General features: G+C 39.4%; 3 protein-coding genes, 1 non-coding gene and 1 pseudogene across 6 annotated transcripts; all 5 read left to right on the top strand.

The window, feature by feature from the left end:
• Positions 1-4743: 4743 nt before the first annotated feature.
• LOC147619718 (U4 spliceosomal RNA) lies at positions 4744-4885 on the top strand (annotated as a pseudogene).
• Positions 4886-11230: 6345 nt separating this feature from the next.
• LOC147619717 (U4 spliceosomal RNA) lies at positions 11231-11366 on the top strand. The gene has a single exon (XR_015261809.1). It is a non-coding gene; the product is annotated as a U4 spliceosomal RNA (small nuclear RNA).
• Positions 11367-23854: 12488 nt separating this feature from the next.
• On the top strand, positions 23855-37651 carry LOC147619716 (jasmonate-induced oxygenase 2-like). 3 transcript variants are annotated; one of them, XM_086825539.1, is made up of 4 exons: positions 23887-23929; positions 24011-24484; positions 36557-36884; positions 37156-37651. In XM_086825539.1, the coding sequence occupies exons 1-4, from the start codon at positions 23922-23924 to the stop codon at positions 37414-37416; spliced, it is 1071 nt and encodes a 356-aa protein (XP_086681665.1). In that variant the 5' UTR covers positions 23887-23921; the 3' UTR covers positions 37417-37651. The 3 variants fall into 3 exon arrangements, with proteins under 3 accessions (XP_086681666.1, XP_086681664.1, XP_086681665.1); XM_086825540.1 differs by having other exon boundaries at positions 23855-24484; positions 37056-37210; XM_086825538.1 differs by having other exon boundaries at positions 23856-24484.
• Positions 37652-46639: 8988 nt separating this feature from the next.
• LOC147619715 (jasmonate-induced oxygenase 2-like) lies at positions 46640-47754 on the top strand. Its single transcript, XM_086772621.1, has 2 exons — positions 46640-46991; positions 47267-47754. The coding sequence occupies exons 1-2, from the start codon at positions 46743-46745 to the stop codon at positions 47525-47527; spliced, it is 510 nt and encodes a 169-aa protein (XP_086628747.1). The 5' UTR covers positions 46640-46742; the 3' UTR covers positions 47528-47754.
• A 5996-nt stretch (positions 47755-53750) lies between these two features.
• Positions 53751-54859, top strand: LOC147619714 (jasmonate-induced oxygenase 2-like). The gene is made up of 2 exons (XM_086772620.1): positions 53751-54102; positions 54372-54859. The coding sequence occupies exons 1-2, from the start codon at positions 53854-53856 to the stop codon at positions 54630-54632; spliced, it is 510 nt and encodes a 169-aa protein (XP_086628746.1). The 5' UTR covers positions 53751-53853; the 3' UTR covers positions 54633-54859.
• Positions 54860-72089: the final 17230 nt, after the last annotated feature.

Below are 72089 nucleotides of genomic sequence, written 5' to 3'. Positions count from 1 at the left end.
GTCACAAATTTTTAGGAGTCGGGGAAAATAAATGTTTTATTTCAAATCAAACATACAAGTGTGACTAGATTGGGCCAGAAACATTTGTGTTTGAAATTGCGATCATTGCTCAAACATCTTGCTAATAGCGTTTATGCAATTGGGGTATCATGGTTCTTTCCTTTGTCTGGGAAGAGGACAGGTGGAATATGTTATGTAATATGCTGAACTGCAATGTATAATACCTAGTCTGGGCTTTGGCCCATGGCCCTTTTGAACTGGCTTGTAATGATCTTTCGGTGTTAATATTATAAATATCTACTTCCCAAAAAAAGAAATTCTTAAAACAATTTATTCCCAATTTTTTTCGACCAACTTCTCCCTTAATGTTTGGTGTGTCTAAATCTAAGGGATTATAATCCTTAGTAATGGAGTAAATATGAATGCAAAGAAGGCATCATCACTTAAATCTCTCGTTGACATGTTCAAATCTACCGAATCATCACAGGTGGGTTAATTATATTTTGCATTTAGACATTGTACCACATAGGATTTTAATAGAGCTTGCAATATTACAGATGATTTTGAAACAAGGGTGAAAGGTCGAGATAAGGTATGGATTTGTAGTACCTAAGGGGGGTTTATGAATGCCCTATTGGTTAATATACAAAGTTATTAAGTATTGCAATGGATGTATAGAATTCAATAGCTTTAATAGTCTCCCATTGAGCTGGGTATAGAAAAATTGGCAACAATATCTAGTAGCTATGCTTTTCATAACTACCTTTTGGGGATTATATCAAGCCATTCCTTTCATCTTTCTTTGTCCTAAAAGCAAGTAAGAGAAACTTTACATATAATTAAGGCATTGTATGGGCTACCTTTTCAACCTATGGGTGTGTTGGAAGTTGTCTCATGAATCTTCTTGTGAGCTCAATAATGAAGTAAGTTGTCTTGTAGTCTAATGGTCTTGGAGAGAGAACCCCTAATATCCATAGATGGGTTTTATGAAAAGAAAGAGGGTCACAAATTTTTAGGAGTCGGGGAAAATAAATGTATCATTTCAAATCAAACATACAAGTGTGACTAGATTGGGCCAGAAACATTTGTGCTTGAAATTGCGATCGTGCTTAAACATCTTGCTAATAGCCTGTATGCAATTGGGGTATCATGGTTCTTTCCTTTGTCTGGGAAGAGGACATGTGGAATATGTTATGTAATATGCTGAACTGCAATGTATAAAACCTAGTCTAGGCTTTGGCCCATGGCCCTTTTGAACTGGCTTGTAATGATCTTTCGGTGTTAATATTGTAAATATCTACTTCCCCAAAAAAAAGAAATTCTTAAAACAATTTATTCCCAATTTTTTTTCGACCAACTTCTCCCTTAATGTTTGGTGTGTCTAAATCTAAGGGATTATAATCCTTAGTAATGGAGTAAATATGAATGCAAAGCAAGGCATCATCACTTAAATCCAACTTGTTGACATGTACAAATCTACAAGTAGGTTAATTATATTTTGCATTTAGACATTGTACCACATAGGATTTTAAAAGAGCTTGCAATATTACAGATGATTTTGAAACAAGGGTGAAAGTCCTGCTTGATTGGCTAACCCTTAAGTAGGTTCTTAGGCACCCACTTCTGCATACTCTTAGATGTTGGATATTGTGAGGGCGAGCTTCTTGGAGCGGGTGTTGGTGTTGTTTCTTGATGTGTTATCTTTGTACTTGTTGTTTGTTTACAAATATGACGTGCTTCCCTTCATTTGTCAAGTTCCATAAGGGTATGGACATGACCTTCATGTGGTTTGTCTAATGCTACCCAAGTCTCATAGGAGATCAAGTTATGACTTGACCCTATATCGATTACTGCAATACTTGTTGCATGGCTCTTAGCTACGGTCAATCCCACCTTGAGATGTGCTGCCTCAACATTCAGTTCCCCTTCATCCAAAAGGGTCACAAATGCCATATTGACATGTATCAGTCTTTTGTGCATTAATTGTCTAGCCTTGGCCTCCGTAGCCTTAGCCTCTTCTTGTGCTTGTTGGATTTTTTCTTTTGCAAGTTGTTTTTGTTGTTTTAAGAGATGTTCTTGCAAGAGCATCTCTTGGGTCAGTGGTCCAAAATACTTTTTTAGTTTACTTCCATTGACATAACCCTCCATTTGGATGCCATCAATTGTTTCAATTCGGATAGATCCCTGAGGTGTGATTTTCGACACTCGAAACACTCCCATACCTCAGTATTTAAGTTTCTTTTTCCTAGTGCTACTGACACCATACATAAGGACAAGATCCCCCGTTTCCAGTTCTTTTTGCTTGAGGGTTTTGTCAAACCAACGTTTCCTGAATAGTTTTTCAACCATGAGCCCATATGATGCTATATCAACCATGAGCCCATATGATGCTATATCAACCTGGTCTCATCCAACTTTTCCAAGTCAATTAGTCTTTTGGCTAAAGCATTCTCCGTTAGACGCTCTTGTATATCAATCCTTAAGCTTGGGACTAGGTATTCCATGGGCATAACTGCTTCAACCCCATAAGCTAGACGAAAGGGAGTATATCCCGTCGCTACCTTATATGATGTGCGATAGGCCCAAAGGGCTGTTGTTAGTTTATGCTCCCAGTGTGTTCGATTTGCTTCCACCAATGTTTTTGTCAGAATAGTACACAAAATCTTGTTTTTACTCTCTGCTTGACCATTGGCCAGTGGGTAATAAGGTGATGATTTTTGATGGATTACTAGGAACCCTGTAAGTAAATGATCAATCACCTTATTGATAAAGTGTGAGCCGCGACACTGACTAATTCTAACGGACATCCAAACCTTGAGATGATTTGCTCATATAGAAATCTTGCTGTTGTTCGTGCATCAGCTCTCTTAGCGGCTCTAGCTTCTGCCCATTTTGTGAAATAGTCAGTGGCTACGATCACATATCGGATGTGCCACTAGACTAATAGGTCCCACAAAATCTATCCCCCATTTCTCAAATGGTTGTCTTTTACAATGGTGGGGGTTAGCGACATCTTGTCCCGTTGTTGTGGGATAGCGAAACGTTGACATTCTTCGCATTATTTAACAAATTCTATGGCATCTCCGAATAACATAGGCCACCATAGTCCTTCTTGAAGAACTTTTTTAGCTGTGATTTCTCCAACAAAATGCCCGCCAGCTATCCTTGAATGAGCTTCTTCCAATATGGTGACGAACTCATCCTCTCTAACGCATCTTCTGAGTACGTTATCTTTTCCTAGCTTATAAAGCTCTCTTGCAATCAGATGATAAGGTGCAGCAAGCTTGATAAACTGCCACATTTTGTCTTTGTTCAAAGGTATTTCCTGCGGAAACCCATAAGCTAGATACTCCGAGATTTCTTCACTCCATTTGGATACCATGTCCTAACTTAAATAAACAAGCATCAGGAAGATCATCAGGCATCAACACCAATTGTTGGTTCCCCATTTAGAATTCTTGACATGTGATCGGCTAACACATGATGTGTTCCCTTTCTCACCATGACTGTGAAGTCGAATTCCAACAACAATAACAACCATCGTGTGATTCTCCCATGGTGCACGGTTTATTCACTAGTAGGTATAGTAAGGCTTGCTGGTCCATGAAAAATATAAACTTGTTGGCCAAGAGGTAATGTCGGTACTTCTTGACATTGTAAACCATGGCCAATCCTTCTCTCTCTGTGGTGGTGTAATTCACCTCTGCATCGTTTAACTAACGACTAGCAAAGCAAACTGAATAGTCCAATCTAAACTCACCAGGCTAAGCTAACACGCAACCAATTGTAAAATTTGATGCATCAATATGCACGTGAAATACGAGATCCTAATTGGGGGGTCGTAGAATTGGTGCGCTAGCCAATGCTTGCTTTAGATGATCATATGCTTCTTGACACTCCTGAGTCCACTCAAAGATAATGAGAATCTTGTATAAAGGTCTGGCTATCTCAGCATAAAAAATTATGAAGCATCGATAATACCCCACGTGACCCATAAACCTTTGCACTCCTTTGTAATTGGTAGGTGGTGGCAGCTCCAATATTACTTTGATTTTAGTATCTTTAGTGTGGGGATATGCCATTCTTTGAGACAATATGTCCCAAAATCACACCATGCTTGACCCAAAATTGACACTTCAAGGGGTTCAGCGAAATACGATATAATCGACATCGCTCGAACACTTTCCTTAAGCAAGTCAAATGGTCTACCCATTGGGAGTGTGCACATAGATCGTCAATGAATACTTCTAACCACTTTTGTAAGTAGTCCTTGAAAGCTGTGCACATCAATCGTTGAAAGGTTGTTGGGGCATTTGTGAGGCCGAACGGCATAACTTTGTATGTATATGTCCCCCACATTGTGTTGAAAGTTGTCTTTTGTGTTGATCCTCTGGTGCTATGGAAACCTGATTGTACCCGGAGAAACCATCCAAGAAGTTGTATGCTTCTCTCCCATCCACTCTTTCCAGAATGTGTTATGTATAAGATAATGGGTAATGATCCTTCCTAGTGGCTGCATTAACCTTTTTAAGATCAACGCATACCCGAAGTTTTCCATTCTTTTTAGGCACTATCACGATTGGTGACAACCAATCCGTATGTTCAATTTCATAGATGAAATCCACAGCAATGAGCGGATTCATCTGGTATGATTTTTGCTAGCCCCAAACATCTCATATACAAAACAAAGTGTAGGCCAGGGCTTGTTGGATATAAAAGAACTTTGGCTGAACGGGATACGCCATCTTTGCGCTTGGGGCAATGACGCAGTTAGTGAGGGTTTCCTGAGACGCGTCAATTGCTGGTTGAAAACTATTTCCAAACCCCCTCCGCGGCCCTTCCCAGGGCCTCGGAGAATTTTTGGCAGGTCCGCCATCTAGCGGACCTCACAAATTTTGCCAAAACATTGAAAAGAAGGAAGCCAAACGAACCAAACCACCAACCTCACGATGCCGGGGGGCTAGCTAGGCGCATATTGGTGGTGGTGGTGGTGGTGGTGGGTAGGCAAGTGGCACGTAAGCGCACTGTGTGTCTGCATATATATATATGTGTGTGTGTGTGTGTGTGTGTGTGTGTGTGTGTGTGTGCAGGAGGTCGACACCACCCTGCCTGCTGTGGCCCTAGAAAAAGATATGAATGATCATACTAAACTACTCACTCCGCCCACCTGTGCCTGTGCAAATATGGTATGCCGCATAATCTTGCCATACAAAATTGGTGAGCTATGTTGTGGCCTGCCAAGCTACTGGAGATGGCAGAAATGGGTTCTCTCTCATCAATTTTGCAACGGCCATGGCATCTACATACAGGTAGGTTCGGCAAGGTGCCTTTGTACTTACCTACTACGAAACATCTCTTCATCTCAATAATGAGCCTCCACTCCTCATTGTACGCAAGTTGAGCTGACTAGTGGAAAGATACTTTTTTCACGCCACGATATTGATAACATTCAATTCTCTCTAGATGGAAACTTCACCAAGTGTAGATTCAAAGTTGACACACATGATTTCATTTCGCTTGGTTGCTTGCATAAGTTAGAGTTGGATAAAAGATGTGGTAAACAATGCAAGTTGAGCTGACTAGTGGAAAGATACTTTTTTCACGCCATGATATTGATAACATTCAATTCTCTCTGGATGGAAACTTCACCAAGTGTAGATTCAAAGTTTTACACTTAGGTCTTTATGACAGGATTCCCAAAATGAAGTGGCTTACATAAAATAGATATTCACTACCATGAGGAAACTATCTCCTTACTCGAAATCAAGTAGATATCTATTGCCATGAGGGAACTATCTCTTTTATGGATCTTCTTGTGAAGGCATCCAGGTTACTAATAGGGTAGGCAATTTACATTGTCAAGATTAACCCTACTGGCAAGGATTAAAATTCCAATGGCTAAGCTAATATACATATATATTCCCTCAATAGTTAATAGAGATACCCCCAACATGAAAAGTGGATCATAAAATTGAGTTAATAGAGCATAGCCAATTGAGTAGGATCCTCTAAGAGATCACCTATATCTACTTTCCAATGGCATTGAGATTAGCTTAGACCATGTTGTCCCATACTTAGATAATATGTCCAAAGCATACTACCTTTGTAAAAAGCCAAATCCCATCATGTGGTCTAATTATCTCTATACCCAAGAAATATCGTAGGTCACCCAAATATTTCATTTCAAACTTATTCTTAAGAAGCATCGTCACCTCATGAATGTCATCATCTCCTCAAGAAGAATCTTCACCTCATGAATTTTGTCATCATTATCACCTATGAGACATTGAAGACACCTGTGACAAATCAAGTCATCAACGTAGATGACTATAGCACAATCCCCCATTATTTCTCAGGTAAAGTGTGAAATTAGCATTGGATATCTGAAATTTAACATAGATGACAATAGCACAATCCCCTTGTATTTCTCATATAAAGTGAGAAATTAGAATTGGATATCTAATATTCAATAGTGAAAAAATACTTCCGTATCTTATCAGAATGTTCTCTAGGTGCCTGCTTCATGCTATATAAGGCTTTGTGCAACCTGCAAACAAAATCAAGGTATGTAGGATCCTCATATCCTTGTGGCAGTTACACCATGTAAACTTCTTCCTGTAAGTCACCATGTAAAAGTTCTTTCTTTATATCCATTTGATGAAACACCATCCCTTAGGTGCAGTCATTTCTCATAATTGCCAATATATCAACCGGGCTAAATGTCTCCTCATAGTCAATTCCATAAGTCTATGCATATTTTTTGGTTAAAAAATCTTACCTTATATATGCTAATTTAATCATCTATGTTGTGCTTCACTTTGTAGACCCACTTACATCTAATTGCCTTGTTTTTCTTAGGCATCTAATACAATAATCATCTCTTCACCATGGCATCTTCCCAATGTTTATATCCAAGTGCCTCCTAAAAAAATGGGGCAAAGGAAGCAAATCCCATGTCTCATTAGCATCTAATGTAGCCATCTCTTTATCCATGGCATCTTCCCTAATGCTTATGTGTAAGTGCCTCCTAAAAACACGTGGGTTATATACTTGTCATATCTCAAGCTATCCACTAGATATTTGCCTCTATTAGACCTAATGATAGACTATATATTCCCATCATATCTCAACCTATCCATTCGATATCTAACTCTAGTAGAACTGTGTAGACCTAATCACTACATGTGTTCTACATTGCTTTATCTCTTTGTATAATTTATAATTATGGGGTATACGCCCGACATATCTCATCCTCTTGTATAACTTTTCTCCACAAGGCTTTGAACAATGTGTAGGTTGCTGATGCACCGAGGAAAAGCTTTTGATTGTGGCTTTGGGAGCCACATGTGTGTGTTGCCTTCATGGAAGCCTTGAGCTTTGAGCACGTTGGTAGGCATCCATCATTATTGTTGGCTTCGTTGTGCTTAGGGTTGCCTAACCTTTGGGCATTGGACCTTTTGTCGTAGCTCTTTGGGGAAATTTGTCGTGGATGAGCACAAGCGGTGTTCTTGGGTAGCTAGAGGCGATTCCGGCGTATTAGCTTTGTGTAAGTGTGAGTTTTCCAAGAGTTTTCCATGCCTCCAACAATATGAGATTGGTGTGGACCATAGGATATATATGGGCTTGCCACCATTGTAGACCATTCTTAGTTTGGAGTCCAATCTATATTTTTGGTGGGTTTAGTTCTGGTGGTAGTTCGGGGGCGGTGGAAGACATACCGGTTTTTGGACCCTTTGTTGAAGAAGTCGGTGCTAGGACGGATACGGTGCACTCTCCATACCAGAGGATCATCATTACTTTGCCCTTGGGAAACTTGAGGGTAGCTGTGTTGTCAGCTGAGTTGATTGTACATGTAGCGTTCTTGACCCAGATCCCTCCAAGGATGACTTCTCCTTTGGTCACACCTGTGGGACCACGTAAAACTTACTGGCCAATGGGTTAGAGACAGTATGTACCATTTGCGTAAAAGACCCAAGTCTTTGTATTCAGTGTCCACTAGGTAGTTGAATTCTAGCATGAGAAGTGGAAGAGATAACTTTCTTAGGGAGACCCATGTTTCCCATGGTAAAAGATTGTGGCTAGTTATGGGAGAGAGCAGTAGGCAAGGTGTGCTTTCTTTGCATATTTTTGCTAAAGGGGAAATCAAACCATACCCGAAGGGTTGCCATTTCGTGTTGGGGAGCTACACTTACACTCAAGGTGTTGAGCAAGGCAAAGGCCTAGTAGGGGTCATGAAGGTACTGGCTGGTTGTTGACACCACAAATTGCATTCCAAGTTTGCAATTCGGGAGTGCATCAAGTGTAGTTAGGATTTTAATCCAGTCATTGGTCGGCTTCGTCATCATTGACAGAATTGGCTACGGATGGTTCCATGCGTCATCAAGGATCTAATGACAAGATTTGCAAATAGGGAGATCATTAGTCTTGGCTGTGGTCACAAAATCTTTGGCAAAGGGACCTCTCATCATGGAATGTGTCTTCCATGTATGTAAATTTACTTTGAGCATTCGATCTCCTTTGTGGAGGTAGACATGATTTGTGTCTCCCAATCATGGACTTAGTCGTGTCAGTCTTATGAAGGGTCTTCCCAAGATGCTATCATAGCCGCCATGACAAAAGTCCATGAGTACAAATGTGTGTTTGAATCCCATGTCAAGGACTTTAATCTGGTGGTCCTTCAATAGTCCATAGGGTGTTGTGCATGTCCCATCTGCAAGCTGTATCTTCGATTTGGTGTGATCTAGGGGTGGTTGTCCCTAGTTATCCCGGCACTTTGTGAGGAGAATCTCACGCCCACTCAAAACCTGATGTGTAGATATGTAGAAATTACATATGATAATGTATGGTGAATCCAAGGTGGCAAAAGGCAACGCGGCATCCACACACAGAGAGAGAGAGAGAGAGAGAGAGAGAGAGAGAGAGAGAGAGAGAGAGAGAGAGAGAGAGAGAGAGAGAGAGAGATGTTTTCCTTTTTAATGTCGTAAGGAAACAATTCCAAGCTGAAACATACTTGAGGAAGTGAAGATTGACAAAGCTTCAAATATTCTTATAAGTTTGCAAACACCATAGGCAAACTTGAAGAAGAAGGTGGTTCAAGCTTTCTAGCTTAACCTTTGCCTTTTAGAAGAACTACTTAGTTGATTAGAGAGTAGACAAAGGGCTTAAACAAGAGGGATTGACACACTTCCTAGTCTCTTTAGGCTCTCTAATAGGGATTTCCATGATGCAAGACAAGGGGTATAACCATAGTGCTGGTAGTCTAACCACTAGCACTATGGTTCCATGCTAGAGAGAGCAAGAAGGCTCTACAATAGGGACTTCCATGATCCAGTGCTACTGGTCTAAGAACTAGCACTATGGTTCCTTGCTAGAGAGCTAGAAGGTTCTTGACATGAATGTACTCTGACAAAGAGTGCAATGGAGTGTTGTTTTAACCTTAAGGTACTAAATTACCCCCACTAGCAAAAAATTCCATCTTACATTTGAATCCAAACTAGTCATTAGAGAGAATGCGATATCTCATTGTACATTCTTTTACCACTGCAATCATGGATATGAGACCATGTGTGAGAGCCTCTTAATTCTCTTACTCTCCTCAATAATCTGTGTGTGAGAGCATCTTAATAATTTTACTCTCCTCAATATTAATCTATGCATAATTCCTTAGAGCCTTGCTTGCTTTTCTCACCTTAAAGAAATCCAAGTGAGCAAGAACCCCATGATCTTCCCTCTGTAAAGCAATATTTTGGCTTATCCTGGACATCATAAAGTTTGGCACTGTGTCAAAGAAGAATTGATTATGGTAACTTATATAAAAATTAGTGGTGGTTGGAAGGTTATGATGTTATCAAAAGGTGTGATGCCTCTCCTTATAGTTATTATGTCTCAACCGATGGCATGGGTTAGAGATTGCTGTTTCCATTCAAGATACTTTGCATTGAATCTAAGCACAACTTGTCCAAATCAAGGCCATGTTATCTCACCTCACTCTTCTTGAGCAAGGGTGAGAATTCCATATATGTGAGTCGCTATTTAAGGTCTTTGTATACATTTTCGGACCCCCCATTAACATTTAAGAGGACAGAAGAAAAGTTTTAATGGATGCGTTATCTTCGTTTTTGACTAAATGCTAAAAAGAGGCAAAGCCAATAAATGGTTAAGATCCCTAAACCCACATACAAACTCCACCTACAAGGTCTTGAGATATACCTCTACAGTTCAATTCAATTCTCTCCAAGTAAAGCAAGATGGGAACATCCAATTTCCCATGTAGAACCCTTGTGTAAACATCCAATATCAACTTGCATGTAGAGAGAGAGAGAGAGAGAGAGAGTGATGTTGTTGTCCTTTTTAATGTCGTAATAAGGAAACAATTCCAAGCTGAAACATACTTGAGGAAGTGAAGATTGACAAAGCTTCAAATATTCTTATAAGTTTGCAAACAGCATAGGCAAACTTGAGAATCACAAGAAAAATAAGCACTTCCTCCCTCCCCTCCGTCCCTCAGCGTGAGTGTCTCCATGTTCGGTACTTAAGTACATCGCATGATTAGAAATCCAACGGCTTGGCTAAAGCTAAAATAATCAATCGGTACCCTCAAAGTATCTGCATCCCTTGCACTATTTATCATTGAAAATTGAAGACATCGGGCATGTTAATTGTATCAATCAATTGGAAATCAAAGACATCAAAGCACGCCAATTGTTGTATCAATCAGTTGAAAATCAGCACAGCAACAATCGATCCCAACATGCTGATGTTTTGATAAAAAAGAACAACACTAGCGACATCAGTATACCAATCATCTAGCATGGTGTGTTAAATAACATTAGCACGCATCGATAGTATGTAATGATAGAATCAATCACCCATGATACCAACTATCTAGCATAGCACACATGAACACCGTTAGTATCTTACTATGGAATCACCCAACATGATGCGCGTTGCAACTATCCAAACCAAAAAAAAAAAAAGAGAGGGAATTTCTCCCAAAGAAAAATGAACCAAAAAGAGGGAAAAAAAAGGGGGGGGGGACTTCCCCAACCTTTGGGAACAATATTGTTCGGCACTCCTACTTTGAAGCACGGGAGGAAGTAGTAGACGGTCGTAGCATTATATATTAGAGGAATCGAAAAAAAAAACAAAGCGCCAAACATCCCATATATAAAACAGACTGTAGGCCGGGGCTTGTTGGGTATAAAAGAACTTTGGCTGAACGGGATACACCATCTTTGCGCTTGGGGCAATGACGCAGTCAGTGAGGGTTTCCCGAGATGCGTCAATTGCTGGTTGAAAACTATTTCCAAACCCCCTCCCCGGCCCTTCCCAGGGCCTCGGAGAACTGTTATCTCCAGCAGTAGCTTAGCAGGCCACAGCATAGCTCAGCAATTTTGTATGGCGAGATTATGTGGCATACCATATTTGCATAGGCACAGGTGGGCGGAGTGAGTAGTTTAGTATGATCATTCATATCTTGTTCTAGGGCCGCAGAGCAGCAGGCAGGGTGGTGTCGACCTCCTGCATATATATATATATATATATATATATGCGCAGACACACAGTGCGCTTACATGCCACTCGCCTGCCTACCCACCACCACCACCAGTATGCGCCTAGCTAGCCCCCCCGCATCATGAGGTTGGTGGTTTGGTTCATTCAGCTTCCTTCTTTTCAATGTTTTGGTAAAATTTGTGAGGTTCTAGCTTGTCAAGCCTAGAGTTTGGATTAAGATAAAGAGATTATCATAAAGAGTTTGTCTAATTATCATCTAATTAGACATTATGAATCTTTGGAAAGCTTGAATTGAAGAAAAAACCATTGCTTTGAAAGCTTCTCAAGATTTAAAGGGGTTGAGAACAAGAAAATCATTGAGAGAATTGAAAAAAAATCATTAAATTAAGTTTACCTTTGAATTTGGCTTGATTCTTTGGCTAGAAGTGAAGCCCCCAAGCAAGTACTTGGCCACCAAGAGGGGGAGGGTAATTTCTAGGAGAGGAAGGAGAATAGAGAAGCTCCAAAGATCTCAAGAGAAGAGGCAAATTAGAGGGAGAATAGAAATATGCTAATTTAGAGATAATACTAGCATGGTATTGCTCAAAGATGAAAATACAAAGGAATGATGGTCTATTTATAGATGAGGGAGGCCACTAACCAAGTCCAAATGGGTACTAGAGCCTTCCAGGTTCAGTTTGACCCAATTCGGACAAGATTTGGATCAGTTTGGTCCTCTTTTTTATCCAGTTTGCACTAGGAGAGAGATTTTTTTGAATTAAAAATGTCAAGCAATGATGATAAAAAAGGCGCCTACCTCAAGTGGTTTTCCCTCCTTTTACTGAGGTGTCAAAAATACATCATTTCACCAACATATCCCATTTTTTAACTAATATACCTTAATTTTTAACTAATAAACCCTGTACTTAGTTAACTCTTCATCTTATGTGAGCATTTACTCATTTTTGGGGTATTTTCTTTTATTCTTTGCATTTTTGTCATCCCAACACTTGGATTAATCCTATTGGCCCTTTGGAACCATATTTGGACCTTAATCCAAAAATTTCTGAAAATATGGACCCTTAGGCTAAGGTCTCTTATACACATATTCAATTAATTCCTTATGCACATTGAAAAGTTCATTTTGAACTTCTGTTTCATGGGAATTCATTTTAGATCTTGGGAGAATTTTTGTATCAAAAAATATCTCAATTTTGAATTACCTCTCTCAAGACATTTTCTCTCTCTAGGCCAAAATTGGGTACAACAAGATCTTTTTCCATTTTTGAGGGGGGATGATTACAAGAGAAAGAAGGGGAGGTTTTTACACCTTCACATCTCAAACGTTGGAGGGAGGAACTTTACATCCTACCCCACTTAAAAAACGCGAGATGTCCGCATCTCGAGTTGGAGGATAATCTCTTTCTTCTTCTATCACTTCCAGCGTTACTGCCTTGGAAGTGGACGGCTCGTTTGGGAACTTCTCTCTTTGATTTCCCCAATTCTTAGGCTGAGGTCTTGCATTACTTTGCATTGAAACTGAGGGTTGCTTAGAGGGTCTTCCTCTAGGGTTTCCTTGATTTTGATAGAAAGGACCCTGATTACTCTAGAAGGAAGGAGCTGGAGTCTGGAATCTTGATCCTTGACTTCCCTGCCCTGAAAATCTTGATCCAAAAGGAGTTGGGGAATCCATACTATGATGTCCATATCCTTGGTAGTTAAAGCATTTAAGTTCTTTGTTCAAGGGTGGAACTTCTGATGTTGAATTCCAGGGAACTATGTTTCGGGAAAAAGACCTTTCTTCCATTCTGGAACTCCCCATATCCTGAGTTTGACCTTGTTGTCTCTTAGGAGGTGGAAAGTTGGAATCACCTTCTGGAGCTAAAAATCTTTTGAAAGATGATGGTGCTGCTTTGGCAGAACATTGACAACAAAAGCCTTGGTGAAATCCTTCGCCATCTGCACTACTTCATCAGCCATGAACACTGGCTTGGCATTCTTTACTAGAGTATCTAAGGGTTCGTTCATTCCCCGAATGAACCTAGCAAAGCAATCAGCTTTTCTTCATCCAGCGCAGTCGCGAGTATTTGACGAGGAAAGCTTGGTGATACTCTTCAATAGTTTTGCTCCCTTGGGTTAACTCCAGGAATCTCTTCCTTAGGTGAATCTTGAGATCATTCCATGTCTGGGTGTTCCGATCTAGATGGTTTGTCTCGCAGTGGTTTCTCTATGCCACTCTGGCTGTTTCTAGAGGGTTGCTAAAGCGCATACTGCTTGATTGCATGGTACGTGAAGCCTATATCTTCATGCTACCCAAATGGATTAAGGATCCCTTCTACAAGAAGAACATACAGAACTCATTATCAGAAACTAGTTCATTCATATCCTTAACACAATAATGGTCCATCAAACTGGTAATTATATCTGAACACTTCCCACGAAAATTTCAGTTATTTAGGTTCTCAATTTGTCATTCCTCAATTGGGTCTACTAGATCAAAAGTCAAAGAGCAAACAATCTGTCACACGATCCACTAATCTCATAGTGATCTACTGAAAGTCTTAATTGTCATCCAGGTTACTAACATCATCATTGGGATTCTCTCCATTCATCCTCATTGTGGCTTTATTCAACTTATCTTCTTTCAACTAGAATTCAAAAATTATCATCTTTCAATTAGAATCCAAATCAATTCATCAATTCTCAACCAGAATTCTAAAATCATATCAACCAGCATCCGAAATCATCATCTAGGATAGCATTTTTGCTTATAACTTCAAGGTCTTAGATTCACTCGTATATATTGTCAGTAAAGAGCTGTAGTTATACCCACGGTATATGGTTCTCTCTCATCAATTTTGCAACTGCCATGGCATCTACATACAGGCAGGTTAGGCAAGGTGCCTTTGTACTACCTACTACGAAACATCTCTTCATCTCAATAATGAGCCTCCACTTCTCATTGTACCACGAGGTAAGAGGGTGGGAAGGCTTGGCAAGGAGATCGATCGGCGCTTCTTCAACATATGATGAGATGGTGTATGGTGATGTAACAAAGGCTTTCATCGAGCTTCTTGATGTGTAAAAAACCCATTAAGCCTATATTATGCATGATGGTGGTGATCACATTGATGTGGTCGTATTTGACAGTTCTCCAGGTTCTCATGATATTGATCTTTATACTAATCATGTTGATGGTGTTCTTATGGATCATGCATTTTGCATGGATGATGTGCTTACTTGTGATGATTCTCTTCGTCATGATGCCGTGGTCATCCTTGTGATAATAATGATTCTCATTCTTGGTGATTGTGTGGGTGTCCCCCAGATGCAGATTCGCTTATTGTGGTTCCTCGCGTATGCAGATTTCGATGTTCAGACTTATCCTTGTGGATTTTCTTATGCTACTGGCATGGGCATATTATACATTTTTGGTCTTGTGTGGTTATGATATGGGGATTATACTTCTTGAAGGCCCTCCTTGTGCTTTGGTAGTGCATCGGGAGGTCGGGGCATATTTATTTTGTTCGTGTTGATGCTATCACCTCGGTTGTTCTTGATGATGATGATATCTTTTATGATGCTGCGTCCGAGTTTGAGCACTGCGATGCTCTAGATGATGTTCTAGTGGAGGAGCATACTCTTTGTCCAGTACCTATGGTGGATCATTCCGGTACGATGGTGTTTAGGATGATCTGACCATCCATGCTTTCTTAATGCTTGAGACCCTATTTAGTATGGTTTTATGGTGATGATTTGTCACCACATGCCCCATCGACATATTTTCTTGGCGTTGTGCCATCTTGGGCACATGTCCTAGCTATACTGGAGTTTTATCATCGCCATATTACTTTGTTGTTTCATGTGTTCCAGCTACTAGTGGATCTACATCGACATATCTTTTTGGTGATAGGCTATTTTCAACCTATGATGCAGATGTTGGTGCTTCATGGAGATTCTTATGTTTCATGGAGTACGGATCTCATTATTGATTCATGACTCCATCATCGTATCCCATTCACCTTATAGCATTTCGTTTCTGCATGCCTTGGCATTTATGTGGGTTCGCACTTCGGATTGGCATCCGACCCACCGGACTAACATGTGGTGTATGGTTGATGGCTCATAAAAAATAGGAGTCGTGCACTCTATTTTGGCTCAAAAAAGATAGAACAATATTTTTGTTGTTTATTCATCTTAAACATTAGGAATTAGATGTGGATACTCAAATCCCAACCTTAGGATAAATTCTATCATGCCTTAGGTTAGCTTTATTTCTAGGGAGAGAAAACTAACCTAGTACATTTTCCAATATAAACCCTAGTTTAGAATTACCCTCAAGATAGTTTTTGAGAAAAGGGTGAATTAGGAAGTTTGGAAATTGATCAAACTTAGGGTTAGTTTTTTGAGGGATGTCTAGACATGCCTATAGACGTCAAAAATTTAAAGTAGTTGGACAAAATAGGTATTTTCAATTACTTAGAACCCAGGGTTAAGTTTCATTTGACACTAAAAATGTACTTTTAAGCACTAATTGTGATTTCTACACACTAATGGTAATCTTAATCACCAACCAAAGTGTTCTTTAACACTAATGAAGCTAATCCCCATCAAAATTAGTAATTAAGCACAAACCCTAAGTGCTAAACCATAAAAATTACTATTTTAATCTCCTATTTATGCAACATTCTCAACTTGATTAGGGTTGTTGCACTCTCACAAGCCTCTCTCTTTCTAATTAAGCCTAAATATCATAAATTTTTGGTTTTTTCTTCTTCATAATCAGCCCATTACTCTCTCATAATCTCTTTTAATACCCAATGTCAAAGGACAACACTCAAATCAAGAAGTTCTCGAGAGAGGGCTTCCACACTTGGCAAGTTCTTGTCAAGTACAAGATGATGTCCAAAGGCTTTTGGCCATTCATCTCCGGCACCAAGGTTATTGATCGAACAAAGGCTGAAGATGTTGAAGATGATGAGAGGGCACAAGCCATCATCATGCTTCATCTTGATGAGGCACTCATCCACCATGTGGACCAGCTTCCGACTGCAAAGGAGAAATGGGATGAGCTTAATAAGCTCTATGGAGCTCGTGGTGGTAAGAATTTCAAGATCTCACTTAAAATTGAATTTTTCAGCTTGGAACTCAAAGAGGGAGATGGCATTGGAGCCTTCATCTCTCACTTGAAGGGCCTTATGGCTCAACTTGCATCAGTGAATGCGAGAATGGATGAAGATGATGCAGTGGCTGTTTTGCTAAAAGCGGTCAAACAGGTGTACCCCACTTTAGTCACCACCCTGAAGAACATACCTAATCCCACCCTCGAAGGAGTCATTCAATCATGTCTTGATGAAGAAAAGAGACCAAAGGGAGGAGCTGAATCTTCAAATGCAACCACTTCATCGACTATCGAACAAGCTTTGTCACATCAAGTGGTCAAAGTAAGATGTGCCCATTGCAAAAAGGTGGGTCATTTGGCAAATAATTGTTGGATAAAATATCCCAACAAAATGAAATGTAACAAGTGTAAACAAACAGGACATAACACTTCTAAATGTCCTAACAAAGAGTCAGAGGCAAACTTTGTATCAGCCTCTGCCTCTACTAAGAAATTGTTTTAATTCCTATATTCCAAACCTTGTACGCCTAATGTTATAAAGGCATCCTATGTCCAATACCACCTATTCCATCCTTTCATAGTTGGTATTAAGGGGGGTATTAAGGGACTAAGGTTATGTAGAAGGGGAAGAGAAGGGTGTGAGTGTGAATGGACTTAAGGTCCACTAACTCATCTATTTAAAGGTGGAGCTAGGAGGCATTTTGTATTGAGCAAGGCCTAGTTGTATGCATAAACAACTTAATAAGCAAGATATTGTTCTTGTATTTTGTGAGTTCTTTTCCTCCACACACTTGATCTAGCATGAGCACCACGTTTTCTCAACAAGTTTCCCCAGTGATGTAATAAGATTTTTAAATAATAAAGATGTCTTCTCCATTAAGATTATCATTTTTCAAAGCTTTGATGAATGGTTTTTGTTATTCAATTATTAAGAAACAGACTTACAGACAACCATGAATTGCATGAGAAATTCCATTCAAAGTGTAGTGCCAAGAATTGGATAATGGCATTTGAGAAGCACTACACAAATCCCAACCTGCCTCTTTTTGAGGTTAAGGCACTAACCTTGCCAAAGCGGTTCGTAATAACTAGATCGATGCTATGGATGAGTATTTCTACATAGCTGGTTATAATGAACACAATAAGATAGATCTAGCCCATCTTAAACTTACATGAGAAACCATGTGGAAGTAAACCATCTAAATCAGTACCAACTCAGGTGGGAGGACATGAAATCGTATTTTTATCAAAGATTTTGTCCACCAAGAAGATAAAATGAGTGAGTTCCTAAAACTCTCTCGAGAAGGCAATTCTATAGAGAATTATCATTAGGCTTATGCAAATCTTGTCCATTTCGCCCCACCAATGGATACAGTAACTCTTCTCCATAGATTTATGGAACCCCCGATGGGACCCCTTGGTCAAGAATGCAAAGCTAGCATCAATAGTTGAAGCAATTAGAATGGCTGAAGACTTCGCTACACCTTTTCCCAAAGAGGCTTCTCAATTAAGAAATCTAATACTGATGACTCCCAAGGGATCTTCAATTCTAGCAAGTGATTCAAACTTGCCCAAACCAAAGAGGAGCAGAGGTGAGAGCCGGAATCAAAGCTCAAAGCTTTGAAAGTATGGGTCCAAGAAGAGAATATTCTCGTATGTCTGAAGGATCATTGTAGTAACTTAAGAGGGAGTGGAGATAATTCTGATGCCAGAAGCAACCTGGACATATAAAGAGTGATGATCCTTATGTTGTTGTTGCTGCTGTCCAAAGTTGTAGGCCCTTGTTATCAAAGACTTATAGGTACATCTCTTCAAAGTAATCAAGGACCTCTACCAAGAGCCGCAACTTACCAAGAGCCGCAAACAAAGGCCATTACAACTGCTGACTACTTGTTGGGAAAGGAAGAAAAGGGGAGAATTCACACTGTAGTGGAGAACCAAGGCCAAAATTAATAATTCTCCATCATTCAAGCACCTGCAAGCTACCAACCTAAAATATTTAAGCTTTTAGTTGATTCTGGAAGCACACATGATTTCATTTCGCTTGGCTGCTTGCATAAGTTAGAGCTGGATCAAAGATGTGGTAAACAATGCAAGTTGACCTGACTAGTGGAAATATACTTTTTTCACACCATGAGATCGATAACATTCAATTCTCTCTGGATGGAAACTTGACCAAGTGTAGATTCAAAGTTTTACACTTAGGTCTTTATGACAGGATTCTCAGAATGAACTTGCTTAATCAAAATAGATATTCAGTACCATGAGGGAACTATCTATTACCATATTGGAGAATTTGGAAAAATCCATAGACTTGGGAAATTTTCTTTTCAATCTAATTTTTTGTGTATCTTAAGCATACACACTCGAAAGTTGTCGGAGAATGTGCATTTAGAACCTACTCTTTAAGCTCTTTCCAATGATATGTCACATGAGGGGGTTATGACAAAAGCTTAAAAAGGCTCATCATGGTCCCCTTTTTACAATCTTGCAAAATGGGAATTGGGATAAGTAAGATGGAAAGAAGTTAGTGAAGTATTATGGCGATTAAGTATCCATCTAGTCATATGGGCTCTTATGAATTTGATTTCTTGTATGTGCCCAGTAGTACTCTTTATTTTGTTTTGTTTTGTTTTGTTTTTTTTTGCTGCCTTTGCAGCGGCTCGACATCTTCTTGAGAGGAGTCAAAGTAATTGAATGAGTAGACTAGCACAGAAAGCTTAATGACCAGTATACAAGTTTAAGGGGGTGGTGTGAATGAGGGGTTAGTAAAACAACTGTGTTAGTAAGCAAGTGGCGAGGGGGGGATTTCGGAGGGACAAGGAGGTACTCGCATGGATATTGCTTGCACTCCGACACGCTGTATTTTAATGGCGATGTACATGTAGCTATAGCATCTTTATCAAGACACCTTAATGGGTATCAGATAAAAAGATGGAAAGAAGTTAGTGGAGTATTGTGGTGATTAAGTATCCATCTAGTCATATGGGCTCTTATGAATTTGATTTCTTGTATGTGCCCAGTAGTACTCTTTATTTTGTTTTTGTTTTGTTTTGTTTTTGCTGCCTCTGCAGCGGCGGCTGGACATCTTCTTGAGAGGAGTCAAAGTAATTGAATGAGTAGACTAGCACAGAAAGCTTAATGACCAATATACAAGTTGTAGGGGGTGGTGTGAATGAGGGGTTAATAAAACAACTGTGTTAGTAAGCAAATGGCGAGGGGGGGATTTCGGAGAGGTACAAGGAGGTACTCGCATGGATATTGCTTGCACTCCGACATGCTATATTTTAATGGAGATGTACATGTAGCTATAGCATCTTTATCAAGACACCTTAATGGTTATAATATAAAAGGCTATCATATAATTATTGAAATAATTTATAATGTTGTAAATATATTAAACATAGTTATTAAATCAATACTTATATAATTCTCTCTATTTCTATAAGAAGATAGGCCTTTACAAAGAAATTCTCATAGAAAGTAAAAAAACATCCATGAAAATCAGATATATTTTTGAATTGGAATTGAAAAAGATAACTTGAGTGAGACAAAATTTTGATACATCCTTACGTGATGAGATGAATTTTTCATAAGGGCTTGCACTTAAAAAGTCATCAATAGAAGATCAAGATCTATTTGAAAAGTTAATATGTGCATTTTGAAAGTCATCATAGAACATTGTTTCTTCTTGAAAGCCTTTAAAAATTTAATACCTTGAAGGTCATCATATAACATTGTTTCTTGAAAACCTTTACAAATTCAATACCTTAAAGATCATCATAGAACATTGTTTCTTTAAAGCCTTTGAGTTTTCAAAATCTTGCAATTGAAAACTTAAATTTGTTGAAAAGCGTGATATCTTTGTGTAAATGTAACACTTTATGGAAGCTCCAAGCATCTTGATATCTTTGTGTAACACTTTATCAAAGCTCTAAGCACCTTGATATTGAGTGTGTAGTGTTAACCCATTCCTAGGGTTAACAAGAGATACCACCATTATCTTACATCAAGGACTCACGATAGATACACCAAAGGGTCATACATTCAAGATATGAAGCAATAGTGTCCAAAGCTACAACTTGGACGGGTGCCCGTAATGGTGTAACGGAGTATTTATGTGGTGATTCCTGTTTAAGAGCATGTGGTAGCAAGTTAGGATGAAGTCCTAAGTGATGTACTTCATGGATATATCGTGAGAGTAGTCATTGTAATAGCATTAGGCCTCTTATGAGCCTAAAGTACTCGATTGGCCACCGTTTAAGTGAGTGTGAACACTTATGGCCATGTATATAAGTGAACTTCTCTCATAATACAATAGATTCTCCCATTGTGCAATGGAGTCTTACTCTTGCTAATCTCTCTCCCTAATGCATGCTAGTGAGTGTGTGTGAGTAAAGTGAGGTAAGAGGAGGGACGAGTACCCGTAGTGTAACATGGCGGTGTGATAACGCTCGCGGGAGGCACAGTGGAACTGCTTCTCAAACAATTGTAGAGTTTGGAGACCTCAAGAGTTAGAAGCTCGGCCATTGGAAAGATCCTCACATGACAATTATGGTTCACTTGGTAATCTCTTGTTGGATGTGTTTTAAGGGGGGTTAGGGTGAGCCATAACATTTTTGGCACTGCTGCCAGCGGCGGGCGGGGAGCCATCCCTTGGCTTTTTCCATTGTTTTTTCTCTAATATACGCATTACCCATTGCCTATTATCTTGATTAATGGTTTTCCATGAAAAAGATATGGATTTGATGGTGATTTGTGTGTGATTTGGTGTAGAATAGCTCTCTTATTTATTTTTGTAAAGAATGTTTTTTTAAATTTCTAGCTTAATTTGTTGTAGGTGCCATGACAGTCAAAACCTTGTCCTCAACGTAGCACTCAGAGGCCAAGTATAAATAAAAGTAGCCCACAAACTCGTCCATAAAAGCCTATACGAGTTCTTTAAAGAACTCCACCAAGTCAACAAGTGTGGGTACCAAAAAGATTACTACAAGCACAAGGGTACTACCAAGGAAATACCAATGCTTGGATTAGCGAAAGCATGGTCAATGGTACAACCCATCGCTTGGAATTTTCTTTCAAATTACAAATCTCTCCAAATGACACTACCATCTTCACAAATCAATGATCTTCAATCCTTTGTGAAGCCTTGCAAGTTAATGTAATTCTTTTAATCCTTACCAACAAGTGGCTACTTCAACACATAGCAGTTCAATAAGAGTCTATATGACTCACTTCTTGTACTTCATGTATATCTACTTCATAAGAGCACTTAAATATACAATGGAAAGAAGCATGCAGGAACTTGTCCTACTCAACAACATTTTACAAGAATCTTACCACACAAAGGGACATCATCGAAGGACAATTTCTTCAAATGATGAATGTCGCTTCAATGAATCAAATGAGGAACTGAGAATCAAGATCTTGTTCTGATGATTATGTCTACGTTCCTCCAGATCCTTCTCTCTCTTCTCTCCCATTATTAACATCTTTTAGCGTCCCCACTAACATAAATCACATGTAACCTTGCTTTTGTTAGCCAAAATAATAATAATAATAAAAGGTGAGCAATTTTTTTATAAAAAAAACCTGCTCACACAAGAATAAAAATATAATCACTCGTAAAAAACCCCAACCTCCCATCCCGTTAGAAATTTCCAATAAACCGCTAACCTTTTCATTCACTAACTAGCTTTTCTTATTCCTTTCGGAGGAACAAAGACCATTGAACGTAACTCAACATCAAAGCCATCGAAAAAGCTTGTCCATTCTCCCCACACAAAGGTTTTTAACGCAATCACGAGGACATGATCACCATCAAGAAGGGGGGGATGTTAACCCATTCCTAGGGTTAACAAGAGATACCACCATTATCTTATATCAAGGAGTCACGATAGATACACCAAAGGGTCATACATTCAAGATATAAAGCAATAGTGTCCAAAGCTACAACTTGGATGGGCGCCTGTAATGGTGTAACGGAGTATTTATGGTGATTCTCGCTTCAAGCGCGTGTGGTAGCGAGTTAGGATGAAGTCCTAAGTGATGTACTTCATGGATATATTATGAGAGTAGTCATTGTAATAGCATTAGGCCTCTCATGAGTCTAAAGTGCCCTGCCGGCCACAGTTAAGTGAGTGTGAACACTTATGGTCATGTATATAAGTGAACTTCTCTCATGATACAATAGACTCTCCCATTGTGCAATGGAGTATTGCTCTTGCTAATCCTCTTGCTAATCTCTCTCCCTAATGCATGTTAGTGAGTGTGTGTGAGTGAAGTGAGGTGAGAGGAGGGACGAGTACCCGTAGTGCAACGTGGCGGTGTGACAATGCTCGCGGCGGCGGGAGGCGCGGTGCAATTGCTTCTCAAGGAGTTGTAGAGCTTGGATACCTTAAGGGTTATGAGCTTGGCCATTGGAAAGATCCTTATATGATAGTTGCGGTTTACCAGGTAATCTCTTGTTGGATGTGTTTCAAGGGAGGTTAGGGTGAAACATAACAGTAGCAACATGCAAGCATGGATTTACAAGAGCACATCATATCGTGTGTGCATGTTTAAGTATTAGTGTGGCTTGAGAGATGGCACACTTACTCAAGACAAAAAAATGTGCCCTTTCTTGGAAACATTGTTTCTCTTAAAAACCTTTGAGTTTTACAATATTACAAACCTTTGAGTTTTGATAGCTTGAGTGTCAAAAGCCTAATATCTTTGTGCGAACACTTGTTTCTCTTACAAACCTTTGAGTTTTGATAGCTTGAGTGTCAAAAGCCTAATATCTTTGTGCGAACACTTGTTTCTCTTACAAACCTTTGAGTTTTGACAACTTGAATGTGAAAAGCCAAATATCTTTGCTTGAACACTTGAAAAGGTTGAGATACACTATAGGTTAACTCTGATATGGACTTTTGCACTATTGGGCATACTTATCTATTACATATTAACCATGGACAACCAAGGCACAAGGAGAGGAGAGAAAAAAGAAATCTTGGATTTCTAAAACATAAGAGGAAAAAATTCATTCGATTGACCCTTTGTATTCCAGGTTCCATTCCTGTGTTTCACTTCTTAATATCTTTTACATACCGGAGCTACTTCTTAATGTCTTTTACATACCGGAGCTGCGCGTGGGTTGAATAGTAGTATTAATATTATAGATGTGTGTATAAGGTGGAGGAGCAAAGGTAGAAAAAAATTTAGAGAGTCAAAATTATAAAATGAAATCATGTGAGCCGTCCATTTTGCTCACAACAAGTGAAGAATTCCACAAATTTCAAACCTTTACCGGCGAAGCAAGGAGGGCATGGCTACCTTGGTTGATGATTCTGTCCAAAAATTTCAAACCTTTACCTGCGATGCAAGGACATGTAGGTTCAATGAAAGCATGGCTACCTTGGTTGATGAATCCTTCCTCGTTCCACAGGAAGAGAGGCCAAAAGCCACCACCCACGCTCAGATTCCCGTCATCGACCTTGCCCCGATCCTGTCACCGTCTTCTCCGGCGGATCCTGTTGCCGTGAGCCGTATCGCGTCGGAGATCGGTGCAGCCTGCCGGCAGTGGGGTTTCTTCCAGGTGGTGAACCATGGCGTGCCGGTGCACATGCTGGCGGATCTTCGGCAGAAAGCCGGAGCCTTCTTCGACCTTCCGCTTGAAGAGAAGAGGCTGGTGGCTCGTACCGCCGCCAACGCGTTGGGCTACGCCGACTCCGAGCTCACGCGAAATGTGAGGGACTGGAAGGAGGTGTTTGATATCACCGTCGCCGGAAGTATGGAGCTGCCGGCTTCCTTTGACGGCGATACTGCATCCAATTATCACGTCCAGACCCACTGCAACCAGTGGCCGGTACTCCGTCCTCCCGGTTTCAAGTAAGTGGCCATGCCCGCATTTCAATAATTGCATGCTCTCTTTTCACCCCCTCTGTAATTCCGTGTTGCATGGCATGCTCCATCTTGCATGCCTATGCTTGATTTTGGCATACCCCATCTTGCTACATGTGCCTATGCTTGATTTTGGCATGCTAAATTTTCACCCCAGATTTTGCATGCTTTAATCTGTTGGGTGCATAAGGAGTGGGTGCGTGAGTGTTTATACTGCATACACCGCACTAAGAGTTTGTTTAACTACCTCATGGGTTATTAATTTTTTATAAAGACAGACCAACAAATCATTAAGCACTTTCTTAGTTAACCGAGCGCATATTACATATACCTTTATGGGTGAGTGCACAGCAAATCAAATTAACACTCAATGCTATTCAATGCCATCTCGGCAGAGGCAGCCCCATGCGCCGCTGCTGGCGTTTGGACAACACAGCGTCCACAATGCACATGAGAACCTTAGCTTTATATTAAATAATGTGTCGGGCTAGTGTTGAGCTGTGGTCGGCATGGTGGTTGATCGTAGAGCTTTCAAGTCGTACGATGAGAACATGTGTTGGAATGTTGCTGCAATTGATACTTGTATGTCAGGTGTACAATTGTACACATATTTTAGTTGTTGTCTCCCTCTGGTGACACACATGAAGACTGACTTCATTGTGGTCAAACGCTCGGTTGCTTGCTTGTTGTGGGGTCGAGTCCATCTCCTTATGCCAGGTCATGGGTTTATCTCCAGCTTTAAAAAACTGTACAAAAGACAGTGTGGCTTTACGTACAGACTATTAAGCCTACATACCATTTGTTATGTCCCAAGGCTATGCAAGGAGCTATGTACCTTTTTGTACCATATGAAATACTGAATTTCCAGCTCTTTCTCTCTCTCTCTCCCTTCTGTCTGCGTTTTTGCATCAGCATGTTCTAGATGATGTTTAAGGCTGAAAGAAGCATCTCAGAGCTTCCGCATGTAACATTGGTATCAAAGCATCAGGCTCAGCAAGGCTAAACATTGATTCAGTCCCATATGAAGGTGTACAGGTCCAAGGTACAGGAAAGTGCATAGGTACGAGGCCCAAGACAAGGAACACAAGATCGAGAAGAGCTCCTGGGAGCTTGGTTGGTGATGTTCCACAAAGCCCAAAGGAGATGGCAGTCTTGTGAGCCAAGAAAGGCTTTCGGGCAACGGTTCCAAGGGAGGATGATCCTCCAAGGGGTGGAGTGAGAGTACCAGACTCATTTCTCAGGAATGAAGACCAAGACGGTGTTCAGAGACACGACAGGAACGAATTGGGGACTGGATGGAACATATGCATAGATCTTCTTTAGAGTTAGAGTGGATTTGGAGACCAGGTCGGCTATTCAGTGAAAAGGTTTCCAGAGTAGGAAGGATGACGACAGAGGGACTCGGGGAATAGAATGGGATGATGACAGTCATCCAAGAAGCAGTTTGGAATCTCGTCATCATCAAGTTTAGCAGAGGGGGATGTCATGTGCATGCACATGCACATGCTAATCTCAGAGGCTAGCCCTAAAGAGGCAACAAGATAAAGAAGAGAAGATCAAAACAGAACTAGATTTTGGAGCATTTATTGTGGAGTATCTTGTGGAGGGACACATGGAATGTTCCTGTCGGCTGCAGCATTTATGTGATTTATTTGTCCAGGAGCTGGTCGACCAACAATCGTCTAGTCCATGAGATAATCTCCAGCCTATATAAGGTTTAGGTGGTCATTGTTGTGACCACAGTTGCATAGAAACGCGTTTCATACAGGTTCGAAACGTACGAAACGTTTCGAAACGTTTCGTCCTGTATGAAACGCGTTTTTTTCATCATCCAATTTTTTTTATTTTTTTATTTTTTTATTTTTTTATTTTTTTTTGTGTACAATGTAGAGACGGATTGCATTGAGAGTTCTCTCCCAGGATTGCAGTTCAGGGCCTTGTGAGAGAAACTGGAGTACATGGGCTCTTTTTCACACGAAAAAGAGAAATAGACTCTCCTCAGCACAATTGGAGAGGCTTGTCTTTTGTCATTGCAATCTCTGATTGCTAGAACAAAAGGGTCATCCCATTGAGCCTCGCCAAGTGAATCCAGATAAGATTGATATCATGAAGTGCAAGGAGATTCCCGACATTCCTCAGGAGGAGAGAGACATCTATTCTATGCTCTATGAGGAGATCATGGCTCCGGCTCGCACTACACGATCTTCTCGAGAGCCTAGTACTAGTGGTGCACCTGCACCTCTAGAGGATGAGGCATTTGAGGACTCGGCTACCGGCAGTGACCTTGAGAGTGAGGCTGCAAAGGCAAAAGATGCAGATGAGGATGAGCATGAGGATGCAGATGAGGATGCAGATAGTAGCTAGCAGCTGCTGCCAGTATCATTTTATTTGGACATGTTATTTAGTTTGAACTTTGGACATGCTATTTATTTTGATCTTGGATTTTGAGTCATGACTCATCACCCACGTGGTGATCCTTTTGATTTCTGCTTAGTCATCAGTGATCACCCACGTGATTTGTGATATCATCATATCTTACATGTATTTTGTTTTTATTGAAATGAATTCAATGTGGTCTCTTATAAGTTATGTCAACAGTTTTTTCTTTTCTATATTTCAAGTTAAAAATATACATGTTTTTTCTATTTTGTATGAAACCTTTTTGTACCCGTTTCTTACCTTTTATGAAACGTTTCAAAACGTATGAAATCCGTTTCATACCTGCTGTTTCTGAAACGCCTGGCAACTATGGTTGTGACCATTCAGTCCCTTTATCACGTGCATCCCGCACTTGCCACATAGACATTTCTGTATAGAAGGTGCAGGACTTGGGATGGTAAATTGGTCCCATGTGAGCCTTGTCCGGTCAAGTATTCATCTCAGTCGTCCGAGTTCAGGTGTGTATTGTCCTGCAGAGGAGTCCAAGGTCAGGTGTGCATTGTCCTGCACATGAAACAGTGCCAGTCCGCGCTGTGAGTCTCCCTCTGGAATGATATCAGTGATTCTATGTATCTGGTATGGTACTGGATGCCAGATCATTGAGTAGTAGTTAGGGTTTGCTCTTAGGAAAAGGAGCCAGCCCATAGGGCTACCCCGGGTCCTTGTGTGGGCATGGGGATAGTGTAAAACCACCCCCATGAGGGCCAGGAAGGCCCTGGCTGAACCCACCGCCATGGAGGGGCTGTAGGACAGCCCTAGGGGCAGGCTAGGGGAAAACATACAAGATATGCAAACATACAAGATATGCAGCCTTATATGGCTGTAGGGCAAGTATGGGGCAGCCCATACAGGCTGCCCAGCCCCCAACTTGCTTGCAAAACAGTGCCCAGCCCATGTAGAAGCATGCGCTTGATGCCCAGCCAGCTAGGAAGAGATGCACAGATTTTATGGGAATTTTCCGGCATTTAATGTTGATTTATCAGTCGTGGGACAATTTGTTGCTGGCCGTCTGGTTATATACTGGCTGACTGCTGTTGTGGAGAAGTATAAATAGGTGAGCCATAAATCATTTGTGTTATCTCATAACTCACCAAGTGCTCAAGCAACCAAAGGGCCAGGACAGCCAAGGGCTTGCTAACGCAAAGGGGTGAAGGACTGCAGGTCAAGGGCAAAGATTTCTCAGCCAAGAAAAAGGTCAAGTTTTACTGTATTTTCTTTCAGATTTACATCATTCTAATAAAGCAAATACACCATTTGTGGTGGGGGCCCTACAGAGGGTATTTGGGACCCAATACTGTGTCCTCTCCTCTCTCCCCCCCCCTCTCTCTCTCTCTTTCTCTCTCTCTCTCTCTCTATTTTCTGGACATCTTCATTCAGTTTTGTGCGTTAATTCCGTCGTGAAAAGTGTGTGCTGATTTCTGAGCATTGAAGTTACCGATCTCCCTCGAAGGTCCCACATGTTACAGTGGTATTAGAGCCTACTTCAACTGCAAAGATTCAGCAAAGAAACCAGAATTTTTACTCGCTCGTGTGGTTGGTTTTCAGACTCCGGTGGACCACCCCTTTCGGAGTGACTCGTGTCCCTCGAAGGATGGTTGGTTTTTAGCCTGCGGAAGCCTCCGGAAGTCTCCCACACACATAGTGGATGGTCAGATTGCGCTCCGGAAAGGAAGTGTGTTTTCCTTCTACGGCGAACTTCGACGACGAGAGAGACCAAGAACCATGGGACCAGAATGCACCAGGCAGCCTAGCTAGGGCACCAAGCTTGAGTGTTGTGGAGATGTTCCAGCAGCAGATGATGTGAGCAATCGCGAACCAGACGACCAAGTTGGAAGTGCAGAAGGCGCAAATTGAGGCTCTGGAAGAACGTACCTGTTTTTCGCGTTTTCCATCTCCTCCTCCCTCTCCTTCCGTATCCCAGATTCCAGATCCTCGACACAAGGACCCTCTCGCGGGGTCACGACCGCAGTCGAGCTCTTTGCTTGAGTTGTAGATGCGTGCATTGGAGATCCGACAACGTGAAGACAAAGCCATGCGACGCGTGGAACACGAGCGTTACCTAGTAGCTTTGGACGGGAGATTGACACCAGCGGCGCCCTCGAATCATTTTCCCAAGAAAATGAACTTTAGCAAGTATAATGGTAAACTTGATCCCACAACTCTCTATTCATGGTTTGCATCAGTTTGAAGCTTACTTTGCCGCAGTTAGAAAGACAGATACTCACAAAGTGATCTTAGCCAGTTGGTACTTGGAAGGTGAGGCCATTCCTTGGTGGACTCAGTGGGCTCATGCCCACACGAGATTTTGGTATGGCAGCTTATGTGTAGGACGAGTTTGTCCGCGACCTTAAGCAGCGGTTTCTACCGCCTCACTACCTTGAGCGACTCGAAGACGAGTTCAGGGGAGCGCGTCAGAACGCGCAACAAGTCCTTCAGTTTGCCAATAGAATTTCGACTTTGTTTGCAATTAGGCTTATCTGATTCGGACAAGAAAGGGTAGTTTTTGTATGGCCTTGACACGCAAATCCATTGGGAGGTGCGTATGTTTAGGCCAGCCACCTTCGAAGGCGCACTCTTGCTTGCGCAGAGTGCAGAAATGAAGCATAATGGTGGCAAGCCCAAGACTTCCGAGCCGGCTTCTCCCAAGGCTACCACCTCGAGGGGAAAAGGCTAGAACCAGACGGGGTCTTCCCCAGGATAGAGCTCGGGAGCCTCTGGCTCCAAGAACTCGAACAATGCATCTAAGCTTACTTCAGACCAGAAAGCGGAGGCAGGCAAGACAGTGGCAAGTTGAGTGGTGCTGAGGAGCTTTCTCAGTACAAGAAGGAGGGTAGATGTTTCTTTTATCATACAAAAGGACATACTTCTCGCAGGAGTCTCCTAAGAAGTCTCCAAAGCCCGCCGCCGCTGCCTCCACTCCACAGCTTCTGTGGTGAGCTCAGCTCCCACACAGACCCTAGTGGCTACCCCTTGTTCTTTAAATCCCAGTGCTTCAGTTGGAGCAATTATTAGCTGGGAGCTCGAAGATAAGCAGAAGGGTGCCCATGACTAGGAGTATGAGCGCAACGAAATGCCCAAGTCCTTTGGCTACATAGGTGGCCAGAGAGTCGTCGTCTTGTTTGACAGCGGCAGCACGGAGGATGTGGTCACGGAATAGGCCGCTACGCGTGCTTGTTTCGACCTGACTTCGGTGGACAAATAGGTTGAGGGTTTTAGCACAGGCATGACAACGAGCGTCAAGTATGAAGCTCTAGGTGCTAAGTTAGTTATTCAGGGCATAGAATTTGTGCGTGATTTTATTGTTGCCCCTATTGTAGAAGCAGACATAATTTTGGGTATTCAGTGGTTTCACAAGTTTCTTCCAGATGTCAAGTGGGACAAGCACACGTTCCAGATCAATCGGAATGTGTCAAATGCCCCAGTGACCATTAAGTGTGAGCCGCGAATTCTGAACTTTCTGCCCATAAGCCACTTACAGGCTAAGCGAGCAGTCAGGAAAGGCGCACAGTGTGCGATGATATACATCCAGACAGCCCAGACGGTGGCCAGTGCATCCGAGAAGTACTCGGCTCTCCATGAAAAGTTCTAGAAGATTTTTCTTTGGGACAGCCTCCCTCCCTAGCTCCCCTCGTCCAGACCGGAGGACCACAAGATTGACCTCCTCCCAGGCTCGGAACCCCCGAGCAAGTTTCCGTATCGCCTTTCCAAGGCAATGGAATCGGAGTTGGACCGCCAACTCCAAGAATTGTTGCAATCTGGCTTCATCCGCCCCAGCGTGTCGCCATTTGCAGCACCGATTTTATTTGTCAAGAAGAAAGATGGGTCTTCCCGTTTGTGTGTCGATTATCGTGCACTCAACAAGCTGACTATCAAGAGCAGATTCTCGATGACTCGAATAGATTATATTCTCGAGAGGTTGAATGGAGCAAAGGTGTTCTCGAAACTTGATTTAAAGAGTGGGTACCACCAAGTGAGGATTGTGGAGGGGGACATTCCCAAGACAGCCTTTCGTACGGAACGGGCCCACTATGAATTTGTGGTCATGCCATTTGGCTTGACGAACGCCCCAGCTACATTTAACCGCATGATGATGTGTGTTTTTCGGGATTTGATTGGAAAGTGTGTGCTCATATTTCTGGGCGACATACTGGTATTTTCAGCTACGGTTGAGCAGCATGACATTGATGTGGAGAAAGTCCTTAAGTTGCTGGAAAGCAACGAGCTCTACGTCAATGAAAAGAAGTCGGAGTTTTATATGATCCGGCTAAAGTGGCCGAGATTGTCAATTGGGAAATACCTCAGACGGCCTATGACATCAGATTCTTTGTGGGTATATGCCATGCATACTCCACCCACATAGACAAGTTTTCTGATCTCTCGGCGGATCTCACTGATCTACTAAAGGTTGTGAAGACAAGAAGGCAAAAGATTTAAATGACTCCACGAGCGTTGGAGGCATTCAAGACCCTCAAGGTGGCTTTATCAAACGCGCCTTGTTTAGCATTGCCTCATGGGAGGAACCATTTCAGGTGATCACCAATGCGAGTAACATTGCAATTGGAGGTGTGTTACAACAAAATGGTCATCCAGTAGCTTACATGTGTCATGACCCTGTGAAAATGGAACAGCACAAGTGTGGGCATGGTGGTTGCTGAGCAAAATAAATATTAAATGATTCATATTTGGGGTGCCCGGACAAATGTTATGAGGTGTGGACATCTTCAAATGTGAAGGGGGGCCGGAACATTAATGAATTTTAATGTTTTATACATGGGTGGCCCCTAGGCCTAAGTGGTCCCTAGGGACTTTAATAAATATAATAAATATTAAAGTTGGGGGCCTAGGATATTTTTGGAGAGAGGAGCAACTCCACTTTTGGAGTTACACGCCTCTCTCATCTCTTTCTCTCTCTTGCTTTTGGAGAAACGTGCAAGTTTCATCCGTGGAAGAGAAGAGAAGCTGGTCGACTGCATAGTTGCTGGCTACTGGTGTTTGGCTGCGTACAGAACTGCCCTATCAGACAGGCCGTACAGTACTGGCCGTACAGACCCAAAGACTGCAGGCCGTACAGAGCTGGTGACGGTTGTGGAAGGAGGCGGCGCTGTCGACCAGAGTGCAGATGACTGGTAGTTGCAGATTCAGGCGGCGCAGGCAGGTAGAGTCGATAGTTGCAGGTACAGTCCACGTGGCAGCTGTACGACTGCACGTACAGGTGTACGGACAGGTACAGGTTCAGGCGGCGCTGATTCAGGCTGCGCTGGCAGGAACAGACAGCAGGCGGTTGCTGTGCAGGTACTGATCTGTACGGTACAAGCGGCTGCAGAGACTGTACGGATAGGTACAGTAGGGTTTTACTGACCTGTACGGACAGGTACAGCTGGTTTCAGTTTTGTTCAGACCTGAACAGTAGTGGGCGGTGCATTTCCAACTGCAGGTGGTGGTTTATCAGAGTATATTTGGTGCAACAGTCAGGTGGTTGCAGGGGGAAGAGTACAGACAGTCTTTGTCAAGTACAGGCTGGTACGAACTGTCCCACGAGTGCAGAACCACGCACTGAATTGGTAAGCTCTGAACATCTCATCTTTCTTTCTTTCCATTGGCTTATGTCTGCTGCAGAGTTGTGTTATCTGGCCCCTTGTGAGAGGAGGGGTATGGCAGATTGAAAGGGTGGAAACAGAGATTGGACAGTGGATGTATATGTGAACTGAATTGTGGAACCATGTACATGGGATATGCCAGATGTGTGTTCAAGGTTGCCCTGCTGAATTGTCTTGGTTGATCAGAGGGAAGCACAAAGTGTTGCTTTTGTGGGACACAGATCTAGATCTGTGTGTGAATCCTTTGTGCTAAGAGGTCTTGTGGGCTGCCAGATTGGACATACATGTGTATTCTCCTGGCTGGTTTTGTTGTACTCAGTTTTACATCACATTGAATTTGAATAAAGAAATACCGAAAGGGGCGCCAAGCTTTGGGGCCAACAGGTGCCGATTTCATTTCAGTTTTGGGGCACTCTAGCTCCAGTTAATTTTGTTTCTTATTTGGACTACAAGTGGAAGGGTGACTGCTAGTCTACCGCACTTTGGTTTCTACTAGAGGCCGGTTTCAAGGTTCTATTGCCGGGACCCATCATCAACTTTCTTAAGGGGGTGAGCTCGTGGTCGACTCCAAGAAAGTCATCGTTGAAAAATTTAGCAACATGTCTGATACAGAAGACGAATATTTTTATCATGAAGAGGAAGAGCAAGAGACCTCTCTTGAGAGAAATGAATCTGAGGATATTCTTGCAGGAGAACAGGCTGCAGATGATGAGCAATATGAGGATGTAACATAGCCAGAAGATATGCCTAGTAAAGAGGAAGATGATGCTTAGTTTAAAAATCGTTTGGCTGGTGTAATGGATGTGTTTATGCAGCTCACACAAAGTGAGAAGTTTGCTGAATTTATGAGATCCCGTTCTGAGCCTGAAAAGAAGAAGAAGAAGGTGCGTTCTAAGAACCTTCCTCAGGGTCATAGTGCTGCCTTCCCACAGGATCCATCTTTTGGACAGTTTCTGAACATGCCACATGCCTTTGGTGCTAATTCACAGAGTTTCCTTCTTTGGACAGCCATCTATTCCTCAGCAGTCTATGCATCCAGGTTACTTTGGTGGTGGCTTTGTGTTCCAATCCATGACTGGGGGTTATCCTCAGGGAGGCATGGGTATGCCAGGGACTTTTGGAGCAAATTTTCAGCCTGGTATGCAGGGGAATATGTATGGTGGTATTGTCAGAATACGCAGCGGAGATGATGACCAAATCTGGGAACACAAGAGCAAAAACGCAGGCAGAAAAACAGCACGAGAGAGAGAGATGTAGGTGTGTAACTCTGCTCTATATACACAAGAAGATCCCGAGAAATGATACAAATAAGGTATGGGGGCTGGGGTCCTATATATACATCCCATAGAGGGCAGTCGGCCAGCAGAATGAGTGCCCACGACTGATGAAAAGGTCCCACGACTGCATAAATGCAGTCGGCCAGCATACAGATGCCCACGACTGATGAAAACCAGTCGGCCAGCAGCCCTGAAGCCCACGACTGATGAACATCCAGTCGGCCAGCACTGGGGTGCTCCTGGCATCATCTGGCAGCCCTCCCAAGCCTCAGAAAAATGGGAAAAAATAGGAGAAAAATACGGGGAGTGTGGAAAAATGATAAAACACCTCATAAGGGTGGGCACACCCACAACAAAGGCCCTGGTGTATCAAAATAGACAGGAGATGACTTCTAACACCCCCTCTCAGCTCTTGGCTGTCAAACCAACCACTTGGAGCTGGGGTGCCGCCTGAGCAAATCTTGGGAGAGCGACTTCGTGAAGAGGTCCACCGTACTGTCCTCCGTCGAACAGAACTCTAGCAAGATGTCATCTGCAACGATCTGTTCACGAACAAAGTGCCTCTGGATGACCATGGGTTCCTCCAGTGGAAGCCCAAACCTGCAATGTAACCTCCTCCTGCTCCGTAAAACTGCTCCTGGGCCATAAGTAGATCCCCTCGTGTCCGAATCTCCTCCCCAAACGGAGTCACTCCAACCGTGGAGTCGGACTCCATCCAACAATCCCCCTCCTGTGTACAAGAGTCCATGATCCTTCGCATGCCGCAGAAACCACAGGAAACGCAATCCTGCCTCCCAAAGAGACATCTGCAACCATGAGCTCAACCGCCTCATCAGGAAGCTCCCGTCCAAACTGGTGTCCATCAACCAGATCAATGAACCATACAGCTTCTGAGTCACAGAGACATCACACTGCTCACAAGGATCAACACCTGTTACGGTGCACAAGCAAGTCCTGGAAACCTGATGAAACCTGTCAACCACCCCCTCTGAATCCGGAACCACTAAGCCTGGAGAAACCACCTCCTTCTGCAAGTAAGCACCTGTCACCTGCCTGGCTTTCCGAAAGGTCCCCGTGGAAAGAACATCCTCAACAACTGGAAGTTCTATGTCTCGAACACTACGAGACATCAGAGCATAAGTGACGTGTTCAGCTTCCTCTGACTCACGAACACAAGAACTACCAACATCAGTACTGGAAAGTTCCTGCCAACTGCTGCCATCTACTGGTAAGCTATCCACCACCTGGTCTCGGAAAGCTTGCACCTGCAGCGTATCCACACACAAGTGGCCATCAACAGACTGCCACTCATCACAAACCTGAGGACCTGGGAGAGAGAGTGCTGAAAGCTTGTAAACTCCATTCTCCACTCCACCTTCCCAAACCACTTGGCCTGTTGCTTTGTCCCGGAGAGCAACAAAATGCTCATCAAACTCCACCCGTACGCTAGTCTTGCACACCTGATGCACTGACAACAGATGAAAACCAAGTGCCGGAACATACAACACCCGGGAGGAATGCTTCCCCCCTCTGCCATCGGGAACAATCTCCATCCTGCCCTCACTGTGAACTGGGATAGTGGACGTATCCCCAGTAAGAATATGACCAGAAAGCCTACAGAGATCCTGTAAACCGGAACGGGAAGGAGTCATGTGCCTGGAAGCACCACTATCGAGAATCCACTCCCGAGTATCCGTTGCAGAGAGTCCTCCAATCTCCTCCCTGCCTGAAGAAAATGAAGCATCGGTGTCCATCACCTCCAGGTGCACAAAAGCCGGAGTCTTCATGATTGCTGCTGAGGAGTCTTCACCCTTCTCGGTCTTCCGCTTGGGACACTGCCTCCAGTAGTGGCCCTTCTCGCCACAATCATTACAGGTCCTCTCTGCCTTCAGTTTCTCGCGGTCAGCGTCAGACTTCTTCTCAGAAGACTTCTCCGATGAAGCCTTCCCTTTGCCCGAGTTACGGCCTTTCGACCGTTGGCCAGTGAAGGCCTCCGAACCTCCACCTTGAGGAGGGTTCGTGAATCGTTCCTCTTGGTCCAGGACCATGGGCACAAGCTCCTCCCACGTGATGGTGCTGAGCCTGCCACTAGTAATCAAAGAGGAGTAAAATGCTGAGTACGAAGAGGGCAAATGTGACAGCAACGTGATGGCCATGTCCTCTGATGATATCTCCTTCCCAGCCTGAAGAACTTCTTGCTGAAGAGCCTGCAGCTTGTTAATATGCTCCCGCATCGTCGACGACTTTGCAGGGCTCATAACCCGCATCTGTACTTCCAAGGAAATCCTCTTCATGGATCCTGGAGCACTTAGCCTCTTAGTTTTCCTCTGTAGTTGCACTGTTTTCTCTTACAGTAGTCTAGCTTGGTGCACTCCCTACACATCCCTTGGTTCCCTTCGGCCACTGGTCTAGATGCTGGTGTGTGGAGACAGTGGCCACTCTTGTACTCTTCGGGATATATAGTGGATTGTCTGGAACATACTTAAGGGATGGCAAGCGCAAACCATTAAGCATAGTAGTTTCATTTCATATTGCATGCCTATGCCTATGCTTTGTTTTGCGTGCTCCCTTGCATGTTTATATTGCATTACTTTTTATGCTCCAACATTGAAGCATAGAGTGTGTTGGCTCAGGAATCAGTGTGTAACACAACACATTTCATAAATGTAGAGATCATACTGTCACGCCACTTGTATATCCCCAACTTAATCACACTTCAATGGTGGGTTTCATTTTTTTTTTTGCAGGGATTCTTGTGAGGCCTACGCAGCGGCAGCACACAATCTGGCCTTCAAACTCTTGGAGCTCATTGCCCAAAGCCTTGGCATGCCTCCTCACCGATTTCACCCCTACTTTGCAGAGCCAAACACCAGCAGAATGCGGCTGAATCACTACAAAGTGTGCCCTTGTCCAGGCCTAGTGCTGGGAGTGGGACCTCACAAAGATTCGGGAGCTGTAACCATACTCGCTCAAGATGATGTGGGAGGGCTGCAGGTCAAAACAAAGGGTGGAGACTGGCTGGATGTGCTTCCTGATCCTCGAGCTTTTGTCGTCAATCTAGGAGGGTTGTTTCAGGTCTCTCTCTCTCTCTCTCTCTCTCTCTCTCTTTTCATATAGTATCTAAGTATGCCTTTTTTTTGTAAACCTTGACTACTTCCACAAGCCATGGGGCTTGGTTGTGAAGCGTGGGAGACTAAGGTAAGCTTGATCTAACAAGGTGAATTATTTGGTTTTTTTTTTTTGGAGGTGCAAATCAATGGATTATGAACCTAGTCTTGATAATCAGTTCTTGATATATCCTGAAATGAATTTTGCAAAAGGAGGCCCTGTATCATTTGTCTTGCAGGTTTGGAGTAATGACATATTCCTGAGTGTTGAACATCGGGTAGTCGTAAATGGTGAAAGAGAAAGGCTTTCTATACCATTCTTTTTCAACCCAAGTGCCAGTGTTGATGTTGCTCCCTTGGCAGAGTTGCTTGATGCCAATCAACCACCGTTATACAAACCCTTGAATTGGGGGAAGTTCTATAAAAGGAGAAGAGATAGTAATTTCAAGAATTTGGGTGTTGAGAACGTGCACATTTACCACTACAGAATTAACAAGTGAACAACGCAAGGATGATGGACCATGATTTTTGTACATAAACTGTGTATACGCTTTTGGGTGCCTCATGAGAATGAAGTATCAGAACAGTCAACCTGCCCATCCAGAAAATGGGCATGTGTAAGCAGCCCTAGTCGAAATACAAAACTAGATCATTGGTATAGGTCCCACTATAAATTGCATCAAATGTTTGAACATATATCTTTATTTGAGCAAAAATATTGATTATCCTTTGCTTTGTGATCTTAAGCACAATTGAACAGGATCATTGTGCATTTTTTCGAGTTTAAATTAGCTTGTGAAGATGAGTCGACTATGAGTAGTTTTTCTTATTGGTGCCATTCGGCTTTTAGCGCAAAGTTTGTCGGATGATCACGATTGCTATCACATGCCCACTGTATACCGTTGCTTCACTCTGCGTACGGCAAGTTCCAAGCGTAGAGAATTAGTTCTGCGGAAGGGCTCAGCTTTTTAATCTGTGCTCGTGAATGCTAACTTTGCATGTCCTCTACTAGTCAGTCTTTAACCAAGGATTATAGGTGCATTTTGGGGGACACCAGACATACGACTGGTCATAGCTAATACACTACTATTGGCTGATGGCTAATGGGAGTTCAAGGCTTATGAATTACAAGGTACTCACTATTAGTTGGTAGTTGAGAGCATTACAAAACATATCAAGCATATTTAAGCATTGTATGGACTCATTCCTGATGAGAAGGATCAATTGTACATGCTACAAACGTAGTCAATATCTGTTCTAGTAAGTGCATAATTTCTTATAATGAGTTCATAGTCTAGAATCGTACAACCAATGGATATAGGTCTAAAGATGTCAACAATATTTTGCATTTAGACATTGTACCACATAGGATTTTAAAAGAGCTTGCAATATTACAGATGATTTTGAAACAAGGGTGAAAGGTCAAGATAAGGTCTGGATTTGTAGTACCTAAGGGGGGTTTATGAATGCCCTATTGGGTGATATACAGAGATATTAAATATTGCAATGGATGTATAGAATTCAATAGCATTAATAGTCTCACATTGAACTGGGTATAGAAAATTTGGCAACAATATCTAGTAGCTATGCTTTTCATAACTACCTTTTGGGGATTATATCAAGCCATTCCTTTCATCTTTCTTTGTCCTAAAAGCAAGTAAGAGAAACTTTACATATAATTATGGCATTGTATGGGCTACCTTTTCAACCTATGGGTGTGTTGAAAGTTGTCATGAATCCTCTTGTGAGCTCAATAATGAAGTAAGTTGTCTTGTAGTCTAATGGTCTTGGAGAGATAACCCCTAATATCAATAGATGGGTCTTATGAAAAGAAAGAGGGTCACAAATTTTTAGGAGTCGGGAAAAATAAATGTATCATTTCAAATCAAACATACAAGTGTGACTAGATTGGGCCAGAAACATTTGTGCTTGAAATTGCGATCGCGCTCAAACATCTTGCTAATAGTGTGTATGAAATTGGGGTATCATGGTTCTTTCCTTTGTCTGGGAAGAGGACAGGTGGAATATGTTATGTAATATGTTGAACTGCAATGTATAAAACCTAGTCTGGGCTTTGGCCCATGGCCCTTTTGAACTGGCTTGTAATGATCTTTCGGTGTTAATATTATAAATATCTACTTTCCAAAAAAAATATTCTTAAAACAATTTATTCTCAATTTTTTTTCGACCAACCTCTCCCTTAATGTTTGGTGTGTCTAAATCTAAGGGATTATAATCCTTAGTAATGGAGTAAATATGAATGCAAAGCAAGGCATCATCACTTAAATCTCTCGTTGACATGTACAAATCTACCGAATCATCACAGGTGGGTTAATTATATTTTGCATTTAGACATTGTACCACATAGGATTTTAAAAGAGCTTGCAATATTACAGATGATTTTGAAACAAGGGTGAAAGTTCAAGATAAGGTCTGGATTTGTAGTACCTAAGGGGGGTTTATGAATGCCCTATTGGGTGATATACAGAGTTATTAAATATTGTAATGGATGTATAGAATTCAATAGAATTAATAGTCTCACATTGAACTGGGTATAGAAAATTTGGCAACAATATCTAGTAGCTATGCTTTTCATAACTACCTTTTGGGGATTATATGAAGCCATTCCTTTCATCTTTCTTTGTCCTAAAAGCAAGTAAGAGAAACTTTACAAATAATTATGGCATTGTATGGGCTACCTTTTCAACCTATGGGTGTGTTGGAAGCTGTCGTGAATCTTCCTGTGAGCTCAATAATCAAGTAAGTTGTCTTGTAGTCTAATGGTCTTGGAGAGATAACCCCTAATATCCATAGATGGGTCTTATGAAAAGAAAGAGGGTCACAAATTTTGAGGAGTCGGGAAAAATAAATGTTTTATTTCAAATCAAACATACAAGTGTGACTAGATTGGGCCAGAAACATTTGTGCTTGAAATTGCGATCATTGCTCAAACATCTTGCTAATAGCGTTTATGCAATTGGGGTATCATGGTTCTTTCCTTTGTCTGGGAAGAGGACAGGTGGAATATGTTCTGTAATATACTGAACTGCAATGTATAAAACCTAGTCAGGGCTTTGGCCCATGGCCCTTTTGAACTGGCTTGTAATGATCTTTCGGTGTTAATATTATAAATATCTACTTCCCAAAAAAAAAGAAATTCTTAAAACAATTTATTCCCAAATTTTTTTCGACCAACTTCTCCCTTAATGTTTGGTGTGTCTAAATCTAAGGGATTATAATCCTTAGTAATGGAGTAAATATGAATGCAAAGCAAGGCATCATCACTTAAATCTCTCGTTGACATGTACAAATCTACTGAATCATCACAGGTGGGTTAATTATATTTTGCATTTAGACATTGTACCACATAGGATTTTAATAGAGCTTGCAATATTACAGATGATTTTGAAACAAGGGTGAAAGATCGAGATAAGGTCTGGATTTGTAGTACCTAAGGGGGGTTTATGAATGCCCTATTGGGTGATATACAGAGTTATTAAGTATTGTAGTGGATGTATAGAATTCAATAGCATTAATAGTCTCCCATTGAACTGGGTATAGAAAAATTGGCAACAATATCTAGTAGCTATGATTTTCATAACTACCTTTTGGGGATTATATCAAGCCATTCCTTTCATCTTTCTTTGTCCTAAAAGCAAGTAACAGAAACTTTACATATAATTATGGCATTGTATGGGCTACCTTTTCAACCTATGGGTGTGTTGGAAGTTGTCATGAATCTTCTTGTGAGCTCAATAATGAAGTAAGTTGTCTTGTAGTCTAATGGTCTCGGAGAGATAACCCCTAATATCCATAGACGGGTCTTATGAAAAGAAAAAGGGTCACAAATTTTTAGGAGTCGGGGAAAATAAATGTATCATTTCAAATCAAACATACAAGTGTGACTAGATTGGGCCAGAAACATTTGTGCTTGAAATTGCGATCACGCTCAAACATCTTGCTAATAGCGTGTATGAAATTGGGGTATCATGGTTCTTTCCTTTGTCAAGGAAGAGGACAGGTGGAATATGTTATGTAATATGCTGAACTGCAATGTATAAAACCTAATCTGGGCTTTGGCCCATGGCCCTTTTGAACTGGCTTGTAATGATCTTTCGGTGTTAATATTATAAATATCTACTTCCAAAAAAAAAAGAAATTCTTAAAACAATTTATTCCCAAATTTTTTTCGACTAACTTCTCCCTTAATGTTTGGTGTAAGGGATTATAATCCTTAGTAATGGAGTAAATATGAATGAAAAGCAAGGCATCATCACTGAAATCTCTTGTTGACATGTACAAATCTACGGAATCATCACAGGTGGGTTAATTATATTTTGCATTTAGACATTGTACCACATAGGATTTTAATAGAGCTTGCAATATTACAAATGATTTTGAAACAAGGGTGAAAGATCGAGATAAGGTCTGGATTTGTAGTACCTAAGGGGGGTTTATGAATGCCCTATTGGGTGATATACAGAGTTATTAAGTATTGCAATGGATGTATAGAATTCAATAGCATTAATAGTCTCCCATTGAACTGGGTATAGAAAATTTGGCAACAATATCTAGTAGCTATGCTTTTCATAACTACCTTTTGGGGATTATATCAAGCCATTCCTTTCATCTTTCTTTGTCCTAAAAGCAAGTAAGAGAAACTTTACATATAATTATGGCATTGTATGGGCTACCTTTTCAACCTATGGGTGTGTTGAAAGTTGTCATGAATCTTCTTGTGAGCTCAATAATGAAGTAAGTTGTCTTGTAGTCTAATGGTCTTGGAGAGATAACCCCTAATATCCATAGATGGGTCTTATGAAAAGAAAGAGGGTCACAAATTTTTAGGAGTCGGGAAAAATAAATGTATCATTTCAAATCAAACATACAAGTGTGACTAGATTGGGCCAGAAACATTTGTGCTTGAAATTGCGATCGCGCTCAAACATCTTGCTAATAGTGTGTATGAAATTGGGGTATCATGGTTCTTTCCTTTGTCTGGGAAGAGGACAGGTGGAATATGTTATGTAATATGTTGAACTGCAATGTATAAAACCTAGTCTGGGCTTTGGCCCATGGCCCTTTTGAACTGGCTTGTAATGATCTTTCGGTGTTAATATTATAAATATCTACTTTCCAAAAAAATATTCTTAAGACAATTTATTCCCAATTTTTTTTCGACCAACCTCTCCCTTAATGTTTGGTGTGTCTAAATCTAAGGGATTATAATCCTTAGTAATGGAGTAAATATGAATGCAAAGCAAGGCATCATCACTTAAATCTCTCGTTGACATGTACAAATCTACCGAATCATCACAGGTGGGTTAATTATATTTTGCATTTAGACATTGTACCACATAGGATTTTAAAAGAGCTTGCAATATTACAGATGATTTTGAAACAAGGGTGAAAGTTCAAGATAAGGTCTGGATTTGTAGTACCTAAGGGGGGTTTATGAATGCCCTATTGGGTGATATACAGAGTTATTAAATATTGTAATGGATGTATAGAATTCAATAGAATTAATAGTCTCACATTGAACTGGGTATAGAAAATTTGGCAACAATATCTAGTAGCTATGCTTTTCATAACTACCTTTTGGGGATCATATGAAGCCATTCCTTTCATCTTTCTTTGTCCTAAAAGCAAGTAAGAGAAACTTTACAAATAATTATGGCATTGTATGGGCTACCTTTTCAACCTATGGGTGTGTTGGAAGCTGTCGTGAATCTTCCTGTAAGCTCAATAATCAAGTAAGTTGTCTTGTAGTCTAATGGTCTTGGAGAGATAACCCCTAATATCCATAGATGGGTCTTATGAAAAGAAAGAGGGTCACAAATTTTGAGGAGTCGGGGAAAATAAATGTTTTATTTCAAATCAAACATACAAGTGTGACTAGATTGGGCCAGAAACATTTGTGCTTGAAATTGCGATCATTGCTCAAACATCTTGCTAATAGCGTTTATGCAATTGGGGTATCATGGTTCTTTCCTTTGTCTGGGAAGAGGACAGGTGGAATATGTTCTGTAATATGTTGAACTGCAATGTATAAAACCTAGTCAAGGCTTTGGCCCATGGCCCTTTTGAACTGGCTTGTAATGATCTTTCGGTGTTAATATTATAAATATCTACTTCCATAAAAAAAAGAAATTCTTAAAACAATTTATTCCCAAATTTTTTTCGACCAACTTCTCCCTTAATGTTTGGTGTGTCTAAATCTAAGGGATTATAATCCTTAGTAATGGAGTAAATATGAATGCAAAGCAAGGCATCATCACTTAAATCTCTCATTGACATGTACAAATCTACCAAATCATCACAGGTGGGTTAATTATATTTTGCATTTAGACATTGTACCACATAGGATTTTAATAGAGCTTGCAATATTACAGATGATTTTGAAACAAGGGTGAAAGGTCGAGATAAGGTCTGGATTTGTAGTACCTAAGGGGGGTTTATGAATGCCCTATTGGGTGATATACAGAGTTATTAAGTATTGCAGTGGATGTATAGAATTCAATAGCATTAATAGTCTCCCATTGAACTGGGTATAGAAAAATTGGCAACAATATCTAGTAGCTATGCTTTTCATAACTACCTTTTGGGGATTATATCAAGCCATTCCTTTCATCTTTCTTTGTCCTAAAAGTAAGTAAGAGAAACTTTACATATAATTATGGCATTGTATGGGCTACCTTTTCAACCTATGGGTGTGTTGGAAGGTGTCATGAATCTTCTTGTGAGCTCAATAATGAAGTAAGTTGTCTTGTAGTCTAATGGTCTTGGAGGGATAACCCCTAATATCCATAGATGGGTTTTATGAAAAGAAAGAGGGTCACAAATGTTTAGGAGTCGGGGAAAATAAATGTATCATTTCAAATCAAACATACAAGTGTGACTAGATTGGGCCAGAAACATTTGTTCTTGAAATTGCGATCGTGCTCAAACATCTTGCTAATAGCCTGTATGCAATTGGGGTATCATGGTTCTTTCCTTTGTCTGGGAAGGGGACATGTGGAATATGTTATGTAATATGCTGAACTGCAATGTATAAAACCTAGTCTGGGCTTTGGCCCATGGCCCTTTTGAACTGGCTTGTAATGATCTTTCGGTGTTAATATTATAAATATCTACTTTCCAAAAAAAAAAGAAATTCTTAAAACAATTTATTCCGAATTTTTATTCGACCAAATTCTCCCTTAATGTTTGGTGTATCTAAATCTAAGGGATTATAATCCTTAGTAATGGAGTAAATATGAATGCAAAGCAAGGCATCATCACCTAAATCCAACTCGTTGACATGTACAAATCTACAGGTAGGTTAATTATATTTTGCATTTAGACATTGTACCACATAGGATTTTAAAAGAGCTTGCAATATTACAGATGATTTTGAAACAAGGGTGAAAGGTCAAGATAAGGTCTGGATTTGTAGTACCTAAGGGGGGTTTATGAATGCCCTATTGGGTGATATACAGAGTTATTAAATATTGCAATGGATGTATAGAATTCAATAGAATTAATAGTCTCACATTGAACTGGGTATAGAAAATTTGGCAACAATATCTAGTAGCTATGCTTTTCATAACTACCTTTTGGGGATTATATCAAGCCATTCCTTTCATCTTTCTTTGTCCTAAAAGCAAGTAAGAGAAACTTTACATATAATTATGGCATTGTATGGGCTACCTTTTCAACCTATGGGTGTGTTGGAAGCTATCGTGAATCTTCCTGTGAGCTCAATAATGAAGTAAGTTGTCTTGTAATCTAATGGTCTTGGAGAGATAACCCCTAATATCCGAAGATGGATCTATGAAAAGAAAGAGGGTCACAAATTTTTAGGAGTCAGGGAAAATAAATGTTTTATTTCAAATCAAACCTACAAGTGTGACTAGATTGGGCCAGAAACATTTGTTCTTGAAATTGTGATCATTGCTCAAACATCTTGCTAATAGCGTTTATGCAATTGGGGTATCATGGTTCTTTCCTTTGTCTCGGAAGAGGACAGGTGGAATATGTTATGTAATATGCTGAACTGCAATGTATAAAACCTAGTCTGGGCTTTGGCCCATGGCCCTTTTGAACTGGCTTGTAATGATCTTTCGGTGTAAATATTATAAATATCTACTTTCCAAAAAAAAAGAAATTCTTAAAACAATTTATTCCCAAATTTTTTTCGACCAACTTCTCCCTTAATGTTTGGTGTGTCTAAATCTAAGGGAGTATAATCCTTAGTAATGGAGTAAATATGAATGCAAAGCAAGGCATCGTCACTTAAATCCAACTCGTTGACATGTACAAATCTACAGGTAGGTTAATTATATTTTGCATTTAGACATTGTACCACAGAGGATTTTAAAAGAGCTTGCAATATTATAGATGATTTTGAAACAAGGGTGAAAGGTCAAGATAAGGTCTCGATTTGTAGTACCTAAAGGGGGTTTATGAATGCCCTATTGGGTGATATACAGAGTTATTAAATATTGCAATGGATGTATAGAATTCAATAGAATTAATAGTCTCACATTGAACTGGGTATAGAAAAATTGGCAACAATATCTAGTAGCTATGCTTTTCATAACTACCTTTTGGGGATTATATCAAGCCATTCCTTTCATCTTTCTTTGTCCTAAAAGCAAGTAAGAGAAACTTTACATATAATTATGGCATTGTATGGGCTACCTTTTCAACCTATGGGTGTGTTGGAAGCTGTCCTCTTCCCAGACAAAGGAAAGAGCTCCTCAGACTTGGACTCAAGGCCTTGAAACTAGTACGTGCTTACATCCGATGGGTGTGTTTTGGTGGTATGGGATGCCAGGGACTTTGCACGTGGAGCTATGGCTCTGATGCTACTATCCCCCTGTGCTCGGGGGTGAGCCTGAATGGCTCTATGGTTGGGCGGTGAGCTAGATGCCCGAGTCTTTATGTGCTTTTCCTGTTTGTTAATGCTTAATTGCAGGGTCTGCTAACCTAGGGGCTTTACACTACTGGCACACGGACACGTTGTGTAGAAATGTACATGCATACTATTGAGGTTAGTTATGGAAGGCAGCATAGAGGCTTTTTTGAGAATAGATCCGCCACCTATTTTGATAGAGGAAAAACTGTTCTGCCTTCTATCAGACTAGTATGGCTTATAGCTAAGAAGTGTACTTACACCCTATTTAGCTTAGTTACTTATGGTCCATGGACACATAGTATGTGACTGTACATACTTAGCCTCTACCAAGGGCTACTACACACGTTCCTCGTGGGAGCAGATATATATCACATCCTCATCATCAGTTTTGTATCTCATCCTGGAGCACTTAGCCTCTTAGTTTTCCTCTGTAGTTGCACTGTTTTCTCTTACAGTAGTCTAGCTTGGTGCACTCCCTACACATCCCTTGGTTCCCTTCGGCCACTGGTCTAGATGCTGGTGTGTGGAGACAGTGGCCACTCTTGTACTCTTCGGGATATATAGTGGATTGTCTGGAACATACTTAAGGGATGGCAAGCGCAAACCATTAAGCATAGTAGTTTCATTTCATATTGCATGCCTATGCCTATGCTTTGTTTTGCGTGCTCCCTTGCATGTTTATATTGCATTACTTTTTATGCTCCAACATTGAAGCATAGAGTGTGTTGGCTCAGGAATCAGTGTGTAACACAACACATTTCATAAATGTAGAGATCATACTGTCACGCCACTTGTATATCCCCAACTTAATCACACTTCAATGGTGGGTTTCATTTTTTTTTTTGCAGGGATTCTTGTGAGGCCTACGCAGCGGCAGCACACAATCTGGCCTTCAAACTCTTGGAGCTCATTGCCCAAAGCCTTGGCATGCCTCCTCACCGATTTCACCCCTACTTTGCAGAGCCAAACACCAGCAGAATGCGGCTGAATCACTACAAAGTGTGCCCTTGTCCAGGCCTAGTGCTGGGAGTGGGACCTCACAAAGATTCGGGAGCTGTAACCATACTCGCTCAAGATGATGTGGGAGGGCTGCAGGTCAAAACAAAGGGTGGAGACTGGCTGGATGTGCTTCCTGATCCTCGAGCTTTTGTCGTCAATCTAGGAGGGTTGTTTCAGGTCTCTCTCTCTCTCTCTCTCTCTCTCTCTCTCTCTTTTCATATAGTATCTAAGTATGCCTTTTTTTTGTAAACCTTGACTACTTCCACAAGCCATGGGGCTTGGTTGTGAAGCGTGGGAGACTAAGGTAAGCTTGATCTAACAAGGTGAATTATTTGGTTTTTTTTTTTTGGAGGTGCAAATCAATGGATTATGAACCTAGTCTTGATAATCAGTTCTTGATATATCCTGAAATGAATTTTGCAAAAGGAGGCCCTGTATCATTTGTCTTGCAGGTTTGGAGTAATGACATATTCCTGAGTGTTGAACATCGGGTAGTCGTAAATGGTGAAAGAGAAAGGCTTTCTATACCATTCTTTTTCAACCCAAGTGCCAGTGTTGATGTTGCTCCCTTGGCAGAGTTGCTTGATGCCAATCAACCACCGTTATACAAACCCTTGAATTGGGGGAAGTTCTATAAAAGGAGAAGAGATAGTAATTTCAAGAATTTGGGTGTTGAGAACGTGCACATTTACCACTACAGAATTAACAAGTGAACAACGCAAGGATGATGGACCATGATTTTTGTACATAAACTGTGTATACGCTTTTGGGTGCCTCATGAGAATGAAGTATCAGAACAGTCAACCTGCCCATCCAGAAAATGGGCATGTGTAAGCAGCCCTAGTCGAAATACAAAACTAGATCATTGGTATAGGTCCCACTATAAATTGCATCAAATGTTTGAACATATATCTTTATTTGAGCAAAAATATTGATTATCCTTTGCTTTGTGATCTTAAGCACAATTGAACAGGATCATTGTGCATTTTTTCGAGTTTAAATTAGCTTGTGAAGATGAGTCGACTATGAGTAGTTTTTCTTATTGGTGCCATTCGGCTTTTAGCGCAAAGTTTGTCGGATGATCACGATTGCTATCACATGCCCACTGTATACCGTTGCTTCACTCTGCGTACGGCAAGTTCCAAGCGTAGAGAATTAGTTCTGCGGAAGGGCTCAGCTTTTTAATCTGTGCTCGTGAATGCTAACTTTGCATGTCCTCTACTAGTCAGTCTTTAACCAAGGATTATAGGTGCATTTTGGGGGACACCAGACATACGACTGGTCATAGCTAATACACTACTATTGGCTGATGGCTAATGGGAGTTCAAGGCTTATGAATTACAAGGTACTCACTATTAGTTGGTAGTTGAGAGCATTACAAAACATATCAAGCATATTTAAGCATTGTATGGACTCATTCCTGATGAGAAGGATCAATTGTACATGCTACAAACGTAGTCAATATCTGTTCTAGTAAGTGCATAATTTCTTATAATGAGTTCATAGTCTAGAATCGTACAACCAATGGATATAGGTCTAAAGATGCCAACAATATTTTGCATTTAGACATTGTACCACATAGGATTTTAAAAGAGCTTGCAATATTACAGATGATTTTGAAACAAGGGTGAAAGGTCAAGATAAGGTCTGGATTTGTAGTACCTAAGGGGGGTTTATGAATGCCCTATTGGGTGATATACAGAGATATTAAATATTGCAATGGATGTATAGAATTCAATAGCATTAATAGTCTCACATTGAACTGGGTATAGAAAATTTGGCAACAATATCTAGTAGCTATGCTTTTCATAACTACCTTTTGGGGATTATATCAAGCCATTCCTTTCATCTTTCTTTGTCCTAAAAGCAAGTAAGAGAAACTTTACATATAATTATGGCATTGTATGGGCTACCTTTTCAACCTATGGGTGTGTTGAAAGTTGTCATGAATCTTCTTGTGAGCTCAATAATGAAGTAAGTTGTCTTGTAGTCTAATGGTCTTGGAGAGATAACCCCTAATATCCATAGATGGGTCTTATGAAAAGAAAGAGGGTCACAAATTTTTAGGAGTCGGGAAAAATAAATGTATCATTTCAAATCAAACATACAAGTGTGACTAGATTGGGCCAGAAACATTTGTGCTTGAAATTGCGATCGCGCTCAAACATCTTGCTAATAGTGTGTATGAAATTGGGGTATCATGGTTCTTTCCTTTGTCTGGGAAGAGGACAGGTGGAATATGTTCTGTAATATGTTGAACTGCAATGTATAAAACCTAGTCTGGGCTTTGGCCCATGGCCCTTTTGAACTGGCTTGTAATGATCTTTCGGTGTTAATATTATAAATATCTACTTTCCAAAAAAATATTCTTAAAACAATTTATTTCCAATTTTTTTTCGACCAACCTCTCCCTTAATGTTTGGTGTGTCTAAATCTAAGGGATTATAATCCTTAGTAATGGAGTAAATATGAATGCAAAGCAAGGCATCATCACTTAAATCTCTCGTTGACATGTACAAATCTACCGAATCATCACAGGTGGGTTAATTATATTTTGCATTTAGACATTGTACCACATAGGATTTTAAAAGAGCTTGCAATATTACAGATGATTTTGAAACAAGGGTGAAAGTTCAAGATAAGGTCTGGATTTGTAGTACCTAAGGGGGGTTTATGAATGCCCTATTGGGTGATATACAGAGTTATTAAATATTGTACTGGATGTATAGAATTCAATAGAATTAATAGTCTCACATTGAACTGGGTATAGAAAATTTGGCAACAATATCTAGTAGCTATGCTTTTCATAACTACCTTTTGGGGATCATATGAAGCCATTCCTTTCATCTTTCTTTGTCCTAAAAGCAAGTAAGAGAAACTTTACAAATAATTATGGCATTGTATGGGCTACCTTTTCAACCTATGGGTGTGTTGGAAGCTGTCGTGAATCTTCCTGTAAGCTCAATAATCAAGTAAGTTGTCTTGTAGTCTAATGGTCTTGGAGAGATAACCCCTAATATCCATAGATGGGTCTTATGAAAAGAAAGAGGGTCACAAATTTTGAGGAGTCGGGGAAAATAAATGTTTTATTTCAAATCAAACATACAAGTGTGACTAGATTGGGCCAGAAACATTTGTGCTTGAAATTGCGATCGCGCTCAAACATCTTGCTAATAGCGTTTATGCAATTGGGGTATCATGGTTCTTTCCTTTGTCTGGGAAGAGGACAGGTGGAATATGTTCTGTAATATGTTGAACTGCAATGTATAAAACCTAGTCAAGGCTTTGGCCCATGGCCCTTTTGAACTGGCTTGTAATGATCTTTCGGTGTTAATATTATAAATATCTACTTCCAAAAAAAAAAGAAATTCTTAAAACAATTTATTCCCAAATTTTTTTCGACCAACTTCTCCCTTAATGTTTGGTGTGTCTAAATCTAAGGGATTATAATCCTTAGTAATGGAGTAAATATGAATGCAAAGCAAGGCATCATCACTTAAATCTCTCATTGACATGTACAAATCTACCGAATCATCACAGGTGGGTTAATTATATTTTGCATTTAGACATTGTACCACATAGGATTTTAATAGAGCTTGCAATATTACAGATGATTTTGAAACAAGGGTGAAAGGTCGAGATAAGGTCTGGATTTGTAGTACCTAAGGGGGGTTTATGAATGCCCTATTGGGTGATATACAGAGTTATTAAGTATTGCAGTGGATGTATAGAATTCAATAGCATTAATAGTCTCCCATTGAACTGGGTATAGAAAATTTGGCAACAATATCTAGTAGCTATGCTTTTCATAACTACCTTTTGGGGATTATATCAAGCCATTCCTTTCATCTTTCTTTGTCCTAAAAGTAAGTAAGAGAAACTTTACATATAATTATGGCATTGTATGGGCTACCTTTTCAACCTATGGGTGTGTTGGAAGTTGTCATGAATCTTCTTGTGAGCTCAATAATGAAGTAAGTTGTCTTGTAGTCTAATGGTCTTGGAGGGATAACCCCTAATATCCATAGATGGGTTTTATGAAAAGAAAGAGGGTCACAAATTTTTAGGAGTCGGGGAAAATAAATGTATCATTTCAAATCAAACATACAAGTGTGACTAGATTGGGCCAGAAACATTTGTTCTTGAAATTGCGATCGTGCTCAAACATCTTGCTTATAGCCTGTATGCAATTGGGGTATCATGGTTCTTTCCTTTGTCTGGGAAGAGGACATGTGGAATATGTTATGTAATATGCTGAACTGCAATGTATAAAACCTAGTCTGGGCTTTGGCCCATGGCCCTTTTGAACTGGCTTGTAATGATCTTTCGGTGTTAATATTATAAATATCTACTTCCCAAAAAAAAAGAAATTCTTAAAACAATTTATTCCGAATTTTTATTCGACCAACTTCTCCCTTAATGTTTGGTGTATCTAAATCTAAGGGATTATAATCCTTAGTAATGGAGTAAATATGAATGCAAAGCAAGGCATCATCACCTAAATCCAACTCGTTGACATGTACAAATCTACAGGTAGGTTAATTATATTTTGCATTTAGACATTGTACCACATAGGATTTTAAAAGAGCTTGCAATATTACAGATGATTTTGAAACAAGGGTGAAAGGTCAAGATAAGGTCTGGATTTGTAGTACCTAAGGGGGGTTTATGAATGCCCTATTGGGTGATATACAGAGTTATTAAATATTGCAATGGATGTATAGAATTCAATAGAATTAATAGTCTCACATTGAACTGGGTATAGAAAATTTGGCAACAATATCTAGTAGCTATGCTTTTCATAACTACCTTTTGGGGATTATATCAAGCCATTCCTTTCATCTTTCTTTGTCCTAAAAGCAAGTAAGAGAAACTTTACATATAATTATGGCATTGTATGGGCTACCTTTTCAACCTATGGGTGTGTTGGAAGCTGTCGTGAATCTTCCTGTGAGCTCAATAATGAAGTAAGTTGTCTTGTAATCTAATGGTCTTGGAGAGATAACCCCTAATATCCGAAGATGGATCTATGAAAAGAAAGAGGGTCACAAATTTTTAGGAGTCAGGGAAAATAAATGTTTTATTTCAAATCAAACCTACAAGTGTGACTAGATTGGGCCAGAAACATTTGTTCTTGAAATTGTGATCATTGCTCAAACATCTTGCTAATAGCGTCTATGCAATTGGGGTATCATGGTTCTTTCCTTTGTCTCGGAAGAGGACAGGTGGAATATGTTATGTAATATGCTGAACTGCAATGTATAAAACCTAGTCTGGGCTTTGGCCCATGGCCCTTTTGAACTGGCTTGTAATGATCTTTCGGTGTAAATATTATAAATATCTACTTTCCAAAAAAAAAAAGAAATTCTTAAAACAATTTATTCCCAAATTTGTTTCGACCAACTTCTCCCTTAATGTTTGGTGTGTCTAAATCTAAGGGAGTATAATCCTTAGTAATGGAGTAAATATGAATGCAAAGCAAGGCATCGTCACTTAAATCCAACTCGTTGACATGTACAAATCTACAGGTAGGTTAATTATATTTTGCATTTAGACATTGTACCACAGAGGATTTTAAAAGAGCTTGCAATATTATAGATGATTTTGAAACAAGGGTGAAAGGTCAAGATAAGGTCTCGATTTGTAGTACCTAAAGGGGGTTTATGAATGCCCTATTGGGTGATATACAGAGTTATTAAATATTGCAATGGATGTATAGAATTCAATAGAATTAATAGTCTCACATTGAACTGGGTATAGAAAATTTGGCAACAATATCTAGTAGCTATGCTTTTCATAACTACCTTTTGGGGATTATATCAAGCCATTCCTTTCATCTTTCTTTGTCCTAAAAGCAAGTAAGAGAAACTTTACATATAATTATGGCATTGTATGGGCTACCTTTTCAACCTATGGGTGTGTTGGAAGCTGTCCTCTTCCCAGACAAAGGAAAGAGCTCCTCAGACTTGGACTCAAGGCCTTGAAACTAGTACGTGCTTACATCCGATGGGTGTGTTTTGGTGGTATGGGATGCCAGGGACTTTGCACGTGGAGCTATGGCTCTGATGCTACTATCCCCCTGTGCTCGGGGGTGAGCCTGAATGGCTCTATGGTTGGGCGGTGAGCTAGATGCCCGAGTCTTTATGTGCTTTTCCTGTTTGTTAATGCTTAATTGCAGGGTCTGCTAACCTAGGGGCTTTACACTACTGGCACACGGACACGTTGTGTAGAAATGTACATGCATACTATTGAGGTTAGTTATGGAAGGCAGCATAGAGGCTTTTTTGAGAATAGATCCGCCACCTATTTTGATAGAGGAAAAACTGTTCTGCCTTCTATCAGACTAGTATGGCTTATAGCTAAGAAGTGTACTTACACCCTATTTAGCTTAGTTACTTATGGTCCATGGACACATAGTATGTGACTGTACATACTTAGCCTCTACCAAGGGCTACTACACACGTTCCTCGTGGGAGCAGATATATATCACATCCTCATCATCAGTTTTGTATCTCATCCTGGAGCACTTAGCCTCTTAGTTTTCCTCTGTAGTTGCACTGTTTTCTCTTACAGTAGTCTAGCTTGGTGCACTCCCTACACATCCCTTGGTTCCCTTCGGCCACTGGTCTAGATGCTGGTGTGTGGAGACAGTGGCCACTCTTGTACTCTTCGGGATATATAGTGGATTGTCTGGAACATACTTAAGGGATGGCAAGCGCAAACCATTAAGCATAGTAGTTTCATTTCATATTGCATGCCTATGCTTTGTTTTGCGTGCTCCCTTGCATGTTTATATTGCATTACTTTTTATGCTCCAACATTGAAGCATAGAGTGTGTTGGCTCAGGAATCAGTGTGTAACACAACACATTTCATAAATGTAGAGATCATACTGTCACGCCACTTGTATATCCCCAACTTAATCACACTTCAATGGTGGGTTTCATTTTTTTTTTTGCAGGGATTCTTGTGAGGCCTACGCAGCGGCAGCACACAATCTGGCCTTCAAACTCTTGGAGCTCATTGCCCAAAGCCTTGGCATGCCTCCTCACCGATTTCACCCCTACTTTGCAGAGCCAAACACCAGCAGAATGCGGCTGAATCACTACAAAGTGTGCCCTTGTCCAGGCCTAGTGCTGGGAGTGGGACCTCACAAAGATTCGGGAGCTGTAACCATACTCGCTCAAGATGATGTGGGAGGGCTGCAGGTCAAAACAAAGGGTGGAGACTGGCTGGATGTGCTTCCTGATCCTCGAGCTTTTGTCGTCAATCTAGGAGGGTTGTTTCAGGTCTCTCTCTCTCTCTCTCTCTCTCTCTCTTTTCATATAGTATCTAAGTATGCCTTTTTTTTGTAAACCTTGACTACTTCCACAAGCCATGGGGCTTGGTTGTGAAGCGTGGGAGACTAAGGTAAGCTTGATCTAACAAGGTGAATTATTTGGTTTTTTTTTTTTGGAGGTGCAAATCAATGGATTATGAACCTAGTCTTGATAATCAGTTCTTGATATATCCTGAAATGAATTTTGCAAAAGGAGGCCCTGTATCATTTGTCTTGCAGGTTTGGAGTAATGACATATTCCTGAGTGTTGAACATCGGGTAGTCGTAAATGGTGAAAGAGAAAGGCTTTCTATACCATTCTTTTTCAACCCAAGTGCCAGTGTTGATGTTGCTCCCTTGGCAGAGTTGCTTGATGCCAATCAACCACCGTTATACAAACCCTTGAATTGGGGGAAGTTCTATAAAAGGAGAAGAGATAGTAATTTCAAGAATTTGGGTGTTGAGAACGTGCACATTTACCACTACAGAATTAACAAGTGAACAACGCAAGGATGATGGACCATGATTTTTGTACATAAACTGTGTATACGCTTTTGGGTGCCTCATGAGAATGAAGTATCAGAACAGTCAACCTGCCCATCCAGAAAATGGGCATGTGTAAGCAGCCCTAGTCGAAATACAAAACTAGATCATTGGTATAGGTCCCACTATAAATTGCATCAAATGTTTGAACATATATCTTTATTTGAGCAAAAATATTGATTATCCTTTGCTTTGTGATCTTAAGCACAATTGAACAGGATCATTGTGCATTTTTTCGAGTTTAAATTAGCTTGTGAAGATGAGTCGACTATGAGTAGTTTTTCTTATTGGTGCCATTCGGCTTTTAGCGCAAAGTTTGTCGGATGATCACGATTGCTATCACATGCCCACTGTATACCGTTGCTTCACTCTGCGTACGGCAAGTTCCAAGCGTAGAGAATTAGTTCTGCGGAAGGGCTCAGCTTTTTAATCTGTGCTCGTGAATGCTAACTTTGCATGTCCTCTACTAGTCAGTCTTTAACCAAGGATTATAGGTGCATTTTGGGGGACACCAGACATACGACTGGTCATAGCTAATACACTACTATTGGCTGATGGCTAATGGGAGTTCAAGGCTTATGAATTACAAGGTACTCACTATTAGTTGGTAGTTGAGAGCATTACAAAACATATCAAGCATATTTAAGCATTGTATGGACTCATTCCTGATGAGAAGGATCAATTGTACATGCTACAAACGTAGTCAATATCTGTTCTAGTAAGTGCATAATTTCTTATAATGAGTTCATAGTCTAGAATCGTACAACCAATGGATATAGGTCTAAAGATGTCAACAATATTTTGCATTTAGACATTGTACCACATAGGATTTTAAAAGAGCTTGCAATATTACAGATGATTTTGAAACAAGGGTGAAAGGTCAAGATAAGGTCTGGATTTGTAGTACCTAAGGGGGGTTTATGAATGCCCTATTGGGTGATATACAGAGATATTAAATATTGCAATGGATGTATAGAATTCAATAGCATTAATAGTCTCACATTGAACTGGGTATAGAAAATTTGGCAACAATATCTAGTAGCTATGCTTTTCATAACTACCTTTTGGGGATTATATCAAGCCATTCCTTTCATCTTTCTTTGTCCTAAAAGCAAGTAAGAGAAACTTTACATATAATTATGGCATTGTATGGGCTACCTTTTCAACCTATGGGTGTGTTGAAAGTTGTCATGAATCTTCTTGTGAGCTCAATAATGAAGTAAGTTGTCTTGTAGTCTAATGGTCTTGGAGAGATAACCCCTAATATCCATAGATGGGTCTTATGAAAAGAAAGAGGGTCACAAATTTTTAGGAGTCGGGAAAAATAAATGTATCATTTCAAATCAACTTTTCAACCTATGGGTGTGTTGGAAGCTGTCGTGAATCTTCCTGTGAGCTCAATAATCAAGTAAGTTGTCTTGTAGTCTAATGGTCTTGGAGAGAGAACCCCTAATATCCATAGATGGGTCTTATGAAAAGAAAGAGGGTCACAAATTTTTAGGAGTCGGGGAAAATAAATGTTTTATTTCAAATCAAACATACAAGTGTGACTAGATTGGGCCAGAAACATTTGTGCTTGAAATTGCGATCATTGCTCAAACATCTTGCTAATAGCGTTTATGCAATTGGGGTATCATGGTTCTTTCCTTTGTCTGGGAAGAGGACAGGTGGAATATGTTCTGTAATATACTGAACTGCAATGTATAAAGCCTAGTCAGGGCTTTGGCCCATGGCCCTTTTGAACTGGCTTGTAATGATCTTTCGGTGTTAATATTATAAATATCTACTTCCAAAAAAAAAAGAAATTCTTAAAACAATTTATTCCCAAATTTTTTTCGACCAACTTCTCCCTTAATGTTTGGTGTGTCTAAATTTAAGGGATTATAATCCTTAGTAATGGAGTAAATATGAATGCAAAGCAAGGCATCATCACTTAAATCTCTCATTGACGTGTACAAATCTACCGAATCATCACAGGTGGGTTAATTATATTTTGCATTTAGACATTGTACCACATAGGATTTTAATAGAGCTTGCAATATTACAGATGATTTTGAAACAAGGGTGAAAGGTCGAGATAAGGTCTGGATTTGTAGTACCTAAGGGGGGTTTATGAATGCCCTATTGGGTGATATACAGAGTTATTAAGTATTGCAGTGGATGTATAGAATTCAATAGCATTAATAGTCTCCCATTGAACTGGGTATAGAAAAATTGGCAACAATATCTAGTAGCTATGCTTTTCATAACTACCTTTTGGGGATTATATCAAGCCATTCCTTTCATCTTTCTTTGTCCTAAAAGTAAGTAAGAGAAACTTTACATATAATTATGGCATTGTATGGGCTACCTTTTCAACCTATGGGTGTGTTGGAAGTTGTCATGAATCTTCTTGTGAGCTCAATAATGAAGTAAGTTGTCTTGTAGTCTAATGGTCTTGGAGGGATAACCCCTAATATCCATAGATGGGTTTTATGAAAAGAAAGAGGGTCAGAAATTTTTAGGAGTCGGGGAAAATAAATGTATCATTTCAAATCAAACATACAAGTGTGACTAGATAGGGCCAGAAACATTTGTTCTTGAAATTGCGATCGTGCTCAAACATCTTGCTAATAGCCTGTATGCAATTGGGGTATCATGGTTCTTTCCTTTGTCTGGGAAGAGGACATGTGGAATATGTTATGTAATATGCTGAACTGCAATGTATAAAACCTAGTCTGGGCTTTGGCCCATGGCCCTTTTGAACTGGCTTGTAATGATCTTTCGGTGTTAATATTATAAATATCTACTTCCCAAAAAAAAAAGAAATTCTTAAAACAATTTATTCCGAATTTTTATTCGACCAACTTCTCCCTTAATGTTTGGTGTATCTAAATCTAAGGGATTATAATCCTTAGTAATGGAGTAAATATGAATGCAAAGCAAGGCATCATCACTTAAATCCAACTCGTTGACATGTACAAATCTACAGGTAGTGTAATTTTATTTTTCATTTAGACATTGTACCACATAGGATTTTAAAGGAGCTTGCAATATTACAGATGATTTTGAAACAAGGGTGAAAGGTCAAGATAAGGTCTGGATTTGTAGTACCTAAGGGGGGTTTATGAATGCCCTATTGGGTGATATACAGAGTTATTAAATATTGCAATGGATGTATAGAATTCAATAGAATTAATAGTCTCACATTGAACTGGGTATAGAAAATTTGGCAACAATATCTAGTAGCTATGCTTTTCATAACTACCTTTTGGGGATTATATCAAGCCATTCCTTTCATCTTTCTTTGTCCTAAAAGCAAGTAAGAGAAACTTTACATATAATTATGGCATTGTATGGGCTATCTTTTGGACCTATGGGTGTGTTGGAAGCTGTCATGAATCTTCTTTAGGTGGGTTAATTATATTTTGCATTAAGACATTGTACCACATAGGATTTTAATAGAGCTTGCAATATTACAGATGATTTTGTAACAAGGGTGAAAGGTCGAGATAAGGTCTGGATTTGTAGTACCTATGGGGGTTTATGAATGCCCTATTGGGTGATATACAGAGTTATTAAGTATTGCAGTGGATGTATAGAATTCAATAGCATTAATAGTCTCCCATTGAACTGGGTATAGAAAAATTGGCAACAATATCTAGTAGCTATGCTTTTCATAACTACCTTTTGGGGATTATATCAAGCCATTCCTTTCATCTTTCTTTGTCCTAAAAGTAAGTAAGAGAAACTTTACATATGATTATGGCATTGTATGGGCTACCTTTTCAACCTATGGGTGTGTTGGAAGTTGTCATGAATCTTCTTGTGAGCTCAATAATGAAGTAAGTTGTCTTGTAGTCTAATGGTCTTGGAGGGATAACCCCTAATATCCATAGATGGGTTTTATGAAAAGAAAGAGGGTCACAAATTTTTAGGAGTCGGGGAAAATAAATGTATCATTTCAAATCAAACATACAAGTGTGACTAGATAGGGCCAGAAACATTTGTTCTTGAAATTGCGATCGTGCTCAAACATCTTGCTAATAGCCTGTATGCAATTGGGGTATCATGGTTCTTTCCTTTGTCTGGGAAGAGGACATGTGGAATATGTTATGTAATATGCTGAACTGCAATGTATAAAACCTAGTCTGGGCTATGGCCCATGGCCCTTTTGAACTGGCTTGTAATGATCTTTCGGTGTTAATATTATAAATATCTACTTCCAAAAAAAAAGAAATTCTTAAAACAATTTATTCCCAATTTTTATTCGACCAACTTCTCCCTTAATGTTTGGTGTGTCTAAATCTAAGGGATTATAATCCTTAGTAATGGAGTAAATATGAATGCAAAGCAAGGCATCATCACTTAAATCCAACTCGTTGACATGTACAAATCTACAGGTAGGTTAATTATATTTTGCATTTAGACATTGTACCACATAGGATTTTAAAAGAGCTTGCAATATTACAGATGATTTTGAAACAAGGGTGAAAGGTCAAGATAAGGTCTCGATTTGTAGTACCTAAGGGGGGTTTATGAATGCCCTATTGGGTGATATACAGAGTTATTAAATATTGCAATGGATGTATAGAATTCAATAGAATTAATAGTCTCACATTGAACTGGGTATAGAAAATTTGGCAACAATATCTAGTAGCTATGCTTTTCATAACTACCTTTTGGGGATTATATCAAGCCATTCCTTTCATCTTTCTTTGTCCTAAAAGCAAGTAAGAGAAACTTTACATATAATTATGGCATTGTATGGGCTACCTTTTCAACCTATGGGTGTGTTGGAAGCTGTCGTGAATCTTCTTGTGAGCTCAATAATGAAGTAAGTTATCTTGTAATCTAATGGTCTTGGAGAGATAACCCCTAATATCCGAAGATGGATCTTATGAAAAGAAAGAGGGTCACAAATTTTTAGGAGTCAGGGAAAATAAATGTTTTATTTCAAATCAAACCTACAAGTGTGACTAGATTGGGCCAGAAACATTTGTTCTTGAAATTGCGATCATTGCTCAAACATCTTGCTAATAGCGTTTATGCAATTGGGGTATCATGGTTCTTTCCTTTGTCTCGGAAGAGGACAGGTGGAATATGTTATGTAATATGCTGAACTGCAATGTATAAAACCTAGTCTGGGCTTTGGCCCATGGCCCTTTTGAACTGGCTTGTAATGATCTTTCGGTGTAAATATTATAAATATCTACTTTCCAAAAAAAAAGAAATTCTTAAAACAATTTATTCCCAAATTTGTTTCGACCAACTTCTCCCTTAATGTTTGGTGTGTCTAAATCTAAGGGAGTATAATCCTTAGTAATGGAGTAAATATGAATGCAAAGCAAGGCATCGTCACTTAAATCCAACTCGTTGACATGTACAAATCTACAGGTAGGTTAATTATATTTTGCATTTAGACATTGTACCACAGAGGATTTAAAAAGAGCTTGCAATATTATAGATGATTTTGAAACAAGGGTGAAAGGTCAAGATAAGGTCTGGATTTGTAGTACCTAAGGGGGGTTTATGAATGCCCTATTGGGTGATATACAGAGTTATTAAATATTGCAATGGATGTATAGAATTCAATAGAATTAATAGTCTCACATTGAACTGGGTATAGAAAATTTGGCAACAATATCTAGTAGCTATGCTTTTCATAACTACCTTTTGGGGATTATATCAAGCCATTCCTTTCATCTTTCTTTGTCCTAAAAGCAAGTAAGAGAAACTTTACATATAATTATGGCATTGTATGGGCTACCTTTTCAACCTATGGGTGTGTTGGAAGCTGTCGTGAATCTTCCTGTGAGCTCAATAATCAAGTAAGTTGTCTTGTAGTCTAACGGTCTGGGAGAGATAACCCTAATATCCATAGATGAGTGTTATGAAAAGAAAGAGGGTCACAAATTTTTAGGAGTCGGGGAAAATAAATGTTTTACTTCAAATCAAACGTACAAGTGTGACTAGATTGGGCCAGAAACATTTGTGCTTGAAATTGCGATCATTTCTCAAACATCTTGCTAATAGCGTTTATCAATTGGGGTATCATGGTTCTTTCCTTTGTCTAGGAAGAGGACAGGTGGAATATGTTATGTAATATGCTGAACTGCAATGTATAAAACCTAGTGTGGGCTTTGGCCCATGGCCCTTTTGAACTGGCTTGTAATGATCTTTCGGTGTTAATATTATAAATATCTACTTCCCAAAAAAAAGAAATTCTTAAAACAATTTATTCCCAAATTTGTTTTGACCAACTTCTCCCTTAATGTTTGGTGTGTCTAAATCTAAGGGATTATAATCCTTAGTAATGGAGTAAATATGAATGCAAAGCAAGGCATCATCACTGAAATCTCTCGTTGACATGTACAAATCTACCGAATCATCACAGGTGGGTTAATTATATTTTGCATTTAGACATTGTACCACATAGGATTTTAATAGAGCTTGCAATATTACAGATGATTTTGAAACAAGGGTGAAAGGTCGAGATAAGGTCTGGATTTGTAGTACCTAAGGGGGGTTTATGAATGCCCTATTGGGTGATATACAGAGTTATTAAGTATTGCAATGGATGTATAGAATTCAATAGCATTAATAGTCTCCCATTGAACTGGGTATAGAAAAATTGGCAACAATATCTAGTAGCTATGCTTTTCATAACTACCTTTTGGGGATTATATCAAGCCATTTCTTTCATCTTTCTTTGTCCTAAAAGCAAGTAAGAGAAACTTTACATATAATTATGGCATTGTATGGGCTACCTTTTCAACCTATGGGTGTGTTGGAAGTTGTCATGAATCTTCTTGTGAGCTCAATAATGAAGTAAGTTGTCTTGTAGTCTAATGGTCTTGGAGAGATAACCCCTAATATCCATAGATGGGTTTTATGAAAAGAAAAAGGGTCACAAATTTTTAGGAGTCGGGGAAAATAAATGTATCATTTCAAATCAAACATACAAGTGTGACTAGATTGGGCCAGAAACATTTGTGCTTGAAATTGCGATCGCGCTCAAGCATCTTGCTAATAGCGTGTATGAAATTGGGGTATCATGGTTCTTTCCTTTGTCTAGGAAGAGGACAGGTGGAATATGTTATGTAATATGCTGAACTGCAATGTATAAAACCTAATCTGGGCTTTGGCGCATGGCCCTTTTGAACTGGCTTGTAATGATCTTTCGGTGTTAATATTATAAATATCTACTTCCAAAAAAAAAAGAAATTCTTAAAACAATTTATTCCCAAATTTTTTTCGACCAACTTCTCCCTTAATGTTTGGTGTGTCTAAATCTAAGGGATTATAATCCTTAGTAATGGAGTAAATATGAATGCAAAGCAAGGCATCATCACTTAAATCTCTCGTTGACATGTACAAATCTACCGAACCATCACAGGTGGGTTAATTATATTTTGCATTTAGACATTGTACCACATAGGATTTTAATAGAGCTTGCAATATTACAAATGATTTTGAAACAAGGGTGAAAGGTCGAGATAAGGTCTGGATTTGTAGTACCTAAGGGGGGTTTATGAATGCCCTATTGGGTGATATACAGAGTTATTAAGTATTGCAGTGGATGTATAGAATTCAATAGCATTAATAGTCTCCCATTGTACTGGGTATAGAAAAATTGGCAACAATATCTAGTAGCTATGCTTTTCATAACTACCTTTTGGGGATTATATCAAGCCATTCCTTTCATCTTTCTTTGTCCTAAAAGCAAGTAAGAGAAACTTTACATATAATTATGGCATTGTATGGGCTACCTTTTCAACCTATGGGTGTGTTGGAAGTTGTCATGAATCCTCTTGTGAGCTCAATAATGAAGTAAGTTGTCTTGTAGTCTAATGGTCTTGGAGAGATAACCCCTAATATCCATAGATGGGTCTTATGAAAAGGAAAAGGGTCACAAATTTTTAGGAGTCGGGGAAAATAAATGTATCATTTCAAATCAAACATACAAGTGTGACTAGATTGGGCCAGAAACATTTGTGCTTGAAATTGCGATCGCGCTCAAACATCTTGCTAATAGCGTGTATGAAATTGGGGTATCATGGTTCTTTCCTTTGTCTGGGAAGAGGACAGGTGGAATATGTTATGTAATATGCTGAACTGCAATGTATAAAACCTAATCTGGGCTTTGGCCCATTGCCCTTTTGAACTGGCTTGTAATGATCTTTCGGTGTTAATATTATAAATATCTACTTCCAAAAAAAAAGGAAATTCTTAAAACAATTTATTCCCAAATTCTTTTCGACCAACTTCTCCCTTAATGTTTGGTGTGTCTAAATCTAAGGGATTATAATCCTTAGTAATGGAGTAAATATGAATGCAAAGCAAGGCATCATCACTTAAATCTCTCGTTGACACGTACAAATCTACCGAACCATCACAGGTGGGTTAATTATATTTTGCATTTAGACATTGTACCACATAGGATTTTAATAGAGCTTGCAATATTACAGATGATTTTGAAACAAGGGTGAAAGGTCGAGATAAGGTCTGGATTTGTAGTACCTAAGGGGGGTTTATGAATGCCCTATTGGGTGATATACAGAGTTATTAAGTATTGTAGTGGATGTATAGAATTCAATAGCATTAATAGTCTCCCATTGAACTGGGTATAGAAAAATTGGCAACAATATCTAGTAGCTATGCTTTTCATAACTACCTTTTGGGGATTATATCAAGCCATTCCTTTCATCTTTCTTTGTCCTAAAAGTAAGTAAGAGAAACTTTACATATAATTATGGCATTGTATGGGCTACCTTTTCAACCTATGGGTGTGTTGGAAGTTGTCATGAATCTTCTTGTGAGCTCAATAATGAAGTAAGTTGTCTTGTAGTCTAATGGTCTTGGAGAGATAACCCCTAATATCTATAGATGGGTTTTATGAAAAGAAAGAGGGTCACAAATTTTTAGGAGTCGGGGAAAATAAATGTATCATTTCAAATCAAACATACAAGTGTGACTAGATAGGGCCAGAAACATTTGTTCTTGAAATTGCGATCGTGCTCAAACATCTTGCTAATAGCCTGTATGCAATTGGGGTATCATGGTTCTTTCCTTTGTCTGGGAAGAGGACATGTGGAATATGTTATGTAATATGCTGAACTGCAATGTATAAAACCTAGTCTGGGCTTTGGCCCATGGCCCTTTTGAACTGGCTTGTAATGATCTTTCGGTGTTAATATTATAAATATCTACTTCCCAAAAAAAAAAGAAATTCTTAAAACAATTTATTCCCAATTTTTATTCGACCAACTTCTCCCTTAATGTTTGGTGTGTCTAAATCTAAGGGATTATAATCCTTAGTAATGGAGTAAATATGAATGCAAAGCAAGGCATCATCACTTAAATCCAACTCGTTGACATGTACAAATCTACAGGTAGGTTAAATATATTTTGCATTTAGACATTGTACCACATAGGATTTTAAAAGAGCTTGCAATATTACAGATGATTTTGAAACAAGGGTGAAAGGTCAAGATAAGGTCTGGATTTGTAGTACCTAAGGGGGGTTTATGAATGCCCTATTGGGTGATATACAGAGATATTAAATATTGCAATGGATGTATAGAATTCAATAGAATTAATAGTCTCACATTGAACTGGGTATAGAAAATTTGGCAACAATATCTAGTAGCTATGCTTCTCATAACTACCTTTTCGGGATTATATCAAGCCATTCCTTTCATCTTTCTTTGTCCTAAAAGCAAGTAAGAGAAACTTCACATTTAATTATGGCATTGTATGGGCTACCTTTTCAACCTATGGGTGTGTTGGAAGTTGTCATGAATCTTCTTGTGAGCTCAATAATGAAGTAAGTTGTCTTGTAGTCTAATGGTCTTGGAGATATAACCCCTAATATCCATAGATGGGTTTTATGAAAAGAAAGAGGGTCACAAATTTTTAGGAGTCGGGGAAAATAAATGTATCATTTCAAATCAAACATACAAGTGTGACTAGATAGGGCCAGAAACATTTGTTCTTGAAATTGTGATCGTGCTCAAACATCTTGCTAATAGCCCGTATGCAATTGGGGTATCATGGTTCTTTCCTTTGTCTGGGAAGAGGACATGTGGAATATGTTATGTAATATGCTGAACTGCAATGTATAAAACCTAGTCTGGGCTTTGGCCCATGGCCCTTTTGAACTGGCTTGTAATGATCTTTCGGTGTTAATATTATAAATATCTACTTTCCAAAAAAAAAAGAAATTCTTAAAACAATTTATTCCCAATTTTTATTCGACCAACTTCTCCCTTAATGTTTGGTGTGTCTAAATCTAAGGGATTATAATCCTTAGTAATGGAGTAAATATGAATGCAAAGCAAGGCATCATCACTTAAATCCAACTCGTTGACATGTACAAATCTACAGGTAGGTTAATTATATTTTGCATTTAGACATTGTACCACATAGGATTTTAAAAGAGCTTGCAATATTACAGATGATTTTGAAACAAGGGTGAAAGGTCAAGATAAGGTCTGGATTTGTAGTACCTAAGGGGGGTTTATGAATGCCCTATTGGGTGATATACATAGTTATTAAATATTGCAATGGATGTATAGAATTCAATAGAATTAATAGTCTCACATTGAACTGGGTATAGAAAATTTGGCAACAATATCTAGTAGCTATGCTTTTCATAACTACCTTTTGGGGATTATATCAAGCCATTCCTTTCATCTTTCTTTGTCCTAAAAGCAAGTAAGAGAAACTTTACATATAATTATGGCATTGTATGGGCTACCTTTTCAACCTATGGGTGTGTTGGAAGCTGTCGTGAATCTTCCTGTGAGCTCAATAATGAAGTAAGTTGTCTTGTAATCTAATGGTCTTGGAGAGATAACCCCTAATATCCATAGATGGATCTTATGAAAAGAAAGAGGGTCACAAATTTTTAGGAGTCAGGGAAAATAAATGTTTTATTTCAAATCAAACCTACAAGTGTGACTAGATTGGGCCAGAAACATTTGTTCTTGAAATTGCGATCATTGCTCAAACATCTTGCTAATAGCGTTTATGCAATTGGGGTATCATGGTTCTGTCCTTTGTCTCGGAAGAGGACAGGTGGAATATGTTATGTAATATGCTGAACTGCAATGTATAAAACCTAGTCTGGGCTTTGGCCCATGGCCCTTTTGAATTGGCTTGTAATGATCTTTCGGTGTAAATATTATAAATATCTACTTTCCAAAAAAAAAGAAATTCTTAAAACAATTTATTCCCAATTTTTTTCGACCAACTTCTCCCTTAATGTTTGGTGTGTCTAAATCTAAGGGAGTATAATCCTTAGTAATGGAGTAAATATGAATGCAAAGCAAGGCATCGTCACTTAAATCCAACTCGTTGACATGTACAAATCTACAGGTAGGTTAATTATATTTTGCATTTAGACATTGTACCACATAGGATTTTAAAAGAGCTTGCAATATTATAGATGATTTTGAAACAAGGGTGAAAGGTCAGGATTTGTAGTACCTAAGGGGGGTTTATGAATGCCCTATTGGGTGATATACAGAGTTATTAAATATTGCAATGGATGTATAGAATTCAATAGAATTAATAGTCTCACATTGAACTGGGTATAGAAAATTTGGCAACAATATCTAGTAGCTATGCTTTTCATAACTACCTTTTGGGGATTATATCAAGCCATTCCTTTCATCTTTCTTTGTCCTAAAAGCAAGTAAGAGAAACTTTACATATAATTATGGCATTGTATGGGCTACCTTTTCAACCTATGGGTGTGTTGGAAGCTGTCGTGAATCTTCCTGTGAGCTCAATAATCAAGTAAGTTGTCTTGTAGTCTAATGGTCTTGGAGAGATAACCCTAATATCCATAGATGGGTCTTATGAAAAGAAAGAGGGTCACAAATTTTTAGGAGTCGGGGAAAATAAATGTTTTATTTCAAATCAAACGTACAAGTGTGACTAGATTGGGCCAGAAACATTTGTGCGTGAAATTGCGATCATTGCTCAAACATCTTGCTAATAGCATTTATGCAATTGGGGTATCATGGTTCTTTCCTTTGTCTGGGAAGAGGACAGGTGGAATATGTTATGTAATATGCTGAACTGCAATGTATAAAACCTAGTCTGGGCTTTGGCCCATGGCCCTTTTGAACTGGCTTGTAATGATCTTTCGGTGTTAATATTATAAATATCTACTTCCCAAAAAAAAGAAATTCTTAAAACAATTTATTCCCAAATTTGTTTCGACCAACTTCTCCCTTAATGTTTGGTGTGTCTAAATCTAAGGGATTATAATCCTTAGTAATGGAGTAAATATGAATGCAAAGCAAGGCATCATCACTGAAATCTCTCGTTGACATGTACAAATCTACCGAATCATCACAGGTGGGTTAATTATATTTTGCATTTAGACATTGTACCACATAGGATTTTAATAGAGCTTGCAATATTACAGATGATTTTGAAACAAGGGTGAAAGGTCGAGATAAGGTCTGGATTTGTAGTACCTAAGGGGGGTTTATGAATGCCCTATTGGGTGATATACAGAGTTATTAAATATTGCAATGGATGTATAGAATTCAATAGCATTAATAGTCTCCCATTGAACTGGGTATAGAAAAATTGGCAACAATATCTAGTAGCTATGCTTTTCATAACTACCTTTTGGGGATTATATCAAGCCATTCCTTTCATCTTTCTTTGTCCTAAAAGCAAGTAAGAGAAACTTTACATATAATTATGGCATTGTATGGGCTACCTTTTCAACCTATGGGTGTGTTGGAAGTTGTCATGAATCCTCTTGTGAGCTCAATAATGAAGTAAGTTGTCTTGTAGTCTAATGGTCTTGGAGAGATAACCCCTAATATCCATAGATGGGTCTTATGAAAAGAAAAAGGGTCGCAAATTTTTAGGAGTCGGGGAAAATAAATGTATCATTTCAAATCAAACATACAAGTGTGACTAGATTGGGCCAGAAACATTTGTGCTTGAAATTGCGATTGCGCTCAAACATCTTGCTAATAGCGTGTATGAAATTGGGGTATCATGGTTCTTTCCTTTGTCTAGGAAGAGGACAGGTGGAATATGTTATGTAATATGCTGAACTGCAATGTATAAAACCTAATCTGGGCTTTGGCCCATGGCCCTTTTGAACTGGCTTGTAATGATCTTTCGGTGTTAATATTATAAATATCTACTTCCAAAAAAAAAAGAAATTCTTAAAACAATTTATTCCCAAATTTTTTTCGACCAACTTCTCCCTTAATGTTTGGTGTGTCTAAATCTAAGGGATTATAATCCTTAGTAATGGAGTAAATATGAATGCAAAGCAAGGCATCATCACTTAAATCTCTCGTTGACATGTACAAATCTACCGAACCATCACAGGTGGGTTAATTATATTTTGCATTTAGACATTGTACCACATAGGATTTTAATAGAGCTTGCAATATTACAGATGATTTTGAAACAAGGGTGAAAGGTCGAGATAAGGTCTGGATTTGTAGTACCTAAGGGGGGTTTATGAATGCCCTATTGGGTGATATACAGAGTTATTAAGTATTGCAGTGGATGTATAGAATTCAATAGCATTAATAGTCTCCCATTGAACTGGGTATAGAAAAATTGGCAACAATATCTAGTAGCTATGCTTTTCATAACTACCTTTTGGGGATTATATCAAGCCATTCCTTTCATCTTTCTTTGTCCTAAAAGTAAGTAAGAGAAACTTTACATATAATTATGGCATTGTATGGGCTACCTTTTCAACCTATGGGTGTGTTGGAAGTTGTCATGAATCTTCTTGTGAGCTCAATAATGAAGTAAGTTGTCTTGTAGTCTAATGGTCTTGGAGAAAGGAATGGCTTGATATAATCCCCAAAAGGTAGTTTTGAAAAGCATAGCTACTAGATATTGTTGCCAATTTTTCTATACCCAGTTCAATGGGAGACTATTAATGCTATTGAATTCTATACATCCATTGCAATACTTAATAACTCTGTATATCACCCAATAGGGCATTCATAAACCCCCCTTAGGTACTACAAATCCAGACCTTATCTCGACCTTTCACCCTTGTTTCAAGATCATCTGTAATATTGCAAGCTCTATTAAAATCCTATGTGGTACAATGTCTAAATGCAAAATATAATTAACCCAGCTGTGATGATTCGGTAGATTTGTACATGTCAACGAGAGATTTCAGTGATGATGCCTTGCTTTGCATTCATATTTACTCCATTACTAAGGATTATAATCCCTTAGATTTAGACACACCAAACATTAAGGGAGAAGTTGGTCGAAACAAATTTGGGAATAAATTGTTTTAAGAATTTCTTTTTTTTTTGGGAAGTAGATATTTATAATATTAACACCGAAAGATCATTATAAGCCAGTTCAAAAGGGCCATGGGCCAAAGCCCAGACTAGGTTTTATACATTGCAGTTCAGCATATTACATAACATATTCCACCTGTCCTCTTCCCAGACAAAGGAAAGAACCATGATACCCCAATTGCATAAACGCTATTAGCAAGATGTTTGAGCAATGATCGCAATTTCAAGCACAAATGTTTCTGGCCCAATCTAGTCACACTTGTACGTTTGATTTGAAATAAAACATTTATTTTCCCCGACTCCTAAAAATTTGTGACCCTCTTTCTTTTCATAAGACCCATCTATGGATATTAGGGTTATCTCTCCAAGACCATTAGACTACAAGACAACTTACTTGATTATTGAGCTCACAGGAAGATTCACGACAGCTTCCAACACACCCATAGGTTGAAAAGGTAGCCCATACAATGCCATAATTATATGTAAAGTTTCTCTTACTTGCTTTTAGGACAAAGAAAGATGAAAGGAATGGCTTGATATAATCCCCAAAAGGTAGTTATGAAAAGCATAGCTACTAGATATTGTTGCCAAATTTTCTATACCCAGTTCAATGTGAGACTATTAATTCTATTGAATTCTATACATCCATTGCAATATTTAATAACTCTGTATATCACCCAATAGGGCATTCATAAACCCCCCTTAGGTACTACAAATCCAGACCTTATCTTGACCTTTCACCCTTGTTTCAAAATCATCTATAATATTGCAAGCTCTTTTAAAATCCTATGTGGTACAATGTCTAAATGCAAAATATAATTAACCTACCTGTAGATTTGTACATGTCAACGAGTTGGATTTAAGTGATGATGCCTTGCTTTGCATTCATATTTACTCCATTACTAAGGATTATACTCCCTTAGATTTAGACACACCAAACATTAAGGGAGAAGTTGGTCGAAAAAAATTGGGAATAAATTGTTTTAAGAATTTCTTTTTTTTTGGAAAGTAGATATTTATAATATTTACACCGAAAGATCATTACAAGCCAATTCAAAAGGGCCATGGGCCAAAGCCCAGACTAGGTTTTATACATTGCAGTTCAGCATATTACATAACATATTCCACCTGTCCTCTTCCGAGACAAAGGACAGAACCATGATACCCCAATTGCATAAACGCTATTAGCAAGATGTTTGAGCAATGATCGCAATTTCAAGAACAAATGTTTCTGGCCCAATCTAGTCACACTTGTAGGTTTGATTTGAAATAAAACATTTATTTTCCCTGACTCCTAAAAATTTGTGACCCTCTTTCTTTTCATAAGATCCATCTATGGATATTAGGGGTTATCTCTCCAAGACCATTAGATTACAAGACAACTTACTTCATTATTGAGCTCACAGGAAGATTCACGACAGCTTCCAACACACCCATAGGTTGAAAAGGTAGCCCATACAATGCCATAATTATATGTAAAGTTTCTCTTACTTGCTTTTAGGACAAAGAAAGATGAAAGGAATGGCATGATATAATCCCGAAAAGGTAGTTATGAAAAGCATAGCTACTAGATATTGTTGCCAAATTTTCTATACCCAGTTTAATGTGAGACTATTAATTCTATTGAATTCTATACATCCATTGCAATATTTAATAACTCTGTATATCACCCAATAGGGCATTCATAAACCCCCCTTAGGTACTACAAATCCAGACCTTATCTTGACCTTTCACCCTTGTTTCAAAATCATCTGTAATATTGCAAGCTCTTTTAAGATCCTATGTGGTACAATGTCTAAATGCAAAATATAATTAACCTACCTGTAGATTTGTACATGTCAACGAGTTGGATTTAAGTGATGATGCCTTGCTTTGCATTCATATTTACTCCATTACTAAGGATTATAATCCCTTAGATTTAGACACACCAAACATTAAGGGAGAAGTTGGTCGAATAAAAATTGGGAATAAATTGTTTTAAGAATTTCTTTTTTTTTTGGGAAGTAGATATTTATAATATTAACACCGAAAGATCATTACAAGCCAGTTCAAAAGGGCCATGGGCCAAAGCCCAGACTAGGTTTTATACATTGCAGTTCAGCATATTACATAACATATTCCACATGTCCTCTTCCCAGACAAAGGAAAGAACCATGATACCCCAATTGCATACAGGCTATTAGCAAGATGTTTGAGCACGATCGCAATTTCAAGAACAAATGTTTCTGGCCCTATCTAGTCACACTTGTATGTTTGATTTGAAATGATACATTTATTTTCCCCGACTCCTAAAAATTTGTGACCCTCTTTCTTTTCATAAAACCCATCTATGGTAAGAGAAACTTTACATATAATTATGGCATTGTATGGGCTACCTTTTCAACCTATGGGTGTGTTGGAAGCTGTCGTGAATCTTCCTGTGAGCTCAATAATGAAGTAAGTTGTCTTGTAATCTAATGGTCTTGGAGAGATAACCCCTAATATCCATAGATGGATCTTATGAAAAGAAAGAGGGTCACAAATTTTTAGGAGTCAGGGAAAATAAATGTTTTATTTCAAATCAAACCTACAAGTGTGACTAGATTGGGCCAGAAACATTTGTTCTTGAAATTGCGATCATTGCTCAAACATCTTGCTAATAGCGTTTATGCAATTGGGGTATCATGGTTCTGTCCTTTGTCTCGGAAGAGGACAGGTGGAATATGTTATGTAATATGTTGAACTGCAATGTATAAAACCTAGTCTGGGCTTTGGCCCATGGCCCTTTTGAATTGGCTTGTAATGATCTTTCGGTATAAATATTATAAATATCTACTTTCCAAAAAAAAAGAAATTCTTAAAACAATTTATTCCCAATTTTTTTCGACCAACTTCTCCCTTAATGTTTGGTGTGTCTAAATCTAAGGGAGTATAATCCTTAGTAATGGAGTAAATATGAATGCAAAGCAAGGCATCGTCACTTAAATCCAACTCGTTGACATGTACAAATCTACAGGTAGGTTAATTATATTTTGCATTTAGACATTGTACCACATAGGATTTTAAAAGAGCTTGCAATATTATAGATGATTTTGAAACAAGGGTGAAAGGTCAAGATAAGGTCTGGATTTGTAGT

The sequence above is a fragment of the Cibotium barometz genome, chromosome 32, assembly GCF_041138505.1.
Source record: "Cibotium barometz isolate CiBa-2024 chromosome 32, ASM4113850v1, whole genome shotgun sequence".
Classification (NCBI taxonomy): Eukaryota; Viridiplantae; Streptophyta; class Polypodiopsida; order Cyatheales; family Cibotiaceae; genus Cibotium; species Cibotium barometz.
This window is presented reverse-complemented; position numbering and strand designations above follow the sequence as displayed.

Coding starts and splice junctions, on each gene's coding strand:
- LOC147619716 (XM_086825538.1), top strand. CDS start 23,922: ATGGCTACCTTGGTTGATGATTCTGTCCAAAAATTTCAAACCTTTACC. Junction 24,485..36,556: donor CTCCGTCCTCCCGGTTTCAA/GTAAGTGGCCAT, acceptor TTTTTTTTGCAG/GGATTCTTGTGAGGCCTACG. Junction 36,885..37,155: donor ATCTAGGAGGGTTGTTTCAG/GTCTCTCTCTCT, acceptor TTTGTCTTGCAG/GTTTGGAGTAATGACATATT.
- LOC147619715 (XM_086772621.1), top strand. CDS start 46,743: ATGCCTCCTCACCGATTTCACCCCTACTTTGCAGAGCCAAACACCAGC. Junction 46,992..47,266: donor ATCTAGGAGGGTTGTTTCAG/GTCTCTCTCTCT, acceptor TTTGTCTTGCAG/GTTTGGAGTAATGACATATT.
- LOC147619714 (XM_086772620.1), top strand. CDS start 53,854: ATGCCTCCTCACCGATTTCACCCCTACTTTGCAGAGCCAAACACCAGC. Junction 54,103..54,371: donor ATCTAGGAGGGTTGTTTCAG/GTCTCTCTCTCT, acceptor TTTGTCTTGCAG/GTTTGGAGTAATGACATATT.